We start from the raw sequence: 64,121 nt of genomic DNA, 5'->3' as shown, positions 1-64,121 counted from the left end.
TCGTTATATTAAATTATTCAAAAAAATATTTACAATTATGCATAGCTATGAGATATTAATGTAATATTGATTACTTATCCAATTTCTTGCAAAGTGAAAACCCCATTATCCTTGATTAAACCCTTTGATTTATTTTTTGTTGTTTAATAATATAAGTTTGATCGAAGTTTTGTGAGAATGTCCAATAAAACAAAGATCATATTGAAGCTACTTGAATAGCAAGACATTCTCCATCATACAAAAATTAGAAATATGATAAACACCATTTTAAATGCAAAACTATATTTGTGGAGACATTCCAGTCCCACTATAAATAATACAACTAAGCTTTGAGGATGCATGGTTCAATGCATTTGCATCCAGTTTCGTATCTCCCATTAATTATTTTTTGAGGTTAGTTCACTACATTTGCATTCAATTTTTTATTTTATGTTAATTATTCTTTGATGCTAGTTTAAATGCATTTCCATCTAGTATCCGATTTCCCGTTAATTATTCTTTGAGGTTGGTTCAATGTATTTGTATCCAGTTTATGATTTCGCTTTTAATTATTATTCTTTGAGGTTAGTTCAATTCATTTGCATCAAGTTTTCGATTTTCTATTAATTATTTATTGAGGTTAGTTTAATGCATTTGCATCTAGTTTCTGATTTACCGTTAATTATTATTCTTCTTTGAGGTAATTAGCTCAGTGCAATTGCATCCAATTTCCGATTTTCCGTTAATTATTTTTTGATGAGTTAAGTTCATTGCATTTGCATACGGTTTTTTATTTTCCGTTAATTATTTTCTTTCGAGTTAGTTCAACCCAAGTTTGTAATTTATGTGGTCATTTGATCGCCATAACATATGTATAGATGTAGTTATCTTCGTTCCCATGCACTATTCATATTAATTTGAGATATTAATTTTCTACATTCAGAATGACAGGTCGGTGATCTCTTTTTCTGCCACACTTTACTTTAATATGCCATCAAGGATCTCCATGATCAGACATTGGATTCATGTTTTGCCTTATAGTGATCAAATGATTATAACTCTCTAGCAGGCGTCAAATTTAACTCCTTTCTCACTCGGTCACCCTTTTACAACCCAACAGTTTACGTAGACATTGTGTGATCTCTTTGACATTTGACTGAAGCAAGTATCTGCAATGGAGGGACAACTCGAGTCTTATAGCTTAATATCATCTTCATTATGACATTCTCGTACTCATAGGAATTTTACAACATTGACCCCAGTTATAACAAAGTCCCAACAATTCCTATGATCATATAGGGATCAGATACAGAGGTTTCTAATTTAAAATATTCTATCAGGCATTGAAATGTCCTGAATAACATGAGATTTCAATGCCTAGGTTGTTTGATTGCTCTTATGACTTACCAAACAAAAAATGGATGCTCTAATGTATTGGGTAGGCTTGCATGCACCTCCTGACATGGGCTGAAGGTTTAGTTAATCATGAATTTAACTTCAAGTGCTTATTCTTTGAATGCATTTTCCAATACAATTTGTGGGTACTGAATGATTTGCAATTGGGAGTATCTATAAATTATGAGGTCTAAATGTAGGAAAAATTGTAATGCTAAAGTTTGTGTGTTGGTTTGTGCAAATCCTTCGCATGAACTATCAATCTTTTGTTTATTCTGTTTCCAACTATAATTGTGAAATTTACATCAAGTGTGAACTAATAGTGATGTGCTTAGGTTTGGATGGGAGCCAGTATGAAAGGTTGTAAACTCAACTTTGAGATGAATGAATGATCTCTCTGAGGGACATGCCTTCATAAAAACCTACAAATATACACTTTACTCTTACTATAAAGGCAATTATCTAATATGCATGAGACCGGCAGAACACATACCAATCAGAAAGTGTTTTAGCACTATAGCAAATGTTTTGAATACACTATATTATTTATGTAGGCTTGTTTGCAAAAATTACTCAAAACTGACTGTAATACATAAAGTTGACTAAGGCTTCTACAGTTCTACCCAAGTTCAATTCATTAAATGTGAAACAAACAAAATAACAATCCAAGTTGTGCATTCAAGTATTCAACACTATAAAAAGATGGTGGCCAAAAATCTAACATTCTCTAACCATTTGAAAAACATAGTTCACCTTTTAAGAAAATCTCAAACTACAACAGTGAAAAGTGAAATTATGCAAATGAAAATTGAAGTAGGATTTTCGTATTTCTCTTGATCATTGGTCTATTTCTTGAGTTGTGTCGAGTAACTATGGCAGTCTACAGACGTACCTTACCATAATAAGAAACACATTATAGATAACATGCAATTCATGAAGAAGAAAATAGGTCACATATGCATTAATCATTTTAATATCTAGAAGACTCCGACACAGACGTTCATCTTATTCTATGACTTCGAATTGCTCTATGCAATTTTAGTAAATAGCACCCACAGCAAGTGAATCCTTGAATTTATTGATGGCACTCATACTGACCAAGAAATCTTTAATTAGATTACCTAGCTCACATTAAGATCCTATACAATCATTTTTCATAGGTATAAAAGAATCAACGTCTACTTACAATGGATGTTAATATAACTATTATAATAGCCAATATTGTAAGAACATAATACAAAAGTAATGGATGGTATAGTTCATGACAAAGGGAATTTTTAAGAAAAGTAGACATAGTTCAAACTTCAAAACATATATTAAAGATTGAAAGACTCAAAGTTTTGAAATAACATTACAGGAGGCTTTAATAGAAGTTCCCATATATTGCAGTCAAGCTAAGGAAATTTTCTTTTGCAAGCTGGAGAGTGTAAGTAAAGGCATAAATCAGGTTTTCAAATTAGTACTTGCAACTCAGAGAGCTTTGAACTTGAACTTTAAATTTTGAGACTTTAGATTCCTGAATCATCTCAATCTATACACACATATATAATAAGATTAGATAACAAATAAAACTCCATCCCACATTTCTTTGAACTATAATATCGGAATGAAAAATTGCTTCAACCACGGTCTAATCTCAAACTTGATTGTCATCCATATCAATTCATGATCAGCTATGTTACACATTTGCAAATCGAGAGCTGAACATTTTTCAGAACTAACGTTCAATTCAAGCGCCTTGCAGATCTTATTGCTATTACTGGCTAACATCACATAAACTTCATGAGAAATGCAACTCAAATTTTAATTTAGCCACATATGACCTGCTAACCTAAACATCCTCAAACCATGTCAACATCAACGAAATTGGAATAACATTTCAATACTTTATATGGTATAGCCCATTAAATAAATAAAAATGGTATAGTTTTAAAGCCCGCCCATGGCCGGACCTGCTACATTGATAAATGAAAAAGCCCATTAATTTTGGCATGCTTAATTCTCTTATTCATGTGTATTGGGCTTTAAAATGATTTGGGCCTATCAAGATTTTTTTCGTTGTAAAGCTCATTATTTGATAGTGATTTTCCAACAATTTCACTATATTTTGCATACGACCAGGTTTGCTACGTGATTTTTTTTTCAATTATACCCACAATTTGCTCTTTTATATTTGTACTGATTCCTTTAAGGTGGAATAAGTATATAGAAATTGATAAATTTTTATTTTGAGCATCTCTTGAAAAACCCAAGTTCACTAATCTAATAGGCAAACAACAACTGTTGATGTCAAAACCACTTTCATTTCTCATGCTCCTCGTTTGGTCCATAAGGAGATGAATCAAAGGTCAACTGTTAGCTACTATGACCACATCACCAGGGAGACCATGCTAACAACAAAAAGACCATTCTGGAGTTTTATCTCTTCATGCTTAGTCACTTTTTCTTGAAAAAAAAAAAACAAAGGAATATTGTTCTTTTGTTCATAGAAAACTGAGACATTTTACGTAAGAGTTCATGCAATCCAATTAAGCTTCAAAACAACCATTCTTACGTTAGACCACTTCTATCAAAGCATTGCCTAAAGTCTCTATTGCCATGTCATTCAATTAAATCTATAAACTAAGAACATTCAAGAAAAAGTCAAATAAAATTTTCCCAAAATTCAAATTCGAAAAGGAGATATCAACGTCATTGTAAAGACATGTCACCACTTGGCTTCCAAAATATTTTGGTTATTAATCAAATATGAGTACCTTAACATCCAAATTCCTAAGGTGGTTGTGAAAAATATATTTTGCAGCTAAATTATGGCTGAATGATGATTAAAGATATAGATGAAAATAAAGTGTTAGTTTAGGGAACAAAAATGATGCGTTCTCAACCCTTGACAAACGCAAAGTCACACCATAGTACTCTAATTGCAAAGAATATATATGACATCCAACAGCCCGTACATTAGGCATAGTGGGAAAAATCACTATAAGCTAATCATCATTGTAATAGCTTTAGCAAATAAGACAACACTTTCTTTTGCATATTGTTGGTATTAAATTCATAACTATCAATCTCTACGCAATTGAATGAACTTTTGAGATTGGGTGGTACTGTTGTATAGACACAATCGACTATAACACTTCCATCTCCTGGTCAATTCTGTAATCAAAATTAGTTGGCAAGCAAATAGGATGACAGCACGAAAACTGAATAAAGAGAATGAATATTTTTTAACTTTGACAGTCTGCTCATTGGTTTTGGAATGGGTATCAAATCACTGAAGCATTAGACCATCAGTCCACTTCTTCTTATGTAGATTCAGCAGCATCTTCTCCTCAAGTTCATTCTTCCTGTAATTGATTGCTATCGAGTAATAATGTCTGTTCAACCCATGGATCAATGCATGGAAGATGGATGTCACCAAAGAATACAAATTGGTTAAGGTGCATTCAACAATAAACTTTGAGCAATTAGTGACATACTATGTTCATAATCTACTTACTTGTATGGACGGCTTGGTGAGATGCCCAAGATTGGATGTTGTCTCCCTTGGTTCTTGGCCAATCATCATGGTACTACTTTTTTATTTAAAGCTTCAAAACTCTACAAAACACAGTTGAGTTAGAAGAGAGGTAGGCATATAGCATAATCGGAGGGAGGGGGACGATAAAGAGTCAACTTATACACTAATATGCTACAAAATCATAAAAGCTTCCAAAGTACCAAAGAAAGGAGTTACTGGCACAATAAGCTGCAACTAACCCTCAAATATGAAAGAAATAGCAACATTGACCCAGAACAATCGCTCAAACTCATTTTTGGATTGTCAATAAACTTGGATATATCTTTAAGGAAAATATGAATTGTTAGAAATATATAATAACATGGATATGCTGATAAACTTCTTTCAGGCTTGTGGAAACTAATCTAGCAAGTAAGAAAATTGAAACTGATAGATGAAAACAATAAGCTGCAACTGACCCTCAAATATGAAAGAAATAGCAACATTGACCCAGAACAATTGCTCAAACTCATTTTTGGATTGTCAATAAACTTGGATATATCTTTAAGGAAAATATGAATTGTTAGAAATATATAATAACACGGATATCTTTGATAAACTTCTTCAAAGCTTGTGGAAACTAATCCAAACAAATAAGAAAATTGAAACTGATAGATGAAAAATGCTGAAAATCACATCAGTAAGTAAAAAGGCAATTAACCCCTCTTTCTTTGCTCCCTTTCTCATAGCAAATCACATAGGACCAGGATAAAGTTGAAGGAGATAAAATAAAATTCAACGTTTACAAAACAACTATGTTTTAAGTTTCTCCATAGCTACTACTTTTTTTTTCAAATAGTTGTAGACAAAATGTTTGAAATAATACCTGAAAATTCTTATAAGCCTCAGAACTAAAAGGTATCCAAACACAACCCTCCTCTCTTATTCTTTAATCGATTTAATATAACCATACTAAAAGAAGACTACACATATTATGTGTTTGTGAATGTTAACTTTACTATATGTCTTCATCCAAGGAACTATATCTTCAATCAGATAATTCAAAGATGTTTGAGAGCCTTAGTGCAAGGAAACTATATCCAAAAGTCAAAAGGAATTACTACTTATTATTTGTTTCCAAAATAGATATATTACCCCATATTCACCTACGACATATCGGTAACGCCGATAAGAGGATATTATCTTCTAAAGATAGTATTAGACACTGCTTTTTAGTATTTTAGGTTAGTCAGGATTTTTTATCATCACTTGAGAAACTTAGTATCAGACACTAACTTTTAGTATTTTAGGTTAGTCAGGATTGTTTATCGTCACTTGGGAAACTTAGAAATGGAGGTTTTTAAGCTGATCTAACCCATCTAATCATGTGGTTAATATATAAGAACTCAAGTTGGACTAATTAAGTACAAAAAAATATACAACCCCATATTGTAAAACCTAACAATACAAAAAATAAGAATAAAATTGATTAAATAACAAAGTTGGGAATCACTAAAGCAAAAGAAAATATGATACCTTCATTGTCTGAGCTTGTTGAGAACTGTTTGATCAATTCTAACGATTTAGAAATTTTGTTTTTTTTTTTCTTGTTTGTGAGTAGGAAAAAGCATGAGAAACAAAGAGAGAGGAGAAAGATTATGCAAAGAGTTCTTTCTGTTTTGATCAATGTCTAGCGGGTTTATGGAGAAAATTTAAAAGAGTACTTAGAATGAATAGGAAATAAGACAAATAGTTTTGTTCTTCGTGAGTAGGAAAAAAAGGAGAAGAAAAATAGATGGGAAGAATAGAAACAAATGCCGGGAGTTTACTTAATTTGTCGGATGTTGTGTTGCTCACAGAGAAAGAAAATCAATCCATGTGGGGTTGTGGATAGGGGAGTTGGAGTCATTACTTTTACCACTTGTATTCTTTAAGTATAGTTTTTCCCCATACTAAAATTACATGATATTTTTTGTCCACAAATAATGCTTGCAGAATTTAACCATGAGAATATCAGGTGAACTTTATACGACAATGAATTGGAAATTGAACGATTAAATTGAAAGTCTAAATTTTACCCAATGCCAGATTCACAAAACAAAAGGGTAGATATCACTAACCTTTTCAAGGCAAGGGGTAAATTGACATCAAAACAATGCCGAGATATTTGAAAAGGATCATATCCCACTTTATACTCCCAAGACCTAATCAATTCACATAAAACAATCATTGGAAGGAAAAAAAAAATATATCAAAATTGAATGAAAATTCAGGCCTCAAATAAATAAAAAAAAGTTCAACAAACAAAAAACTTGCCATGTCGTTGATAGGGAGGAAGTGAAGAAAAAGTAGGGTGTGAACTGAAAGCCAGGGTTAGCGCATCTTCATTTTGGGGAAGAACCAATTCAATAATATGAAAAATTGTGAATAATTGATTAGGAAAATTAATAAAACTTGCCTGACTTGACTTATACCGAGTTTAGGCCAATAAATTGTTTTTCCGAGAACGATTAATGGAGAAGGAGGCTATCCATGCACTTTTTCTACTTTTTAGTTTTTTTTTCTTCATTGTTTCTTGTTTGTGAGTATTAGTTATTCCTTCCTTTACGTAGGCTTTGGATGGGTTTTAGAATAGAGAAGTTTAGTGTTTTGTGTCGAAAGTTTGATTTCCTATTTAGTCTCCTGATTTTCCTTTTTTCTCTCTTGATTTTCAGAGAGAAGTATGCCATCCCGATTTCCCATGAGTAAAAGTGGGTACCCTCAGAGAGCGAGGGAAAAGAGATGCTATTATATATATATATATATATATATATATATATATATATATATATATATATATATATATATATAAAGAAATGGACATACACAATCAATAGTAAACCCCGGCATAATTGAGATATTGATCCGCACAATCCCATTAGGGTATGCTTTTCTCTTTATGTCTATCGCCTATCACTCAATTTCTAACCATCTTACTGTTTATTTATCCATATTTTTTTATGGATAAAACCATTGAGCTAGAGCAACATCAAAGCAAAGATAGCTTAGGTAGCCATTGATCACATACATGCATAGTCTGAATAGAGATCAATGTCGATACTTGGTAAGTAAAAATATAAACAAATATAAAAACTAATTGATGATCTAACATTGATAATTAAAAACCAAAATACAGTTGTTAAACATTGTGTACCTGAACAGTAGTTGATTGAAAGTGAAACGCTACTAATTTCAAGCTTGGGAGATCAATGTCGATACTAAGTAGCCAGTACTATGATGGAAAGGCGACAAATCTATCGTTTTGTTTTGCTGGAAACCAATTTAAAAATTAAAATAGAGAATTGGGTTTTAACACCTTCTACGGCATAGAAAAAAAAAATATTCGTAAACTAAGAAGTTAGTGAGAATATATATATTGAGAATATATATGGTGATTAAGGCTAAATATAGACTTATATCTAGTAGAGTTTTTATATAATTCAACATCTTTAATCTTTTCTAAACAATCCAATGACTATTGAAGGTGTGCATATAAAAAACCGCATGGATAAGAGCTTGAAAGAGCGGCATAGTTCAACCTTTAAAATTTTAATTAAGGGAAGTTTTTTTTTTTTTTTATTTATCAAAGAGGGGTAGGAGACTTTACTGAGTAGTGAGATAAGTGTTTCTGCCCTAGCAATCATTCTAACAATTCTATAACAACGCTTTGTGCACACATCGAAAAGGAGAATAAAAAACTTACTTTCAATAGTGATTTCTGATTTCTCGTGCTCTAGTTTGACATAATCAGCAAGTTTGTTGATGAGAATTGAGGGCAACAAAAAGTGATTCAACAATCTTACCCTTTGATCTTCGTTCTACTTTTGCAAAACTGATGAAGTGGAGAAGAAAGTGGTTTCGGTCGGAGAAGCGTTTTTGGGGTTTTGACATGGGTTAAAAAAAGTACGTGTATCGGTTTGGTAAAGTTGTTTCACTATTTCTCCTTCCTTTCCCGAAATTGCTTTTTCCTAAATTATCGCCAAGATAACGTGTTTTTTTTATAAGGACATGGTGATTTACAGAAAATTTCTAGGAGAATAAGGCTGGCAGGAAGAATAAATTGACTCTCCTTTTTTAAATCATGCCATTGACACAAACTCTGCCAGCTTTAAGAAGGCATCCTCAAAGAAACAGAGAATGCGGTAGACTGGTAGCACTTGTTGCTCATGAAAGATTTAAGACTATCTTATCAATAAAATACATAGAAAGATAAAATAAATAATAAGCTCACCTTGAGAAATTGCGTGTGCAGTACCAATTGATGAGAATGAGAAGGCATGAGGTGCTCTTTGTACACATGAATGTGGACACCCTTGAAAAGTACTCAAAATAATGAATTATCAGTATTTTGATTATTAGCAAACTCCAAAAGTGTATTCTAGCCTTTCTAGGTAATCTTTGAGGACATCTGGATGAAAGGATAGACACTTCTTGAGTGGAACATATATGGGATTAGTCCTTTTCATTTTTTTTGGGGGGATTATTCCCAAGGATACATTGCTTCTATCTAACATATCTAATAGCAACATGATTATCTCATGATGCTACCAACAATAAAAGAACATGGGCATAAATAGTACCTTTTCCAATGCAAAGAGTCGCATTAACAAAGAGATCAATGGCTTCACATTCAGGTTCATCAAAAGGATCTAAACATTCCCTGAAAATGCCTCCTTCAATATAGTGAATTGCAATTACATCATAATGAAAATGACTGAAGTTACAGAACAGCTATAAGATTCCTCCCTACAAAACAACGAACATTATCATATAACTTGATTAAACATCATATCTAATTTTTAATTTGTTCTTTGAACTCAAATAGTGTCCATAACAATTTGGCTAACACATTTAGCTTGCACTTACTCATAAGCAATGGGAAAACTGGTAGTTCCAAAGGTTTTTCAGGAGCCCCAACCATAACCAACTTCTCATGATTCTTCAGTAGACTGATCAAGGGCATTAGAGGGTGAACAGCAAAAACGGTGTCTATGATACCATCCAAGGTACCCATGGCAGCCTAATAATATACCAACAATATCGATCATTAGAGCATTATATGTAAGATCAGCAATATAATGAAGTAATGAACAACAAAAATAATTAATTTATCATTTTTAATGACAGAGCAAATTAGGTCTCTCTTTGGTCGGTTTTCAGCTTTGTGGCGTTGAGATCAACTAAGACTTTTAATTTTGGTAGCCATTTTTTTGGTGCACCCTTCTCGTTAGAACTTAGAATCATAAGTATTTGTTTACCTGCAACTGACCAAAAAGTCATCAGCACCAAGATGTTCAATTGCTTCTTGTTTCTTGCTAAGTGAAGTGTTGATCATCATGAACCTTCAAATCCAAAAAGCCTTGCCAAATTTAATAAACAACATGACCCAACCCACCAAGCCCTACCACACCCAAATGCATGCCGGGCTTGCTAAGTCCAAAGTACTTCATTGGACTATAAACAATAATCCCAGCACACAACAATAATGGAGCTGCTCTATCTAAGAGAATGTTGTTTGGAAAGTTAATCACAAAGTGTTCATCAACTACTACCATATCGGAATATCCACCATAAGTTTTAGTTCCATCGTGGTCAGGAGAATTGTAGGTAAGTATTATCTTGGTGCAGTAATTCTCTAAGTCCTTGGCACATCTATCACATGAGCGGCAAGATCCAACCATGCACCCTACACCGGTTTTATCACCTATTTTACATTTTGTTACGTTGCTTCCAACTTCAATCACTATACCAACAATCTCATGCCTACACCAAATAATTTTTTTATTATGGTGTGTTGGTGGTGATTGTGACTTGTGAGTGCTTCTCCGCTTATATCGCGATCATTTGTGATTGTATATTGAAATCTTAGAAAATGTCAGATTACCCAGGGATAATAGGATATGCAGCATTGCCCCATTCATTCTTAATGGAGTGAAGGTTAGAATGACAAATTCCACAAGTCATGGTATCTTCAGGGTAATATCATTGTCCCTGTTAGCCCTAAAAAAAAGCAGGTGCAATTGTGCACAATGGCTACTTATAATTTCTTCACAAATAAACACTTGACTATAGAAAAGACGTCCAAGTAGTACGGTTTAACCTATAATCAAGCATATTATATGATTGAAATATCGGATTAAGAGGTAAAAAAGCCTTTATACTTTGATTATTGGATTGTTGTGTTGATTGTTGAGGGAAAAAAAGGAAGCACTTGCCATCATCTTAGTTAGGTAATCAGAGAAAAGTAACACCGCGGAGATAAGAGAGAGAGAGGAGACCATGAGAAAAATTAGTTCAAAATTCAAACCTATGTTTTCTACATGAAGAACGAAGGGTTTCATGGAACTCTTAAGTTAAATTTCCAATTTTGGGTATCCTATTTTTCCGTAATCCCTCTGGTGACATGGATAGCCTTAGAGAGCTTGAAAAGGGACTGCTATTATATATATATTGACGATGAGCATTGGAAAAGGATTTGGGATAATACAACACTGAGATATGAGATATGCATTTAAATTTTTTAGTCGTATGAAGGTTTGGGACCTTACCTCATAGAGTGATCTTGCATTACCAAAAATGAAATCAATTGATCCTTGAATGTAATATCTTGGTAGAAGTAATGTGCTCCACTCAAGTCTAACAAAGTGTCATATGAACCTACAATGTTAACCCTATAAAACATGGATAGTGTTAGCAAAGGTCATGGTTCACACATTCCACCAATCCCAAGCGAGCTCGCTTCTCTTCCAAGGCCCCCGATTGGAAATTGCAAAATCTTGGTCAAGGCAAAGAATACAAAACTCAAAACGACCAAGAATAACTCTACCACATAATTAATAAGAAGTTTGCTAACCTTGTAGTAAATGGCATGACGGAAATTTCGACTTATTTCATTTGAAGATAAATCTTGAAGCTTTCATCTTTAAGTGATAGTTCATGTCAACTGCTCTCTAGTAGTTTGTTTCTCATCTAAAAGCTTATGCTGAAACATTTTGCATCTTAGTATAAAAAGGACACACAACAAAAGGAGTTGTCCTATAAACTTGTGTGAGCTAATAACAGATGACACTTACCTTGCAGTCCCCTGTGCTCGTTACTATATCAATCGCATAGACTTCATTCTCCTCATATTCTGCATCGTCAACTTTGGTCTCAGGGTTGGATGCACTTAAAATAACTTTGTTCCCATCAATTACGAACTGCTTAAGCTGATGATTGAGAAGGCCTTCAACAATTTTGTAGTCATAAGCAGCTGCAACCTTAAAAATAGCTTCTGTTACGTCTTTGTTCTGCCATATTAACAAAGTTTCAGTAAACATATAATCAACCAAAATCTTCTTCCTTAAACATAGATTATGCCTATGAACACTATAAAAGAAAAGAGTATTGATACGTGATAAGCAAACCGACATACTATCAAATTAATTATGATTTTTTTTCTCGACAGTTTCTTTTTTCTCTCCTTATATCCCGTGAGTAATTTTTTCTCTTCTTATTTCCCGTGATAATGCTAGAGGAACAATACTCGCAGAAAGTTGGCACTGAAGATGAACTTGAGTTATTTGAGAGTTGTTCGCTCGATGCTTCGAGAACTATTTGTAATTACTTGGCACAATTAATTATAAGTAGCTAACTACCAAGGGTGACATATATATGTGTTGTAACAAAAACATATTGCACTAACAAACATTCAATATTTTAATGCTAAAAATACACTTAATTTAATTTTTATTGTAACCATAGTTTCATTCAAAACCTGTAGATCAGATGTTTCTTTTATTTTCTTTTTTATAGTCAATGATAAAAACCAAATAAAACGTATCTGTATTGAAAATTGTGTGAAATACTCTACGTACCTGGGTTTCATTAACATCATGAGGTCGGATTTGCAAATCCAACATTCCTCGTTCAGCATGTATGGATGGCTGTTGTTGCCAAAAAAAAATAATAATTTAATAAAAAAAAACATCAAGACGTGATAGCATTGCATTACAGGAACATTCCCCACAAAATAAATCACATGAACCTCATCTTCATTCGAAATTTCTTACGCACCATTCCCCATGAATTCCTATGTTATTTTGCAAATGGGAAACAATACATACTCAATTATAGCTTAGAAAATGTAAAATGAGTTTTATGAGAGAGAGAAGTGAAAATGTATACTTTATTAAAAAGAATAATTATATATATATTGGAAAAGATTACATTACCACACACATACATCAGATTCAATTAACAATGTTTTCGAAATTGTTGTTGTTGCTTGGTCATGCAGAGGTCTTACATCCACTTGCAAGAAGGAAAAATTCTCGTGTTGAGGATCGTCTAGGAAATTGGTGTTTGATCACAAATAAAAATAAAATAAAAGGATTGCATACCTCAGCTTGATCCACCCTTTGAACTTGAGCTTGTCCTCGCATTATAGCACAATGAGTCGGTACATCTTCTTGGTCGCCATGATTTCTTTCAAAGCAAAAGAGTGTTTTCTTTGAACTACAAAGGCCTACATTGAAATAGTATCAAAACGTAAAAAAAATATAGATAAAATCCAAATCAGTAGATGAACAAAGCATCTTGAACGGACTAATGGAAAGTATATATTATCTAGAAGCACTTCAAATTTAGACTGTGAAGAAAGCGTTGTTATGTAGCGTTAAGCTTTTGAATAGATGTGTTATAGAAAATAATGCACTTACCACTATTTAGCTCTAAAATTTCGCAGCAACGACCGAACGCGTGTGAATTCACGATTGAAATCCATAGATTAGGGTGATGGCATTTCTTCAAAGCGACATATACGCATGTATTCACATACATTATGATCGAAGTCATTAAACTAACACCCATATTTTTGTATTTTCTTTTTCTCCAAACAGGGTTACTAATTAGCATTGATCGTTTCCCGGATTATAAAACTGTTAACAAAAGTTCTCAACCAAAACAACTTGGTAAGATTTGCAATCGAATGGTTCTTTAGGCAATATAGCAAACATGTACATAAGAATAACCAAAGTTCAAATTAAGCCTTTTAAAAAAAATCAAAGCAAATATGCATAGATTAAATTATCAGCTTTTAGCATTGTAAATATGTAAACTACTAACCAATAATTCAAATATCTCGAAGCTTGAAGCCTTGATGTCGAAATTAGTTGTGGTGTGAAGTTGACCTTTTGAGTCGATACTGAGTTAGAATGCAGTTCTTATCAGCAGCACATCTATTGGTACCCGTCAAAGCATTCAACCAAATTAGCCTAACTTTGGATGAATTCAAATGCAATCAATGATGAAATTAAAAGAAATTTGAAGTTACAGAGACACCGGAAGAGGGAGAGATAGAGTAAACCCATGAATCAAAATTCATGACTTCAAAAGATGAATCCAGTACCTAAGGTTTTTGCGTTGACGTTGCTTGGAGAAGCAGCTGGAGGGGGAGAGTTCTCATTCAGGAACGGTTCTACATTGTTTGCATTGGACCAAACTGGATACCCTTTGATCTTCCCCTGTTATATGCGAGGACGGCAGTTTAATTCCATTCCCCAAAGTTATAATTCATTAGAAGAAAAAAAAAACGGATGCTCATTTTCCCCTTACCAGGACATTCAAAGCAGCTAGTGTTGCCATACCTTCGCGAGTCCACTATAGAAACAAAAAGGCTTACAATCATGTCAATTATCAACAACTGTATTAAGGTACTACTTGAGTGCATCTGATATTAGGTGACAAAATTTAACGCCTAACAGCTGTATGCTCTACCGGATTCTATGCGGTGAGGAAATCTACATTCTAATCTGCAAGTGTAAAATCCGCTTTACCTTTGAAGCGGAAGCAATATGTGGTACAACAACAACGTTTTTCATGTCAGCCAGTCCTGCAGGTTTCATGTAAGGCTCATCCTATTGGAGGAAAATGACACAAATTAGTTAAACAATAAATTCAACCTGAGTAACTCAGATTTAAACTGATAGATAAAAGTGAGGTAACAGACCTCGAAGACATCAAGGCCAACCCGAAACATGGGGTTCTCTTTCAAATGTTCAACCAATGCTACTTCGTCAACCACTGGCCCCCTACTACAGTTTATAAAGATTGCCTCCTATATTAAGAAATCACTTTGTTTTTAGGTTAACTTGGAATTGCATATATCACACCTAAATTATGAATAATTGACATTCACAAATATAGAACAACACCTTCTGCATGATGGCAAGCCTATCTTTGTTGATCAAATGGTACGTTGTTTTATCCAGGATAGGATGAAGACTTATCTGGAAGAAGCGTCAATCATCGCTCATTAGTGAGTGGTCCAATTATAGACTATTGAAGTAAGGCTCTGAACAAAATTTTAATCCTTAAATATTAGCATTACTGCCACCAATTCTTTTTAGCTTTTTTCTCCAACTCCTTCATCGCCTCTTGTTCTGCGACTTTCTCTGCTCGAAGTATGGGCTCATAGTAATCAGGATGAGCTTCCATTCTCGTCTTCAAAGCTGCAGTCACTTGATAACACTTTTCAGCAATGTCTTCTTTAGCCTCTTCAGCTTCTTTAATACAATTCTCTCAAACCCTCTCTCATGGGTTTTAGATAGTGTATGTGAATTCTTTTGTAGGTTTTGTTTCCGTTTTTTTTTGCCCTGATTTATTGGGTTTCTACGTGAAGAAGAAAGTGTGGGTTTTGTGGAGTCGAGTTAAACTTCCTTTTTTTTCTCCAATGTTTTCGTAATCCCCCTATCGACGTGGACACACTGAGAAGGCTCTAAAAGGGACTGCTATTATATATATATAAAGATTTATTCAAGTGGACTTTAAACTTTTGAGTCTTTAGTTATTTATGTAGCAAGTCACCCCGTTCTATCAATATAAATATATTATTTATTCAAGTGGACTTTAGACTTTTGAGTCTTTAGCTATCTATGTAGCAAGTCATGGCTAGTATTAACAATATTTAAAATATAGGGTATCCTATTTTATAAAAAAAATAATAATACAGTATCATCCATAATGCAAAATCGACTATAGTTACTTCAGTACCCAACATGACGATAATTTTTTCCAAAAGCCCAGCTCGATCAGATCGAGTGAAGAGTGCTGGGCCCATTCAAGTATCCACGTAGGCAATATAAAACAAATACTCCGCCGCCGTACCAAAACTCATTTTTAACCGTTCACTTCATCTTCTTCCTTGTAATAATAATAATCACAAAAAAAAAATAAAAAAACAGAAAAAAATTAGGGTTTGGAAATGTTAAGAAAACAGAAATAGCAAAAAAAAAAAATAATAATAAAAAATGGAGAACACTGATGAGCCTCATTCAAATGAATTAGACTTAAAGGAAGAAACTTTTTGTCCAAATTCGCAGCAACAATCCGATGATGACATTGTTGTTATTGAAAAGATAGAAACTTTAGAGTTAGAGGATAAGAATGAGACTAGTAGTGGACAAGGAGAAGAAGAAGAAGAAGAAGGAGGAGGAGAAGGGAAGAAAAAGGGAAGAGGAGGGACAGTAGGGTATTTTTATCCATTGAGACCTGAAGAACCAGATTGTGTGTTTTATGTTAGGACTGCTTCTTGTGGATTTGGATCTAATTGCAAGTTTAATCATCCTCTTCCTCATCCTAAACACTCCAAAAACCCCAAGGTATTAATAACACCTTAAATAATTTAACTCTTTTCTTTTTTTATTTTTAATAATAGTTTTGAGTTTTGTAGGTACTTAAGACATCATTGTCTGGTGACTCAGATGAATCACAACAGGTAAAATTTTCTATCTTTATTTGGATTTAAGTAAATTGTTTTAATTATATTGAAATATTGCATTTTTTTTGTTTTTGGGTGTAAAGGTGGTGGAAGAGAAGGAAGAGATGCCTAAAAAGGTTGGGCAGCTAGAATGCAAGGTTAACTACTATTCCTTACTTGGTTGTTTCATTCATAAAGGCCGACTATTTTTCCACAGAACACTTCTTTGAAATATATTTAAGTTAATGACTAGTTACTTGATTGAATTGCGCGTTTCAATTTGTAAAACCGTAGATGGAAACATGTTTTGTATGGGAAATGTGTGTCTTTTGCTGTCGAGGACTATAATTAAATTATTCTATAATGCTACTATAGGTAAGAGTTGCGTAGTATTTATTGATACTCTTTAAGTATCCCCATTTTCATCCGTCTCAAAGTGCCCCGACTTTAGTAACTTCCCAGTTTTTACATATCTCGTCTATCTACACACAAAGTCATTCACATTGTTAGTCTTGGATGGATACAAACTAATTTCTAGGCACAACACGATCTGATGACTAAATGTGAAGTAGTTGGTGTAGTTAAACGTGTAAGGACAGAGGAGCTTACGTGCCTTAATTTCCCGGTAGTAGGTAGGTTAGTTGGTATCTGACCTGATCAACACTTTCAATTTTAAAAGGAAACTTTTTAATCACTGGAATTGCCTTGTAATGTCTGAATGACCTACATTCATCTCCTAATGGTATTATCGATAGAAAGCAGGATATCAGACCTGAGCGAGATATGTAAAGCTAATAGATATACATATACACACGCTTTACCCATAAAAAAAAATACACTAATATCACTTACATTTAATATATTAACGTAGGAATTGACACGATACAATTATAGCGTCTTTGTTTTATGGACAATGCCACTCAATCGTTGGACCGAGACTTCTCTTTTGTGAACGTCTTTTCTACTCGTCCCCCTCCGCCCCACCCTCTCTCTCTCTCGATGAATACAAAGTTTAAGCTATTCTTATGAATACTAATCAGATGCACCTTATACCACGATAACATGATACTCGGGACGATATATCAATATGTACATATGAGGGCCTTGTATTTTCCCTCTCTTTATTATTTACCCTTTTTTCATTTTCCCAATCTGTGGTAGTTATTTTAGCCTTAATGGACTCGTAAAAGCTTTTTTTTTTTTGGTTCCTTACCACATGTTTTCTGCCAGCATGCATGCTACATCTAGAGAGTACGCATGTAATTGATTACATTTCCTCTTCGGTTGAATAAACTTAGAAAATGGATACTTACACAGAAGATACACTCACTTGGCTGAGGGTGCAATGAGTTATAGAAAAAAAGCTCTGGCTTACATGTTTTCAGTGGATGGGTTTCTTGTATTTAGCTCTTTTATGCAGTAGTTCTTCGTCATACTATAAAAGCATATACTCTGTAATATTTTTCAAAAAATCTTGTATACCTTAACATGAAGGAAGTTGTATGTCATTGCTCTCATATGCATATATGCAACGTCGATGTGTGACATTTGAGCGACATCTGAACCCAACGTGTGACATTTGAGCGACATCTGAGGCTATGTGGTTATATGTGATGTGCAGCAATGTAGACACTACAATTGTTATTAGTTTTTGTGAATCTTGTCTTGTATTGCTAGCTGTTGACTTTTTGATGATAGATGCATAGCCTCATCACGTAAGTACATTGATATAATTATTCCTTAATTGTTGCAGTATTACCTTAGATCAGGAGGTTGTAAATTTGGTAAAGCTTGCAGATATCGTCATCCTCGTGAAAAAAGTGTGGTTGGACCACCAGCAGAGTTCAACTTTCTGGGCCTGCCAATTAGACCGGTAATATTTTTTTACAATCTTTAAATTATGCCACCGATTAGAAAATGCCTGGAAAGTTGTAATTGCTTCTAATACTTACTAGTATCAAACTTTAGGTGCATCCTACTCAAAATTAATTGGTGATGAGGAGAAAGGCCCAGGAACTTATGTACTATACAACAAGGCTTTAAACATCCCATGTGGGACTACACTAAACATTTTAACACCCCCCTTCGTGTGTGGCATTAATTGATCCTAACACATGGACAACATACTGTGGTGACGTGGACTAAATGGGTCCTTTGGGCCAAACACAATAGCTTGATTTGATACATATTAAATCTTAGGAGCATTTAACTCAAAACCAGTTGGTGACTAGTAGAGACCCCCAAGAACTTATATATGACTCTGCAAGGCTTTAAACATCCCATGTGGGACTATTCTGAACATCTCAACGACAAGAAAATTACAACCTTGTAGTTGTCCCGTGTACTAGGTTTAATTATCCACACCAATAAACCCAATGGTACATCCTCAGATTGCATTTAAGATATGTTTTTGTGTCACAGGGAGAGAGAGAGTGCCCCTTTTACATGCGTACAGGTTCTTGCAAATTCGCAAGTAATTGCAGGTTCAATCATCCTGATCCTACTGCGGGAGGTGCGGATTCAGGTGATAATGGAACCAGTTCTGGTCCATTATATTCATCAATTGACTCACAGCCGGCTGTAGCTTCCTGGTCTTTACCGCGACCTTCAGCCGATACTGTTCCTTATTCAGAAACTTCCAGGTCTTATGTGCCGGTGATGATGGCACCTCAAGGGGCACATTCAGGTCATGAATGGAATGGATATCAAGTAAGTTTTGTTTGAATATTTTTTACAAATGTTATTCACTTATGCCACAAATTTTACAATAGTGGAGATTTGTTGATATGCTCCTCTATCTGAGCAATTGGTGATATAATGTTTGGTGCATTCAATGTGTTTGTTTTCCATTTGAAATTGTAGATCTTATATCACTTACTTGGTTCATGGTTTTATCTGTATTTTAGGTTCCATTTATTGTTTGCAATTACCATTGGTTATATTTGGATATTGGACCTTCCGTTGTGAATGTTCATGTAAAATGCACAGGCTCTGCATATATTGTTCCAACAAAAATGAAAAAGGTTCTGCATACATTGTTCCAACAAAAATGCAAAGGCTATGTCTAAAATTCTCCTTTGACTTTTCCTATTTAACATGTGGGCCTTAACATATTGTTAAGAGCTAGATATGATCATTACTCCTGTCAGTGAAAAATGAACTGCTGATTAGAGATGGTAACACGGGAACTCAAAAACATGAGAACCTTATCTTAAGATAGAGGTAAAAGCATAAAGGGAGATGGAAAAGATAAAGAAGAGATGAAACAGAGAAATGTCAAAGAACAGAGTAAATAATGAACAACTGTTTTGTTATATAAATAAGAGCACCTCATGTAGTCTGAGGTTGTAAAATTATGCAGAGGTATTCACTTAAAGGAAGCGTTGTCTGGTGTCTGTTCTGGTGTATGTTCTCAAGTGTATTTCTATTGTGATTTGACCCTCTATCCCCATGGGGAATGTTGTCTTCTCATTTAGTGTGTTATGTATGTGTGTGCCTGTTGTTTGTGTGACCCCTGGCCCCCTTTAACACATTATTGGGGCATTTACAGCTAGCGATTTTATCTCCACCTGTTTTTAATGACACTTCTATGCCATTGTTGGGAAAAGTTAATTTTTTTCATTTGGATTGACTAAAGGCAGACATGTTTCTGCTCATCAAGCTGTTTATTAAATCTCACTCCTTTGCACTGAATGTATGCATGGGCATTTGAACCATACGTCTTTTTCTTGTCTTGTTTAGGCTCCATTAAGCCCATTATATCCACTGGAAGGAACTTTAAGGCCAGCAGTTGCATCATCAATGAATGGTTCCATAAAGCCCACGAATGTTTATTTACCTCATCTGCAGCAGATGCCGGTTGACGAATTTCCCGAGAGACCAGGCCAACAGGAGTGCCAGTACTATGTAAAAACTGGAGACTGCAAGTTTAAGTCATCCTGTCGGTATCATCACCCAAAGGCCCGAGTCTCAAAATCACCTAATCTGAGTCCTTTGGGGCTGCCTCTCAGACCGGTATGTTGAACTTTCTCCTAGTACACGAACTGATATCTTTGGTTTCCTTGAATTCATCTTTTCATTGCAGCTGTTTTGGTGCCTTGTTGTTATATTCTTGCTGCACCCAAAATCGTTGTAAAGAGAAGCAACCTGATAAGATTGAAAGAATGTTATTATGTATAGGAGGCTAATATACTAGAAATATCAATATCCAGAAATTTGTGTAAAGGGTGTTTTGATATCAATACAGATAATAACTATGATCGGTAGATGCTAGAAGTACGATATAGTCTCCTTAAGAGGTCTATTAAAATTAATTTTGACTTCCCGTCATGGTGGATCTCATGAATAGGTCCAAGGAGAGTAGATACCAAATAAAAGGATCATCTTTTGATTGTCAGGTCCTCACTGCAAAGACTAGGCAGTGAAGAGTAGGTGTAACTTGTGTGCGTATGGAATTGAAAGATTTTGACTCAGTTTCTTCCTTTGATCACATAAATTAACTGTGGTTGACTGTTTGATTTATGTTTGCAGTGATATAACTTTTCCTTTTATTTTTCTGTCACACAGGATCAGTTAGTCTGTTCACATTTTAGCCGTTATGGTATTTGCAAGTACGGGGCTGCATGTAAATATGATCATTCACCAAATCATGGCTCATCAGGTTCTCCAGTTGTGCCCACCGCAGCTCCACCCCAATATATCATGCCGTCCGCAACTTCTGGAGGTGCTGAAGCATCTGGTTGGGATTAAATTGAAACGGCACACAGCAAAAATGATGAATGATTAGGACTTTTGTTTGCTTGGTTTAACCAAAGGCGTAGAGGGTGTATGGGCATTTAATATTTATTTATGTTTTCCGACAACCCCAAAGGGTAGGAGCTGAGGTTTTGTATTTTGTCCTTCATCTCATTGGTGCTTAATTTCTGTGATTGGGTTCTAGACGTTTAACTTAGTAAAATAAAGGGATTGAACAGGGAAGATTCGAGCTCACCAAACCATGCTGTAATGTTATTTTCTTGAAACGTGATATCTTGTAGATGTATCCTTAAACAGTTGATTATTATTGTTGCCATTAGATGAGGAAGCATTCGTCTGCACTGTTTTTCTTGTATTCTCTTGTTAAATCCCTGTTTTCTTGGTGTCGTACTGAACCCAAGGCTACTGTTGTTCAGTGATTGGTAAATCATATCTGATTTTTAGACTGTCTAAATACTAAATATAACTCCCGTCTTTTCTACTAAAATTTTTTCGTTTTTGAAAATATATCGACACTTGAAATATCAAGAATCACATTTCAAAATATTGACAGTTCCAAAATGGGCCATGTCATCCAATTTTCTAACTGGAAGATTCAACTGAAAGTCATCTATTCGATAACTTTGAAGTTATTCATAATTTGATACTCTGTAAAAAAACAGTGGCAAAAATGAGGTGTTGACTCAGTATATATATCTTTAAAAGTCCCAGACTCAGCCACCCACTAGAAAGAAAGAGAAATGGGTCATTTGTATGCTCTAGATTTTGATGGAGTTTTATGTGATAGTTGTGGAGAAAGTTCTCTCTCTGCTGTTAAGGTATACATTTCTTTCTTTCCTTCTTTTTCCTTTTTTTGTTTATTATATATCTATATACATATATTTATGTCATAGTATGTATGATAGGCTGCTAAGATAAGATGGCCAAGTCTATTCAACGGTGTGGACACATCCCTGGAAAATTGGATTGTTGATCAGATGCATGTTGTAAGTTTTCTAATACTCATTTTCATTTTCATCTTCATGTAATAATATACACATTTCAGACTTGCCTTGTTTTCTTGCAAACCTTATATTTTCAGTAGAGTGGATGAAAATGCATAGGGTGACTCGTGTATTGTGATAGGTTCGGCCTGTTGTGGAAACTGGATATGAAAATCTGTTACTGGTGAGACTGCTTTTGGAAATCAGGATGCCTTCAGTTCGGGAGTCTTCGGTGCGTGTATAGACTTTAATGAATCTTTAGGTTGTTTGGTGCACGTTTCATGTTTTTATAGCTGACTTTAATGAATCTGTAGGTTGTTTTGGTGCACGTTTTGTGTTTTTATAGCTGACATTTTTTTAATGTGTAATGTGCAAGGTTGCAGCTGGACTCACCATTGAAGATATACTGGAGAACTGGCCAAAGCTTAAAGCTGTAATTATGAATGAGTGGAGTGAAGATAGAGATGCTTTAATAGATCTTTTTGGAAAGGTTAGGGATGAATGGTTGGAGAAGGATTTTTCAAGTTGGATTGGTGCCAATAGGTAATTACTGCTTATGCTTATTGAATTGTAAAACAACGCAACTCAAGCAAGCCAAGTAGTGTATGCTTTGTTACAAAACAAATAGGTTATTATACTATATTCTGGTTGTTGTGCTAACAAATATTTTATAAATCAGTTTTAGGAACAAATTGATGCCTATGTATAAGTCTTTGGGCAGTTGGACCAAGGTTTTGGGATCAATTCCCACTTTCACAAGGGAAAAGGGGAGTTTTAAGGGTTTTGGGGAACAGCGTTGTAACTATAAAAAAAAAAGGGAAAAATATGAGATACAAGGAGGGCTTGAAACATAAGGCTATGTCCACACTCTTCTAGAATCGTCAACTGCATTCCTTCTGATTGGAGCTGTTATAGATCTATGTTGCACTTTACCAGGCCATCTTTGAATTTGTCGTTGTTTATCATTTGTTAATATACTCTCCTGTTTAGTTCACTTATTTCTTTTCTTTGCTTTAGTCTCACCAAAAGTTTCATCCCTATGCCATTTTTCATTTTACCCTCATACATATTTATCAATACATAACAGATAGTGGCGACAAGCATTTCATCATATTAACTGAAATAAGGTAATCTTCAATTGTTACAAACCAAGTTTTTTTTTTTTTTGAAAAATAATTGTTTACCCTATGTAAAGGTGAACATTTAACATTTTTCATATAATAATGCCCACATTTTCTGAAGTATCTAGGTATAGAGTGTAGTATCCCTGCTTGTTGATTGTGTCCAAATGCATTGTACTCTTGTTAGGTTTGAAATCCTCTTCATTTAACACTACTACAAATAGTCAATATGACTATTATAGGCATAGTGGTTGTGCAATTTCCTACTTTTGTTGCGTAAGCTGCACAAAGTGTTCTTAGGTCTTATCTTCTCATTGGTTGAAGGCATACTCCTCATGGCCCCGATTGGGATGCATAACTAAAATGGAAACGTAGCTACCCTTATCACCACACCCCTCCCCTCTGTGTGTGTGTGTGTCTGAGACTCCGTGTTTCTTGATGTTTTAATATTTGAAAGATGGGGTTTACACAAAATTAATTTCTCAAGTGCTCCCATGCAGATTCTATCCAGGTGTACCAGACACTCTGAAATTTGCAAGCTCAAAACTCTATATTGTCACTACAAAACAGGTTTGCTTTTTACTGCATTATTTTTCTTCACACACATTTTTTTAGTATAATTCATTTACAATTTCCGGATGAAAAAGAAATATAAAAATAAAAATCACATAAGTAGATGTATTGAAGAAGTTATAATAAGATATGAGCCAGATAGAAGCTTAAATAGTGAAAGCAGAATGACCACAGAGGATTCAGGATAACTCCTTTGAATTTGATGAAATGCTTTGGCTAGTAAATCAAATGCTCCAACAATTGCAAATTGAAGGAGATTATAGGCACTACAATACTCATTTTAAACATCATAAGAAGATCTTGGAATCACATGTGCCCTATTTGGCATTGATGAAACTATGAGTTACTTTTCTGTTTACATTTATAGCTTAAACGTAGTTGAACATTCAATGTTATGTAATTCAGAAAAAAAAGTTGCGAAACGAAGAGTGATTACGAGAAGCATGAAATTTACTACTTCGACTTGATCTTTGTATCAGAGCCGATTTGCTGATGCATTACTACAAGAGCTGGGTGGTGTAACAATTCCTTCTGACAGAATCTATGGTCTTGGAACTGGGTTTGTCCTGTAATCCTTTTATGAATGGTCCCATAACAATTGTAAATATTGAAACAGAAGGATCGTGGTATCCTTGTCACTGTTGTTTTCCTTCACAAATATGATTCAGTTTCTATAACGGTTTGCTGCAATTTGTTTTCAGTCCAAAGGTAGAAGTTCTTAAGCAGCTTCAAAGCAAACCCGAAAACCAGGGATTGACCCTCCAGTAAGATACATTTCCCTCTCAATCTCAAAACCAGATTGAGCTTGACTAGATTTAAAATCATGGTTGAATAATTACTCCTTAGAACTTGCTCTTATCATTCTCTTTTGAGCAGTTTTGTGGAAGACCGACTTGCAACTCTTAGAAATGTTATCAAAGAGCCAGACTTGGATGCATGGAACTTATATCTAGGTAATATTTTCTTTTGTGGCTTAGCACATCTCACTGTTGTTTTTATTATTATTATTTTTTTGTGTCAACTTGTGCAGAGTTTAAAGTTGCAGTTTGTGGTGCTAATTTGATTTGGCTTTGTGCAGTGAACTGGGGATACAACACTCAGAAAGAAAGAGAAGAAGCAGCAGTCATTCCTAGGATACGGCTGCTAGAACTCTCCGACTTTAGTACCAAGTTGAAATAGTCGTATTCTTGATCCAGTAAATTGTATGTTAGCCCAAAATATGAATTCTGTGCAAATAACAAATTTATTTCAGTTCTCAATTTATATTGACAACTGCGTTGCAGAGGTTGTACTGAGACTTTTTCTCCTGTCAGTCTGTCCTGTGAAACTCTTGGAATTAATTCTCTGGAGAAGTATATCACATACAAGTATACAAACATGTTGTACAGGTACATTTGAGTCAACTTGGTCATGGTCTTGAGCTTCAGCACTAGCAAGACTCCACCTTAATCCATTTATGCTGGCGGAATGGGTCATTTTTCTTTATCGGGCGTATTGATGCCAATTGATGTTAAATGGCTTCAACTTTCTGATTATGAATTGTCGGAAATTTGCCAGTCGAAACTCAATAGATAAAATATTTAGTCAAGAAAAATAGAAAATACAAGATGAAAGATAAGATAATATGTCTTACAGGTGTGTGAAATTTCGATATTCTAAAATCATTTAATTTCCTTGATTTAAGCTGATTCAAGTACATAGCAAAGTTGACAATTAGACGCACTACATGAATCCAGAAAAAGAGGGTTCTGTTGCTACTGCAAATCATGTGTTGCATATTTTGAGCAGCAAATTTTCTCACTTAAAGTAACCAAATTAACAATTGGAATGAACAATTTATGAATTATGACACTCTACTATAAATAAATCGAAGGACTTGGCTACCTCACCTTCCAAGTATTAAGTACTAATGAAAATGAATCTGAACTTAGTATTGTATGTGTGCCTCTTAGTTTTACTGAGCACCTGGCTCTGTTCTGCTAATAGACCTCTTAAGGATATCAAGGAATCAGAAAAACCCACAACTGAAAAACCGGAAAGCCTTGACATTGGTTTTGGGCTTGGTGGAAATGGACTAGGTTTTGACATTGGTACTGGTGATGGATCTGGGATTGGCATTAGTATCGGCAGCGGTGGTATTGGTGTAGGCGTTGACATAGGGGGAAGTGGTGGTTCTGGTGGAGAATATGGACATTATGGCGGATATGGTAATGGTGGTGACACAGGTTATTGGCCTTATGATGGTTATGGTAAAGGTAGTGATACAGGTTATGGGCCTTATGATGGTCATGGTAAAGGTGGTGACAAAGGTTATGGACCTTATGATGGTTATGGTAAGGGTGGTTACAAAGGCTACGGGCCTAACGGTGGCTATAATGGTGGTGGCAGTAGTGGCGGCAGCAGAGATGGTGGTGATGGGGGCTGCGGTTGCGGTTGGAGTGGTGGTGGCAGTGAAGAATGGGAAGAAAAGAATTGGCTAGACGAGAAGCTTCGTACACCATAAGTCCAGAGACAATTTGCTCTCCCCTGCCGAAGAGCCAACTTTTAAATCTTCACAGTTTATTGTAGTTCATTTGAATGTATGTCCATTTCGATAATAAAATCTAACATCTACCTAAATCAAGGAACTGAAAGGCAGGCTAGACATATACTAATAATGGTTCTTATGTGGTCTTTGTGTCATAGTTTGCGCTCCAAGGTGGAGAGCGGACCTGTTCTACACCACTACTACTACTTTGAGGGTGTATCATTATCACTATTCACTGATAAAGTTCATGGAAGCGTTTGATGCTTCAAATTTCCTTCATAATAGACTATGTAGTATACTATGTAGTCTGTACTATGTAGCTCATCAAATTTACGTACATGTCCAGTTGAGTTCTTCATTTCTTTAATCTTTATTCATTCTAATTGTCTTTCCAAACTGTTTAAAGATTTAATTGAGCAAGTGGACAGTGGAAGACTGGATGCAGCTATCTCCATGTAGAAGCATGTTCGCGCTTCTCACTTACTGTCAGATGTCCTTCCAGTCACAGCCTCTCTTGAAATTCATGTCCACTAAAAGCTTTTCATGATTTGTATCCAGATTTATTCTAAGGGAAATTATAGAGACCTTTGATACCATTTATATCATGTAAAAATGTAAAACCAGCTTTATCTCGCAAGGACATCTGAAGGAATTGCAGATAGAATCACAGCTGATTAGCCTCTTGGCTGGGCATTTCAAAAGTACAAAACAAAAATAGAGGGAATGATGTTCCAGCCATGTATCATCACATGAACACCTACTCCATTGTCTTAGGAACACCAAATCCAATAACCGGAAATACAGAGGAAAATGAGAACCCAAGGAATAATTTCAAAAATTATTTGCATTCATTTGAAAATTAATCAATACATTTTCATGAAATGTGCAGGGAAAGCAGAAAAGATAATTAACATGATCAGTTGTGTTGGTTTGGTAAGTGCTTTCTTTAAAAACAGGCTTACCCACACAGTTTTTTTTTTGCTTTTGTAGGTGCCAACTAGCAAAGTCGGTAAAACCTTTGGGTGATGATACCAGAAGTCTGGGGCTCGAACCCCGCCAGCATCAAAAAGTTACTGATCTCATTTAAAATAGGCTTACCAATCAAATAAAAAAAAAGTTGTGTTGGTTTGTGTCTTGCTAATTGCATCACCGCCTTTTCATGTGGTAATGGCTAAATCCTCTCTGCTCTAAAATTTTGTTTTATCAGAGAAGAGGCTATTAAGTCAACAACTAAAGACCTGAACAAACTCAGTTGTTTCCCTCCATAGTCCATACTAGATCATGGTTGTTGGACACGGTAACCGTCCAAGGATTTTCAGTCCTGGAAGTCACATTAGAAATTTATGTTCTGTATCACTGGAAGTTTAACTAAATCATTTACTATTTAACAATTAGCATGTGATAATAACTGTTACAAGAAGCCCTAAATATGGTAATTATCGCACAGATTAGGATTACAATATCTCACCAATCAAGTTTCTTGTAACTAGCCTTCAAATAACTCTGCAACCCCGTATGCCATACTACAGAAGGCCTAAGGCAAGAATTTGCTCATCCTCACGACGCGAGTACTGCTTTACCAATTTTCAGGCATTCCATTGGCCCTAGCTACACAATGTTAGCCAGTGTAAGCAATTATAAGCATGAAGAACAAAACCCATACAGGCTCTGATACTAAATTAAACAAAAAGTTCAAATCTAGCAGTCGCAGTGACAACACATTTATCATCACTCCAGAACCAGCTGCCGTTAAATAAGCTATGTAAGAACTAAGAAAAAAAATAGTAGATTTTTAGAGTTTTAGGTAAGATACAAGAGATGATTCCAGAATGCCTTTAAATCTTTTGTCATTGTGATATTCCTGGAAGTGTCTCAGCAAGTCAATGAACTCAGTGCCAAATAGTACAAACTTTAGATATGTCTGGTACAATTATGCGAGTCAGCCAGAAATACTTGTAAGATCCTGAGTATCATTTAGCTTTAAAGCGGATGTTACAAGTAACTAACGACCAGAATATGTAGCCTTCGTGCTTGGTGCGAACATTTAAACGTCAACCAGGTTAGGAAGATAATTGGAACCTACAGTAGGAAAATGTTGTCATCTACTGTTCAAAAGTTTTATAATCTTTAGTGCAGTTGCAAGGTAAGAAGGAAAAACTGCAAAACCTGATCCAATTTGGAATATATGTTGGAATAATTAACAAATCTCACCTTTCACAGAAAATTCCGCGGTCTTTTCAGGTTGTGAATGCTACTGTTTGTCCATACCAGCTTACTTTGTCTGTCATTTCCATTCCTCGTAAAAGACAGAGTCTACAGTTTGTTGAGCATACTGTTATCATGTGTTATCAATATGAATATATCATTGCCTCTATATTTTAAAGAAAGTTCAATTGAAACGGTTATAATGTTTTATCAATACGAATATATATTTGAAAGAAAGTTCAATTGAAACAGACCTGTCTAGCTCTTTTGTCAATTGGAGTCCATGTCTGACTAAGGGACTCCGAAGCCTTTCCAGTCCTTGAAGCAGTTGGTGGTGGTATGAATCGCTTATGCCACTGTCTTTTTATTGCTTTCTTGGAATTGCTTCCACCTTGGTACCTGTAGCCGTCGAGAGTAGATGGACTCTTCCTTTTGGCCGTGTTTTCTATCTGATTAGGATATCCACAAAGAGTAGCAGCATTGTGGCTAAGAAGTGCTTCCTGATGCATCCTGCTCTTCTCTTTAACTTTGTTAAGAAATTCAGTTGTCCAGGGTGACTGTTGTTGCAGACCTGGTGAATGAGTAACTTCTGAGGAAGGCATTATCCCATAAGGACGTGTAACATTTTGTCTCAGGGAATTGCTTTTAGATCTTTGCGTTGTTTTCTCCATTAGGGGTTCTCCTCGGGTTTTTAATGGCAACATATCCTCCTTGTCAGAATCTATATTTGTGAGATCAAAATTACCCGTAAACTTTCTGTTTTGATTCTTTAAGCAATTCCAGATACCTGAGTTTATCTCTTCAATGGAAGGAAAGTCAGGATACTTGTCTGTACCAAATGACAATCTTCTTGCACTAGAAGAGCTTCCAACTACGGGGTTCTTCCTTTTCTCAAGCCTTCTCAACAAAGAATTTTCTTCAATGCAGAAGTCCTCATCCACTAAGTTATTGTTGTCGAGGTTGACAACTTCACCGTTGTAGCCGTTCTCCGATCTGTTGATACCATTCCTGGTTTTCTTGGCCAAATTGTCCATCATAGAAGTATTAGGACACCGTCCCTGATACAACAATTTATCATTCAGAGAGAAATCAAACCCATCAATTTGATCTGATGCATCACGACTATTGCAGAAACTTCTGGCCTGATTTGGTTGGGTGTGGTGCGCAGAAGCAGAAGCCTTCAAGTTGCCATCTGTAGATTGGTTTAATGTCTCAGGACCAAAGTATTCATTAATTGATATGTCAATCACTTGAGGGTCCATGACACATTTTTGCCTTTTGTTCTGTGAATAAATTTTTGATCTACTTTTTACTGAGTCTGGAGCAGAAGATGCAGAGGAACATTCTGTCACTCCAGATTTAGATTCTTCCTGCTCTCCATATCTACAGAGAGCACTAAAAAGAACAACACTTTCATTTGGAACATGATACTTCCCAATTGCTTGAACTCTGCGGTCATGAGACCGCTTAAGAAAATCTATAAGTGACACCCCTGAAGAAAGTACTGCATGAGCTGAGAGTGGATTAATCGAAGTAAACCTCGTAAGAAATGACTCTGCAAGGGTTTCTGATTCAAACATTTTTGGATAGAGGTTTCTGTTTAGTTTAGAAGCGTAAGAAACACAATTAAGAATGATTTCATCAGTTAACTCAGATGAACACGAGCAGAAGAGTTGTATATCTACTCCCAGGCTAGCTGCTGCAGCATAAAGTCCATCTGATGATTCCATTACGGCAGCAAGGAATCTGCTTTCCCCCTCGAATACCTAAGGAGAAATAGGGAGGAGAAGCTAAGTAAGGTTGCAAGAAAATTGTTGCATCTAAGCTCCAATGACAATATGTAGAAACTTCATATATAAATAAAGAGTTCCATCCTTCAAGCTCAGAGCACAACAGCTGTTGTCACCACTATTGTTATGAACAACTGAAAGTCTGGAACTAAAAGAACATATAACGACTCTATAAATATGTTCCTTGCCCTTCCATCTAGTCTACTTATTTTGGCTAGATAAGTAACTATTCAATAAATGACAGGAAGTGCAGAATATACAATGGGGGAAACAAAGGAAAAAAATGTAGGTAGCAGAAACTATGACATGTCATATACTTGCACCAAGTTATATGTTGCTGAATCTAAAGAAGGTCAAGTGGGGGTCCTCCACTTTATAGAGAAGTGGAGGCATACCAACAAAGTGTTCACAGATATTAGAACCTAGTCTAGCTCCATGGTTGGCAAGAATGTCAGCACCAAAATGATGTGTCCAAAAAGACCCAGTCTCTTCAAACAATGCAAAAACGGAAATGTTAATCTCTAGTCCAATTTTGAAACACGACAAGATGTAACGTAAGATATCAGATATGTGCAACATATTTAAGACCATAAAGTTATCAGTTATCACAGTGTTCATATACTGTGATTTCAGCAAAATACAATTCATTTCAGTTCCTAATTCATAAACTAACATTCACGCAACTCCTGTGAATTTAGATAATCCTCAACCGTACAATAAATAAAGAATTACTGAAGGTATATATGAAGCTATTAATATCAATTGCACTTAGGGATGAGTGGATGATTTATTGGTGAGACAGAATCTAAAATACCACAGATGCAAGAAGCGCCTCTACGCTGGAGACTGACTTACTGTAACGTGTTTACATAATCGAATCAATTTTTTCTTTCTTTTTTTTCGTCCTCAAAAACAAATATATATAAATACACAAAGAAACATTACCAAAATGCAGTGGCTGAAAGCAAAGCTCAGTGACATCAAAATGTTTGTTGCAATATTCTCTATGCACAAAGGTATAGATGCAGAAGCTTCATCTGTGCCAGCTGACTTCTTCCAAATATTTATGTGATCGTACCATACTAGGCACATTGCAGCACTGAAGATAAGATCCACAGGGAGATTTATTTCGCGTTCCACAACTTGAGCACCTTCCTTTTCCATTGCTAGGATCTTTTGGTAAGTGCTTCTTCTGGATATTAGCATTTCTTTGTCACAGCTTTGAGTGTTCATGATAATAATAATATCAGGAAAATAATGTTTTCCTGAATCTATTTGTTTCGAGTGCATAGGTAATGGAATGCTAGAAACCGACATAGGCACACTGCAGGCTTCAAAATTTCCTACAGGTTTCAACAGGTCCATGTATTTATCTTTCTCCTCAACCGGTACAAAGTTCATCAATTGTTCCATGTCTTGGTCCTTACTATCCCCATGCTGGGCAGGCATCGATTTTGAGAGTCCTTCCTATCATGTAGTTAGTGTCAGTATAGCAGAAAGATATTGCAGAATATTAGGATGTGAGGAACGTATAAACTAAAAACAAGTGAACATATTATAACACAGCAGAATCTCAGACAAGAAACACATGGTTCTTAGCTATGATAAGCAAATAGAAAACTATCAAGACTTATTGTGCCAATGAGTATTGAAAGTTTAAAGTTTTACCATAGAATAGCTATATGCCTGTAAAGCATGTAAAGAAACCAACAAAGATTATTCCATACAACAAACATAATACATGAACAGGCACGAAACGAAAAAGTATCTTGTGGTGGTTGGGTGGGAAGTCTATATATTAGGCGAATCAGACTCTCATCTGAACTCATTGCTTAGAGTACTGTGATATCTGCTAAACTATAACTTTTCTGAGTGGAACCTCCCAAGCCCATCACGACCCATGAGCATATTCACCTAAGCTTTTACCCAAGTATTCTGTTCCCTAGTGGTACACTGTTGGGCCTCTATCCAACTCTCGGGCTTTTCGAGTGAAGTCATTCTCAATGGAGGTTGTAAAATAATGTGATACATCTCAAAACTCAAAGACAAAGGAACTTAAAGTTTTCAGCTTAGACAAACACATAATACTACACCAAAACCAAAACTGAACAGCACTTTCATTTTGGACATTAATGCCCCTATTTTATGCAACTGTTGCTAAATTAGAACAAAAAATAGTTAAATTAAGAAAGTCACTACAGCTTAATCATCATTATCTTGGACTCTGTATGATTGTATATCTGATGAAGAAACAAAGTAGTCAAATACACTCATGCTTAAGGAAAGAGCATACCATTGCATTTTGAGATACATTAGCACCTTCACAAACTGCTTTGGGAACACTGAAATCCTCCAACTTCTGGGATGTAGTTGATAATCTAGGAAGTTCGGATTCTGAGTCAGTTGTTTCCCTGACAGGTAGTTCACTATTTCTTCGAGTAGTTGCATTCCTCGGATTTAAGAAAAAATCGAGATCACTGAACTGTGACATAGATTTGAATAAGTTAGGAGCCATCTCCGCCTTTCTCTTTGCAATTGATTTTCCAAATCCACAATTTTTTCCTTCATCTTTTATCAACTTATTTGGTGAAACATCAGTGACACGCTCATTCAATATTTCCTTGCTTTCTAATTCATTAAGACCATCTGATGGTTCACTGCCCAGAACAAACTCAATTACCACCATTTCATGATTAGCAGACTTCAGCTCTGTATCAACGCTACAAGTACCGATTTCTTCCAATATGTTCCAGCAAGAGGAACATAGGTCACGCTGGCATCTATCTTTCTCCAAAAGATGCCAATCTAAGTATATCACATCAGATGCAGATGGAGGGTGTGGTTTTAATTGAGCTAGTATTCCATCAAGAACAACAGAGACAGACCATATCTCTGTGTCATCAGAGAGAACAGGTATAGGCAATGAACTGAATGTGTCGTCCACAAGAGCGAGCTCGTGACTAATAACAGATTCATAGAAATTCACACTACAGTTAAAATTTTCCCCAAACATCTGGTCACAGGTTTCGGGTTCTTTTGCTGAGTGTGAGCCAACAAATTCTTCACAGGATAGACAGGAATCCACATCAAGAATCTGGAGCTCCTCAACATGAATCGGGCTTGTCACTGTAAAAGTCAAATCTAATGTCTCTGGATGATTAGCCGACCCCCCCTCAAGATTTGCAGTCTCGTTTAGGCATACAAAGTCCACTTCTAGCATAAAGTTAATGCATGCTGGTTCAGGATCAAGACGCTTTATTGGAGAATTTTCTGATAAACATTCTAAGATGTCAATGTCAGTAGATTCCAGAAGTCCTTTGCCATCACCAGTTAGGTTATTATTTTGGGTCCAGTGTTGACTCTCGATCTTTTCTATAAGTAGATTAAACTCTTCTACTGTGGATGGACCTTTGAAGCATTCCAAACCAGTCTCATTCACTTCCAGAAGTGGATATCTAACAGGGGAAAGACAATTTCTTTCCTGAACAGAACTATCATCTTCAACAGAATAATCATTGGTTTGCTCCATATTGTACTCATTAGCTATTTGTAGAACTGAATAAACTGATTCAGAAACTTTGCAAGGATATGGAATCGTTTCCTCCAGATTTTCATCGTGCATATCCTGTTAAAAAGATCCAAGTTCAGGATCAATGTATCTTATCCATAACCTCAAGTGGATATTATATTCAAAAACCAGGAAAGGAAATAGCAGGCACTACAACCTGCAGACCCGGCTCTACGATGTATGATTGTATACAAATGCTTGTAATGGTGCTTAACGAGATACATTCTTCAATGTATATTTGACCAATATACCATACAGACATGAAACACTACAAAATTGGGATAGGAGTTTGACTCTTAGAAAGCGTTCCAGTAGTGCTAAATTACTTATTTCTTATTTCTACCGTTAACCCTTCCAAGTTCCAACCCCATGCTCAAGTGAAAAATGTTCTAACAGGAAAAAAATAAAAAAAGGTTAAGGTCTACACTGCCACAAAGTTTTAACACATAGGAAAATTTGGCTCATTTGATATAGAATCGTAAACCTAGCACTTTGATACAAATTTGATATCCATATTCTTGTAGTTGTTACCTGGTCCGACTCATACTATAATTACTGTAATGCTTCCTAGTTTTTCGAATGACTCGACAGAGTCGGTGCAGCTACTAGGTTTCCTTGATGCATTGGAGCTAAACTACTAGACAGTTGTGCATATATCCACGTCGCTAGACTTTAAAACTTAAACAGTGTTTCGATATCCACCCATCAATATTAGGCAAACCTTTTGTATTCATTACTCATAAAACAGACAGATAATACTTAAAAAATAAAGTAAACAAAAATACTAGATAGAAAAAGTTTACCAGAGGCATTTCGATCTCTGGAACTTCACTGAGAATCTGTTTATCCTCATTTCCAAGAGCCAAAGAAGATTTCTCCTGAAAAAAGTAACAAAAAAACAAATTATCGTATTCGAATCAACAAAATAACCAGAATACATTTCAGTTCAATTCTATGACGGAAAGATTGTATACCGAAAAGCAATCCAGCTCTGGTGTTTCAAACCGCAACATTCTGAAGCTTCCAATATCATTTTCTTCATCACTTGAATTCTTCTAAACATTTCAACAAACATCAAAACTACATAATCCAACAGCTCATATAACAAAATCCACTTCAAAACAAGTTCAATCAATCAATCACCTTCTTCTCCTCGTTCAATTCTTCATCATCACCACAACTTTGACTCTACAACCAAATTTCCAAACATCAATTAACCAAAAACGCAAAAAATCAACAGAAAATTATTCAAAACTCACCTTGTTTTCACCAACCGAAACATCAATAGGTTGAGGAAGGACATCAGAGAAGAATTTATTAAGAGCATTATCAATAGGTAACCTCTCAATCTCTAAAGAAATGTTTAAAATTGAGTCAAACCGAAGTAATTCGATAATATTTTTTAATGATGATGAATAAGAAGAATCGATTTGATCAAGATCTGGAAGAGGAAGGAACTCGAATTTCGAACAAGTTTGATTGAAGTAATCTGTGTTCCAAAATCTCGTCCTCATTTTCTCCCAAAACCAAAAAACAAAATAAAAATATAATGAAATGAATAGAAGTTGGGATTATATACTGTGTCTCATATTTGGATTTTTGAACTTTTGAGCGGTTATGTATTTTTTTGGCTTTTTCCTATGCTTGCTGTTGTTATTTGAGAATTGTTTGCAAGCAACGCGGTTGTCAGTTTGCACCACATGCCACGTCACCAGAAAACACACTCTGAATGACTAACAGTATGCTCATTTTGCAACGATAACCCGACTTTGATTTAAATGCCACATGAGTCATGACTGTCACCACTAAGGGCGTCAATGGTTACCCTATAGAACCCATAGTAACAAATTCAGAATTCGTCATCAATTCGGCAAAGAAGAAATTATTAATTCATACAAATTCGTTAAAAAAATCAGGAAAACTATACATAATTAAAACATAAAATAGTATGCACTGTGTGATCATGCATCATGTCAAGGTTACTTCGAGCATATATCAAATTCAAATTTTATAAATATATATGTAAAGTCTTCTTATATCTTACGATATCCTCCAAATAATTGCAATTTAGAAAGTAAATATATTTAAAAAATTAATAGAAAGCTATCCATCATTAAAAAAAAAATGAAAAAAAATCGGTAAACATAAAAAATTCAGACACTTTTACCGTTTTTATTATTTATTCGTTTTGAAATTCAGGAACCTGTCAATTTGAAGACTTTTTACGTTTTTTTGAAAAAATCGGAGATTTTTGTGACTCTGATAGAAACCATTTAAAAATGGGTAGTAAAAAAACCATACTATATAGAACCGAAAATCGAATGATTTAAATAAATGAATCTTTTCATAACCGGAACCGGACTGAAACCGAATATTATCGTACTTTTAACATAAAAAAATATATAAAAATTCAAAACGTTCATTTATATATTATTAAATTATATTTATTAGTGTCATATGTAGTTTTTATAGTATTTAATGTTATAAGTAATATAAAAATATAGTTTACAGTCTTAAATATATGGTTTTACTTAATTTTATTATTGAATTACATAATTACTTATTCAGTTTCATATTTTAAAACTGACTCGTTCGTGAAGTATTTTTATATTTTTAGTACACATTTTTTAATAAGACTACTAAAAAATAGGTATAAAAAGTGAATTTTTTAAGAATCGAAATGATTAACCAGAGCTGGAAAATAAATGACACTATTCATATGTTTGCCACTGATATGGTTTTGGACTGTGACAAATATTTTTTGGATTTGCGGTAAGTTCTAATATGCCATGATTTTGATGGCAAAACAACACACAAATTTGAAATTTGGCACCAACAAAAAATAGAAAAGAGGCCGATATCATCACTCCAAAACCCAACTCACCTTCGCCTGCCTTGAAAAGAAAACGAGTGAACTGCAATTTCCTCACGAGGAGGAAATCTCTGAATAATATCCTCATCTCTTTAATCTCTTCTTCTTGTATATATTTTTCTAAGAATTAATGATAGGGGTGGGGTTAATTATGTGTTTCATCAAATTTCATTGTGACAACTCACTTGGAAGTTTAACATCACCCACTTCAAAATTTCATATATATGTAGCTTTTAACTGGCATGGTCAGCTAATTAAGCAACAAATAATTTGTATACTTTTTTTAAGAATCATCCTTTACCTATTCATTAGTCAAGAACTTGCATGGATTATTATGCTCTTAACATTTTGATTAGGAGGATTATTATTCATGATTGGTATATGATGGTTAAGATTTCATATTAGTGCAACTTAGTTGAATTGACATTTAAAAATTAGTTCGTGTTATATCTCTTTTCTCTACCTCCGATCTTACAGGTCTTTCTCGAGGAATAGTGCTCATTCTCACTGACCGGCTGAACCCATGTGGGTTGCCTACGTACCCCCTTGTTGGGGGATCAAGCCACACCGTAGTTCTCATCACTCCTTTTTTCCTCCTCCCCCTCTCTCCCTCTATCTCATTTTCTTTTATATCTCCTCTCTTTTCTTTAGGTTTACCTCATGGGCTATAATATGGCCTTGGGCCTATCTCTTGGCCCAATACCTATATGATCTATCTATCAATATGGCTAATACATTTGCCCCCTCTCGGGTTCGACAGCGATGACAACGGCAGACCCGAGAAGTCCTTGAACTTCCTTGTCTCTCTCTTTGAACTCTAGATATCCGCAGTATCCTGAGACTGTATGCAGTCTTCTTCTCTTCAGGACATTTCATATCCATGTACTCTGCTACTGGATCGTTTGTCCGTGAAGTACTATAACACCCCGTGTTTTTTTATACGTATTTTTATATTTATTAATTAATTAAATTATTTATTTTCAAAATTCGTCGGATTGGATTTCGGGATACGCTGGAAACGGTTTTGGGCTCAGTTCGTAGAAGGCTTGGGTTTGGACCCAAGATATAAAACACATCGTTCAGAGAATAGGGTTTTAATAATAAGAAAAATAATGAAAATGGAGGCAGAGAGAGAAGCTGGTTTGCTGGAGAGGTGGAGCGCGACGGTTCGGACGAAGAGGGATTCGTCGAGCTGTTACGTCAAGTGAGTAGATATATTATGTTTGATAAAGTTCTCGTTGTTTACTGTAGATCGCACAGTATTGTTCACATGCTCTTTTACTGTATACTGTGTAGTGTTAACTACGTATACAATTACGAATAAGCGTCTGTCTCGGGAAAACTTAAAGCGAGTGGTGTTTGGATTAATGACGGCTGCTGAAAAAAAACAGTGGTCGACTTATTGGCTATGCGCTTTTGCGTTTTCGCCAAAAGCCAAAAGAAACAACTCGCACTATTTTTGTTTGGTGTGAATGTGATTGTTTATGTTTACTGTAAATGTTATGGTGGAATTAGATAAGTGTCTATGAGTCTAATTGATTGTATTGACGGCGGTTGGTGGTTGTTGGTGTCGTGAGATGGAGCTTTTGCGGAGCAGTAATGGCGTCCAAAGTTTTCGTGTTATTTGAAGCTTTGTTTTGTTTGAATTTGGCTGTGCGTGGTGAAGTATAGGTGATGGTCTGAGAGTGGGAGTGCCGTGAAGCTTGAACAGCCATTAATGGCGTTCAAGCAAGAACCGAACCGAACCGTTTCGTTTTTGTTGTTGTTTAATTTTATTTTGTTTTGATTTTTGTTGTGAGGTTTTTGTTGTTTGGTTATGGGTTGTTGATGGTTGTTTGGGCAGCTGTTAAAGCTTGAAGCTTTGAACAAGCTTTAATGGAGGGCGAATCCAGATTTAGTTTGGATGAGGATAGTTGATCTAATGATTTGAAGATTGTTCTTTCATTAAAGTTGTTTGGTTTTTCATGGGGGTTAAAACCGAGGTGATGAAGTGCGGGGCGGTGGCCGAACTGGTGGTGGCCGATTTGGGTGGCTGCTGGAGGAAGAAGATGGATGTTTTGGGCTTGGACCTTGGGCCCGGGTTTGGATTAGATTGGTTGGGCCAAAAACCTTATTTTGTTTGGGCCTTTTCTAATTGGTTTTCTTTGGGCCGATTTTTGATTGTGTGGGCTGGTTTTATAAATCCAAGTGGGTCAGGTTATAGTTTATGAACAGTAAGTTTAGATTGGGCTTGGGCCGAATCAGGCAAGGGGGCTTGAGTGATTTTTGGATATTCACTCATGGGTTTAAGTTTAGACTATGGGCTTTAGGCTTTGGGCTTTTGGGTTAGAGGAGTTTGAGACTGGTTGACTGCTGTTGACTCTTGACTCTTGGCAGGTTGACTTTGACTATGACCAGAGTTGACTTTGACCAGAGTTTACTTTTGATTAGGGTTGAGTTTGACCAGTTGACCTTTTAACTCGGATTATGATTCGGTCTACTAGGATAGGTCTAGAGCTATTAGCATGCTTGGCTGTAGGCTAAGACCTTTCTATATATATACGTGTGTACTATGTGATTTTTGCAGTATTTTTATTACATGCAATGTTATGACACTTATACATCTATGAAATTAATAACGCGTAAACCAAAATTAATTGAATCAAGATATTCTTTCGTTCTCTGAAATAATATATGACATAAGGTTCAATAATGCGTAAACAAAATTATCCCTCTTTTAGAACTCTCCACGCCTCAAGTTTTGGAATTGAGTTTTATGACTGTTGATGTCATAGGTTAGGTGGGCATTTATTGAATGTGCCATAAATGACCCGTTAGCGTTATCTATGGGTATTCATTGAATGTCTGCCATGAATGACAGGGTATTCATTGAATGTCTTGTGAATGACCAGGATTGTTTGGACTACCCTAGAGAGAACCAAGGTATTCGCCTTGCGGGTTAGTTGTATTCCTCGAGTGTCTGAGGAATGTAAGGTAGGTATTCCTCGAATGTGGCGGGAATGACCTAAGGTACATAGGTTGTGAAATATGTGTATAAGAAAAGTAATTGATTAATTAATAAGAGAAATTAAGTTGATTGGCGAGTGTGCTTGGGTTTACTTTTGAATACCGTAGGATATTAACAAATGTTAGAAGTTCTAACTTTCTTTGCGGGAGGAGGTAGGACTTAATAACATTTTGTGCGAGGCTGGTCCTACCCTTATACAAAGAATGGATATCGGTAAGTTGTAATTCAATTATTAAGTCGTATATTAAAACGAAGTTATTATAATGAAGTTATATAATGGAAGTCTTGCTTGGGAAGAAATTATGCGGTTAGAATGATGAGGCGGAACTACATTGCCTTCCAAGTGAATGATTAAGTTATGAGATAATAAAAAGTGATTGTTTGGATAATTAAAGTATGATAATGTTTATATGTAGTTAGTCTACTCATACCAAAGCCAAATTCAATTTGTCAACCCATGTATTTGCTTTGTTTCAAGAACGTGGGTGTGTTCTTAGGAACATAGGTGGAAGGCGATGGAATCAAGGGCGTGTGATTTGGATTCTCACCGAGCGATCACGGGAGTTTAATTTATTAGGTCCGATCTTTTGGAAGGATGTAATAACGTAAGTTACATTTTTTTATGACATAAGAATACGATGTTGGAAATTGTTATTCTTAAAGTTTGTTTATGTTTGTATTGGGATGGAAGAAAGTTTTTAATAAAGTGATAGTTGAGGAATTTGGAGATTTTTGTGTTAAGTTGATCCTGTTGTGATGTGGGTTTTAGGTTTTGACATGTGTTGTATCCCCGGCCATAGGGTTTTAGACAATTGAACCAAGTGATGTTTGAGATATTTATATTTCAAATATTCATTTTTTTTAATTGTTTAGAAAATCGGGCTGTGACAAGTACTCAGTTCCTACTCTCTTTGTCAGCGAACTCTTGAACTCTGCGCTCTCATTTTTCTTGACCCTGTGACTTTGTTGGCCGTGAATTGTATTATAATCCTCTACTCGTCTCACTCTTCCTTCATCACTACTTACCCGAGTTCTCCAATCTCAGCCGATAAACTATGTGTATCTCAGATCTCCGTAGGTTTCCGTTATATGTATGTGCACTACACCTCTTCTAACCTTTTTTCTTGATGACACTTTCTCTATCTTTCTAGCCTCTTTGCTATGGTTCTTTCTAGAAATCTCCAATGATTCCGCGAGCGTCAGTAATAAATAATCTCTACTCCGCGATTCGATAGTCTGGGATTGAAGAAGCCTTACTTCCGTGGCGTTTTCCTTGCTAAAAGTCCTTGGTTGCGTGACTTGAAGTCCTTATTCTCTCTCTGTTATTAGCTCTCCTTTATAGAATTCACTACCATTCCGCAAAGGGTCTCTTTCCCTTGGCACTCACTCTTCACAATCAATCAATATGTCCACGAAGTGTCTCAATCTATCGGCTCTTGTTCATAAAACTCATTAGCGTATCCACGAAGGGCCTCATCCCCTTCACTCTCACTCTTCAAACTTAACATCTTGTCCGCGAAAGGTCTTATCCCCTCCGTTTCTCTTTCGTAGAACTCATTATTGTATCCGTGAAGGATCGAAAAATCCTCCATCTTCCAACTGTCTGTATCTCGAATTCCATGACCTTCCTTGTCTGCTAAATCTCCAGTCTATCAACTGTCTGTATCTCGAATTTCACGACCTCTGCTCTTATTCAACTTGTCCTCGGTATTTTGCATTACATCTAACTTCGACGGACTCAATGCGCCTTCCATATAGTTAATTTGCCACCATATTATTCTCGAGTGTGTTCATCTCCTTTGTGAGTTGGAATATACTTTCCATGGCTACCCCTTGTACTTTTGTAGACGAATCTCGATCGGCGCATCATTATTCGTCTCAATCTTTTTGCTCACATATCCGCGAATGGTTTCTTCCCCTCGCTCTCACTCTTCAAACTCAATCCTCATGCCCGCGAAATGTCTCAACCCAGCTATCAACTCTCCTTTACAAAACTCACTACCATGTCCGCGGAGTGTCTCACCTCAACCACCATCTCTCTTTCATAAAACTCACTACCATGTCCGCAGAGTGTGTTGTCCCCTTTGTAGAACTCAGCATTGTATCCGTGAAGGGTCTCATCCCCTCCACTCTCATTCAGAAAGTGCAAAGCATATCCAGGGACAGCTCAACTTGCCTCCATGTCCGCAGAGTGTACATCTAACCTCAGCCACCATCTTTCTTTCATAGAACTCACTACCATGTCCGCAGAGTGTCTCGTCCCTTTCGTTTCTCTTTCGTAGAACTCAAAGCATTGTATCCGCGAAGGGTATCTGTAACGCCCGTATTTTAAAATACGTTTTTATCTATTTAATTAATTAATTTAATTATTTATTTTCAAAATTCGTTGGATTGGATTTGAGACATGTGGGCCTGATTTTCTGGGCCCGAGTCTGTGTTGGGCTTGGGTTCCGGACCCAAGTATATAAACACATTGTTCTAGAGAATAGGGTTTTTTAAAAATAATAAAATATTAAAAATAGAGGTAGAGAGAGAAGCTGATTTAATGGAGAGGTGGAGCGCGACGGTTCGGACTACGAGGGATTCGTCGAGCTGTTAATACAGGTGAGTAGCTATTGTTGCTATTTCACCGGATTTATAGTTTTCTAGTATACCGACAAAATTCTATTGTCAACTGTTTCTATTCATTTTCGGTTTGTTCGGTTGTAGTTATTCGGCGATATTGTCCAATTGATTTAAACTAGATAATGTTAGGGTATTGGACTGTTGCGTTTTTTTGAACTGTTGAACTCAAAAGAGCGTCAATGGCGGCTCCTCTGTGTGTATGCGTTACTGGGATGTCGGGGGTGTAGTATTTGAAGTTGGTTGTAGAGTGGATTAGGTGCTGTCGAGATTGACATTGGTTGGGGCTGTCGAAGCTTTGCATCCGACACTAAGGGCGTCGCCTGTCGTTTGATTTTTTTGATTCGTCGGCTTGAAAGAGTGTGGGTTTGGATGATGGGTTGTTGTGGTGTATTTGGTTGAGTGATGTCTGGTACATTTCAAGCTCAAGTGATGCTCTCTAAAAGGGGTTAATGGCGGCTGGAGAAAACCGCCAGTAATGATTTTGGTTGAACTGTTATGGTTTTGTTTGTTTGAACTCGTGGGGTGGCGTTATAGTTGGTGGTAGCGAGGGAGTGAGTGCTGCCGAGTGAAGGTTGGGGAAGCCATTAATGGCGGTCAGAAGCTTTTAGATCTAGTTTTGAAAGAGATAGGGATTAAAGGATTAGAGTTTTTGGTTTTATTAATGTTGTTTGGTTTGGTAGGAGGAGTCGAACCGACTTGATGAAGAGGTGAGATTGTGGCCGGCGCGTTTTGGTGGCTGGTGGAGGAGAGAGTCTGGAGAAGATGAAGGGATCGACACTGTTCATGTTTTGTTTGGACTCTATTTTAGTTGGGCCGGACCACATCAATTTTGGTTGGGCCAACTCTTTTTAGTTTTGTTTTTGGGCCAATTCTTTTAGCCTTTGTTTTGGGACCAGTTTGTATATGTTTAAGTGGGCGGGTCCATAGAATTTAAGTGGATCATATAGATCGATCTAAATAAAGTCTAAGGTCTGTTTCGGTTGGATAAATTCAAGTTGAGCCCCATCAGTTATGGTAAGGGTTAAACGGGTCGGTTGCTTGATCGCTTAGGACCCGATCATTTGTTGGGTTGGGCTTGTTCCAATTAGTTTGTTTTGTGGACCAGTTTAATTTAAAGGTTTTGGGCCAGTTTCTAATATTACTTGGGCCAGTCCATAGGACTTAAAATAGATCTAAATGGGTCTTCCAACTTTTAGACTTTCGGGTTCTAAGGTTTGGGTTCGGCTAGTTGGGTCCGAACCGTTTCCGTAGTTATGAGCCTATGAGCCATGCACATTGACCTTAGCCATGAACCATGGCTATGACTCTAAACTTGTCAAACATGGAAATGCCAGTTTGACTTTGACCATTGACGGTTGACTTTGATTTTGACCATGACATGTTGACTTTGACCTTTGACCGTTGACTATGAAATGTTGACTTTTCCAGTTTTTCACCTATTTGATTTGTATGGACAAATATAATAATAAAATATTGTCGATATTATATAACTTGGTTGGTCATTATCTAATTTAGATTTGACGTGAGTAGTGTGTAAAACATATATATATTGGGCTTTGATTGTGGATTGTGGACTGTCTAATTGTGTTACGTTTTATGTTGTATATTATATGGACACATAGTAATAAAATGCTGTGGAAGCTTGTATAAATTTGGTTGTCATTATCTAAGAAAGATTTGACATTGATGTTGTGTATTTTTGACACGTGACGATATTGAGATGTTAGGAGACATTATATTCCTAATACGTTATAATAAAAATGTATGCGATACGTTGAAGCATTATGACATGATATCATATGTTGGGATATATATATTAATGTAATATCTTGGAGAAATTTATATAAACGCTCTATTATTATATATGTGAGATGCTACTATGAGGTAGAATAGTATTGGTGAATATTTGCCCACGGGAGTGTGGTGTAGTGCAATAATATATTGGCACATGAAAGTATGAAAATGGTTATGAGATATATTGAGATATTTCTATATATTGTGGCTTAGTGCAATAAGGCAATTGACCTGCACATGATATAGTGGATTTATTATGAGTCATTAATGTATGACACTTGAATAAATTACGTAACGAAAATCCTAGAACCTAGCTACCACAACTCATGTGATTGGCCCTTCTGGCGTTTCAGTTAATCTGAATGGCCTTCGGGCGTAAGTAATGTGATTGACCCTCCTAGCGTTTCAGTAAAGCTGAATGGCCCTCCTGGCGTAGCCGAATAGTGGCTTGATTATTCCGTTCGCAAAATAGAACGATGATGCGCAATATTTTATGCCGAATAGTGGCATTACTTACATAATTGCTTCCGTGTGAGGATTTACCTGGTGTGCGGCATCCCGCTCAGGGTGGTTACGCACGGAGTGGTTCATTATGTAAGGGGAGGCATGTGGATGTACATGTTCGGCGTTGGGTAGCGATTGTGGTAGCCAGGGAAACTAGGTAAGACATAGATACGACGTGAATTTTAGGGACACGCAAAGAAAACCTTAATTAATATAACTATGAAAATGTGTTGGTTAATGATGTATCTTTAGATAGATGATTGTATATGCTTGGCTGGTTATAGTTTAGTTAGAACCTAAGGCGCCTCGTGGAGGAACTAAATGCCTTTTTATTATGAGTAGGGTTTGTTGTGTGGTTAGTGGGAAGTTAAAGGCTAGCCTCGATTGGAGGAACTACCGCCTTTACTTATTGTACTAAAAGATGTTATATTAGTCGTTGAAAGTTAAAGGCCTCGGTGGAGGAACTAAGCGCCGTATGGTTTGTGTATATATTGGTATAAGTATATGTTGTATTTTAGTATTACTCACACCAAAGATTTTTTATAATGTCGACCGATTTACATGTTTTCTTATCGGGTGTGCTCATTAAATGAACACAGTTGATAAGTCTTAACAGGTTTAGTGTTGAAGAAGATTGGTTGCTGCTTGTAGGTTCGTTAGCGTTGCATTTCAAGATAGGTTTTGTTTTCCCTTAAGGTGATATAGATTTTCAGTTGAGGAAATATTATTTGTAGTTTCATTTGTAATGTTAATTAAAGAGTTATTGAAAAGAGATTTGTAACCTAATCTTATTTGATGAATTTTTGTAATGAAGATGACATTTGTTTAATTGAAATTTTTATTGGTTTTTAATTATCCGTATATTTAAACTGTTTATGGGTTTTTGGGAGTTGAGAGTGCGTCACACCTCGGAGATCGAAGAGTCGGGAACAAATAATGTTTTTCCGAATTCTGTCGAAATTCGGGGTGTGACAGTATCATCCCCTCCGCTTTCATTCGGAAAGTGCAAAATATATCCAAGGATAGCTCAGCTTGCCCCATGTCCGCGGAGTGTCTTACCTCAGCCACCATCTCTCTTTCATAGAACTCACTACCATGTCCGCGGAGTGTCTCGTCCCTTTCGTTTCTCTTTTGTAGAACTCAACATTGTATCCAGGAAGGGTCTCATCCCCTCTGCTCTCATTCGGAAAGCGCGAAGCATATCCAAGGATAGCTCAGCTTGCCCCCATGTCTGCGGAGTGTCTAATCTCAGCCACCATATCTCTTTCACAGAACTCACTACCATATCCGCAAAGGATCTCATCTTTTTCATTCTCACTCTTTTTACTCTGCACCATGCCAGCAAAATCTCTCAACCCATTGGCTCTCGTTCACAAAACTCATTAACGTATCTGCAAAGTGTCTTATCCCCTTCACTTTCACTCTTCCCACTCAACATCTTGTCCGTGAAGGGTCTCATCCCCTTCGCACTTACTCCTAGAACTCAACATCATGTCCATGAAATGTCTCAACCCCCTCGCTCTTATTCGTAAAACTAACCATCATGTCCGCCAAGGATCTCATCTCATCCGTTCCTCTTTCGCAAATTAACCTCATCATTGTATCCACGAAGAGTCCCATCCCCTCCGCTCTTTGACTTAGAGGCAACTCATTTTGCCCTAAGCTTGATTCGGACATTGCGGTCCATGAAGGGCTCATCCCCCCCGCTTTCTGGCTTAGAGGCAACTCATTTTTCCTCAAGCTTGATTCAGACATTGTGGTCCACGAAGAGCTCATCCCCCCCGCTTTCTGGCTTAGAGGTAGCTCATTTTTCCCCAAACTTGATTCGGACAAGGCGGTCCACGAAGGGCTCATCCCCCCTGCTCTCTGGCTTAGGAGCAACTCAACTCTATCTCTACCCACACAAGAGTAGACCAAGTATCATCTACTAAATATGTGTGGACAAATTCTCAAGACATTAAGAGATAATAGTGTACATGTATGTAACTCAGTGCAAAGATATCATGCCATTAATGTGAACTGTAAGTCACAACTACATAGAGATACCAGTAGACTCTGAGGTTCCCTGTATAGCTAGTACGGGGCCCGACCCCAGTCTTACTCAATGCTATATCATGCAATAAACATTTAATGCATAAAGTAGGCTCTTTGATGGCAATATAATGTATGCAAACAAGGTAGTAAATGAGGTGAGATGGATCCATCTCTCAATAATAGTTCAATCTCAACTCAGCTTCGTGGTACCACAAGTCTTTCTCATTCTTTGTAACCTGAAACTTTCATGTTTGAGTGTTGTACAAATAACGCGTGAGTTATAATGAAGAACATTCAGCAGAAGTGTATGTATCACTACACCAAAATGGGAGTTTGGTAACAGTAATAATTGTTACTAATATTTTTACTAACGCTTATATCCGTTACGTCTGGGGTGTTATAGTCACTTGCATTAAAATTTGTAACGGATATATCTGTTACTAAAATTAATTGTAACGTTTATCTTGTATGTAGATTTAATTCATTTTGTGGCATTTGTCATAGTTACAAGTGTTACTAACGTTCCTGAACAATTATGCACATTTATTTCTAACCAATTTGTAACGGATATAGCCGTTACAATATGGAAATTATTTTGAAAAAATATATTTATTAAATATTAGCCCAATTTGTTTTGGGCTACCTGCGCCTGAAATTTGTACTCACACCACATTAAAAAAACAAATGAACTTCTGAACTTTGCACTAGTACACCACTGTAACGCCTGTATTTGTAATATGTATTTATTTATTAATTAATTAATTAATTAATTAATTAATTAATTTAAAAATTTGTTGGATTGGATTTGGGATATGTGAGCCTGATTTCTGGGACCGAGTCTGTGTTGGGCTTAGGTTTCAAACTCAGGTATATATACATATTTTTCCAGAGAATAGGGTTTTTAGATAAAAATAAAATAAAAATGGAGGCGGAGATAAAAGCTCGTTTGCTAGAGAGTTGGAGCGCAACGATTCAGACTATAAATATTCGTGGAGCTTTTGATTAAGTGAGTAGATATTTTATTGAATTTCTTATATATAAAATTCTCGTTAGTTGTCGATTTCACGATGCTGGAAAATGGTATGTGCTGTGTTTTGATTCAATCTTGATTTAGTTTTAGTACTGTATTTTATTTAGTGTTAACGGTGTTTATATTTGTGTTTATGGATTGACGAAAACTCTGTCTCCGAAAAATTTGTCCCGACCCTTGATAACAAGCGGGTAGTCAATCGATTTCAAGCCTACTGTAAATAGATTGGTAGGTCGACGTATAGATTATTGGTGGTCGCGATTTGGTGGAAGATTATACACTGTTCATGGCGGCTAAAGCCAAAACAAAGAAATCGTTATGATTATCTTTCTTGTTAGTTGAATTCTTGCGGTTGTGACTTGGATTTGTAGGTGGTTAGTCGATTGGAGGGGGCTGTTGAAGCTTGAAGGAGCATCAATGGAGGCGCGAACCCCAAACCTCCTCCTCTGTCTTGTAAATGTTTGAATTATAATACAGTGATACTGTGGGGGTGTCGATACTTTATGTTGAAGCTGTTATTTTGTATTGTGAGTTGGTTGTTTTATGATTGGGTTGTGTAGTGAGATGTGGGCTGTTGAAGCTTTGGAGGGGACGTTAATGGCAGTCAAGATCTAAGTTTGAGTGATCTCGACAATAAATAAAAGTGTGTTGTGTGTTAATTAATGTTGTTTGGTTTTTGATGAGGAAGGAAACTGCTGGGTTGAAAGGGGAGGACGAGTGGAGGTTGTGGTGGCCGATTTTGGTGGCTGGTGGTGAGAGACTGCTGGAGCTGGTGAGGGAGACGACCGTTTGGGCTTGGGGCTTGGGCCTTAGCTTGTTTAGTTGTTGGGCTGAGTTTTGTTTTTGTTTTGGGCCGAAATTGATTAGTTGTGTTGGGCCAGTTCATTTCTTTAGTTTGGGCCAGTTCTATTTATTGTTGTTGGGCCGGACCAGTTTAGTTTAAGTTTTGGGCCGGTTTCAGTTTAATTCTTTGGGCCAAACCCATTTGTGTTTTGAGCCAGTTTCTAATTTGGTTTTGGGCCGGTCCATATAACATAAAATAGATCCAATGGGGTCTTTAAATATTTAGACTTTTGGGTTTTGGTTTTGGGCTTTGATTGTGGACTTTTGACTGTTTAATTGTACTACGTTTTATATTGTAAATTGTATGAATTAATCTAATGATTGAATATTGCGAAAGCCTATATAAATTGGTTTGTCATTATCTAAGAAAGATTTGACGTTGATGTTGTGTATTTTAACACGTGACAAAATAGAAATCTTAGGAGACATAATATTCCTAAAACGCTATAAAAATGTTAGGCGGTACGTTTGGAGAAATTGTGACATTAAGTGGTGTGTGAAAATTGTTGTTATTGTTAAATGATATCATATGTTAGGATATCTATTAAATGCAATATCTTTGAGAAATTGATATAAATGCCCTATTATTATATATGTGAGATGCTACTATGAGGTAGTATAGTATTTGTGGATATTTTCCAACGGGATTGTGACTTAGTGCAGTAATATATTGGCATGTGAAAGAATGAAGGTTGTTATGAGATGTATTAAGATAATTCTAAATATTGTGGCTTAGTGCAATATATTGGCATGTGAAAGAAAGAATGTATTTGACATGCACGTGATATAGTGAAATGATTATGAGATATAAATATATGACACCTGAATAAATTACGTAACGAAAATCCTAGAACCTAGCTACCACAACTCATGTGATTTGACCCTTGTGATGGGCGTATGTGATATGATTGGCCCTTCGGACGTTTCAGTGAATCTGAATGTCCCTTCTAGCGTAAGTAATTTGATTGGCCCTTCTGGCGTTTCAGTGAATCTGAATGGCCCTTCTGGCGTAGCCGAATAGTGGCTTGATTATTCCGTTCGCAAAATTAGAACGAGACGCGCGATATTTTATGCCGAATAGTGGCAGTACTCACATAATGGCTTTCGTGTGAGGGTTACCTGATATGCGATATCCCGCTTAGGGTAGCTACGCACGGAGTGGTTCATTATGTGATGAGAGGCATGTGGATGTACATGTTCGGCGTTGGGTAGCAATTGTGGTAGCCAGGGAAACTAGGTAAGACATAGAGACGACGTGGTTCTAGAGACACTTAAAGAAACTCTAAACAATAATTGTGATGATATATCAAAGTGTACGTTAAATCTATAATAAATGATTGATGGTGGTTGTGAAATTTGGTTCAATGAGATGATTGGAATTAGGTATATGATATGGTTGTTTTATTATAATTTATGTTGCATACACAAAGATTTGGCAGAAGGGTGGGTCAAAATAATTACTTGTGCAGAGACAACCCACTCTGTAATTGAGCATGAAATACGGTAAGTATAGAATATGCTTGGCTGGCTATTAGTTTAGTTAGAACCTAAGGCGCCTCAGTGGAGGAACTAAATGCCTTTGTATTATTGTTAGGAAGCTAAGGCGCCTCAGTGGAGGAACTACCTGCCTTAATTATTGTACTTAAGGATGTTGTATTATTTGTTGGATATTAAGGCGTCTTAGTGGAGGAACTAACTGCCTTATTTAGTGTGTAAATATATGTATAAGTATATGTTGTATTTTAGGGCTACTCACACCAGCATTGTTTATAATGCTGACCCGATTTGCATGTTTGCTTATCGTGTGTTCATTAAATGAACATAGTTGATAAGTCTTAACAGGTTTAGTATTGAAGAAGGTTGGTTGCTGCTTGTGGTTTGCATTAGCGTCACCTTCAGGATATGTTTTGTTTTCCCTTAAGGTGTAATAGATTTTAGTTGAGACAAATGTTGTTTTGTATTTTCAGTTGTAATTATAATTAAGGAGTTGTTGAAAGGAGATTTGTAACTTAATAATATTTGTGAGTTTTTGGTAATGGAGAGGACTTTAGTTTATTTGAAATTTTTATTGGTTTTTAATTATCCGCATATTTAAACTGATTATGGGTTTTTGGAAGTTAAGAGTGCATCACACCTCGAAAATCGAAGAGTCGGGAACAAATATTATTTTTCCGAATTCTGTCAAAATTCGAGGTGTGACAACCACATTAAAAGAAAATGAAAGTTGTGAATAAACAACTGCGAAAACAACGTTATCACTAAAAATAGATTAACCCTACACAAGGATTGATCTTTCTCTCTGGACAAGACTTCAACACCCTCCAAGTACTATACCAACTATTCTCAATGCCAATTAAACAAGCATATAAAGTAAAACAATTAATGTAAAAGAGAACACACCACAAGACAAGGATATATCGTGGTTCGGCAATTTGCCTACGTCCACACTGCGAGTTCCAAGCTTTACTAGATGTCCAGAGTAACAGATTACAAGAGCTCTCAATTCACTCACAAAGAATGAACACTCAACTCACTAAGAATTGCTCTCTTACAATCACTCTCTTTCTTCGTTTTGGTTAGGTTAGTTTCTTTAGAAAAAAACTTTTGTTTTTATACTGTTTCCGAAACAATCGAGTTTTCGCTGAAATTCGGTGGAGCGCGGGCGCACTTTTTGCCAGACTTACTTCAATTGCGTGCGTGCCTAACAACCTGTTTTCGAGAAAAGTCACGACCCAAAAAATTTGACTAAGTAAGAACAAAAAAAATGTTGTTGCCATTTTTTTCTCCCTTTTTCTCTACATTCTCCACCTCGGTGAGGTTTTAACATATAAAACCAAGCCGAACACATCCATCAAGAAGTACTAGTCCCGGAACTCGCCGTTAACTACCCCGAGGGGCCATGCCCACAAAGGCATCTTTCAAACATGTAGGATTTGGAGCAAGTCCAAACAGTGTTGGAACTTAACTCCGGTGACAACCTTTGTCAGCATATCAGCAAGATTGTCATGGGTGTCCACTTTCTCAAGTGCTACATCACCATCCTTAACGACATCCCATACAAAGTGATAACGGACATCAATATGCTTGGTCTGAGCATGATAAACCTGGTTCTTCGCCAAATGAATAACACTTTGACAATCACAATACAAAGCAACACTGTTCTGCTCAATACCCATATCATCCAGAAGACCTCGAAGCCATAGTGCCTCTTCCACTGCCTCTGCCACTGCCATATACTCTGTCTCAGTAGTAGATAGAGCAATTGTAGCGTGTAGCATAGACCTCCAACTAACCGGTGCACCATGCATCATAAACACATAACCAGTAGTCGATCGTCGTCTATCTAGATCACCTGCATAATCTGAATCCACATACCCACTGACATAACAAGTGCCTCCACCATAAACTAATCCCACATCCAAGGTACCCTTCAAGTACCTCAATACCCATTTCACTGCTTCCCAATGCTGCTTCCCAAGATTTTCCATATACCTACTTACAACACTAACTGCCTGTGAAATGCCTGGGCGTGTGTACACCATAGCATACATCAAACTGCCCACTGCACTTGCATAAGGAACATGAGCCATACGCTTTTGTTCCTCTATCGAACTAGGAGAGAAAGTAGTTGAAAGCCTAAAATGCCCAGCCAAAGGAGTAGAAACCGACTTTGCATTCTCCATACCAAAATGAGAAATTACTTTATGAAGGTATTTCTTCTTAGATACAACTATCCGTCGCTTCTTCCTATCTCTGTCAATCTCCATGCCCAATATCTTCTTGGCTCCACCTAAGTCTTTCATCTCAAACTCAGAGCTAAGTTGAGATTTCAACTTGTCAATCTCCACCATGCTTTTGGAAGCAATAAGCATGTCATCCACATAAAGCAGGAGATAGTTAAAGTCATTACCACGAAGCCTACGAAAGTAAACACAACAGTCATACTTACTTCGGGTATACTCATGTTGCATCATGAATGTGTCAAAGCGCTTGTACCATTGCCTTGACAATTGTTTTAAACCATATAATGACCGATTCAACTTGCACACATGATCTTCTTTCTTAGCAACAACAAAACCTTCAGGTTGTCTCATAAAGATCTCTTCCTCCAAGTCTCCATGCAAGAAAGCAGTTTTCACATCAAGTTGCTCTAACTCCAAGTTGAAGTGAGCAACTAAACTCAATAACACACGAATGGAAGTATGCTTGACAACCGGGGAAAATACCTCATTGTAGTCGACTCCTTCCTTCTATGAGAAACCTTTTACTACCACTCTTACCTTGTACCCACTACTGTCAGACTCAGGAAGGACCTCTTTCTTTCTGAACACCCATTTACTGTCGATAGTCTTTTTGTCTTTTGGCAATAAAACTAAGTCCCATGTGTGATTTTTATCAAGAGATTCCATCTCTTCTTGCATAGCAACCAACCAATCTCTGTAATGAACATCTCTAATAGCTTCCTTGAAGCTATTTTGCTCATCATCTTTAATATTCAGTGCATATGCCACTAAATCCACCTGACCATAGTGTTTCACCGGCTTTTTGTGCCCATACTTGTGCACTTCTTTAACTTGTCTCTTTTGCCTAGGGTCAGCTACTACAAGTTGCAGATGCTCATGCTCTTCTTCCTGTTGTAGCGTGGTTCCATGATCTGGTACCTCATCATAAACCAACCAGTCATCTACTGCATCAAACAACTCAAGCTTAGTAGCTTGAACTTTTATAGACTCACCATTCTGCCCAGCTTTTTTTGGTTTACTGAAAGATAACACGGAAGTCTCATCAAAGGTAACATCTCTGCTGACCAGGAACTTGTAGTCTTCTAGACACCACAATCTGTATCCCTTTACCCCATTTGTGAAGCCTAAGAATATGGCCTTTTTAGCTCAAGGATCTAGCTTGTTTTCTCTCACATAGTAGTAAACAGTCGATCCAAACACTCGCAAAATACTATAATCAGCTGGGTTACCTGACCACACCTCATAAGGCGTCTTGCAATCTATAGCTAGAATTGGTAACCTATTGTACAGGTAACACACCATGGACACTGCATCTGCCCAATACTCTTTGCCTAGACTAGCATTAGACAACAACCATCTAGCTCTTTCAAGCAAGGTTCAATCCATCCTCTCTGACATTCCATTCTCATTTGGCGTTCCCCCTCGTTGTCGATTAATGCGGCAATTCCCATTTAGCAAGACAAAACTCTTAGAAAGGCCCATAGGTATACTCAGTACCATTGTTAGACCGTATAGTCTTCACCTTCCTATCTGTGTGATTCTCAACCCTTGCCTTCCACTTCTTAAATATCTCAAACACTTCATCTTTCGTTTTCATCATATACACCCACACATAACGGTATGATCATCAATGAATGAGACATAATAACTGTTACCTCCTTTTGAAGCCACTCTGGAGGGTCCCTAAACATCCGTATGCACATAATCAATGATGCATGCCTGTTGTCGTGTGCTTGCTTGAACTGAACTTGATTCTGCATTGCTTCCCATAGACGCAATGCTCACATAACCCCATATTTGGCTTCTTCAAGTCCTTCAAGTGCCCTTGCTTGCACAACTCAGACAAACCTTTTTCACTCATATACCCTAAACATATATGCCACATCTTAGTGCACTCAGAATCATCACTACATGCACCCACTACTACATCGCCTATCACCGTACTACCCATCAAAGTATACAAGGTTCCATGTCTTTGACCCTTCATAACAACTAAAGAGCCACTAACAATCTTTAGGACTCTACTTTCTTGTGGCCTTTGGAATCCAAGGTACTAAGAGAAATAAGGTTTTTCTTTAGCTCATGAACATGCCTTATATCGGTTAAAGTCCTCACTGCACCATCATGTATCTTGACCCGTATAGTTCCAATTCCTACCGTCTTACAAGCAACGTCATTACCCATCAAAACGGAACCACCATCAATGCTCTCATAAGAAGTAAACCATTTTCTATTCGGGCACATATGGTAGGAACATCCGGAATCAAGAATCTACCTTTCAGCCATATAGTCTTGTGTGGACACACAGAGACTCACATCGTCCCCTTCAGAGCTGGAAGCCAAACTTGCCTCAACTTTAGCCTTACCTTTCCTCTTACCATTGTTCTTGTTATCTTTCTTCAGGTGAGGACAATTACTTGCGTAATGTCCCTTTTCATCACAATTGTAGCACTTCACATATTTCAATGGCTTCCTTGACTTGGACCTAGACCTCTCATTGCTTGTAGAGGCCTGTTCATACGACCTTCCTCTTGCCACTAGCCCTTGTCCTGCATCAATGCTATTCTCAACTCGTGTCTTCTTCATCAACTCATAAGAAAGAAGCGCACTTTGAACTTCGTCAAGATCAAAATCTTCTCTGTTCATAAAGGTAGTCATTAGATGCTCATAGCTTTCGGGCAAAGAGAATATTAAACATGCCACTTGATCCTCATCATCCATCTTCATGCCAACATTCAAATAATCCGCTAGGCGTCGATGGAACTCACTAACGTGCTCTTGCATCGTTGAATCATCTACTATCATATACCGATAAAGACGCTTCTTAAGGTACATCTTGTTCGTCATGCTCTTGGTTATATACATAGATTCTAGATTGAGCCAAATATCGGTAGCGGTATTTTCTCCCATCACATTATACATGACCTCATTAGCAAGACACAACCGGATTGATGAACAAGCCTGTAGATTGAACTCTTCCCAATCATCATCACTCATATTTGCCACCTTAGATTTAATCCCCTTTAAAGCCTTGTGCAAACCTTGTTGGATGAGGATGTCCTTTACTTGGACTTGCCAAATCCCAAAGTTATTCTTCCCATTAAATTTCTCTATTTCAAACCTAGCATTTGACATCTTGAGAGCCATTTTTCAAGTCACACATAATAACCCAAAAAAAAAAAATTCACTTGGGAATTTTATCAAACACCTTGTCTACAGAAATTTCAAGCACTATGGTTCTTCACCAAAACTCAAAATCCTAGGTCGTATATCTAAGCTCTGATACCAATTGTTGTGAATAACTAACAACGAAAACAACATTATCCACTACAAATATATTAACCTTACACAAGGATTGATCCTTCTCTCTAGACAAGACTTCAACACCCTCCAAATACTATCCCAACATTTCTCAATGTCAATTAAACAAGCATATAAAGTAAAACAATTAATGTAAAAGAGAGCACACCACAAGACAAGGATATATCGTGGTTCGGCAATTTGCCTACATCCACACTGTGAGTTCCAAGCTTTACTAGATGTCAAAAGTAACATATTACAAGAGCTCTCAATTCACTCACAAAGATTGAACACTCAACTCACTAATAATTGCTCTCTTACAATCACTCTCTTTCTTGGTTTTGGTTAGGTTAGTTTCTTTAGAAAAAAAACTTTTGTTTTTATACTGTTTCCGAAACAATCGAAGTTTCATTTGAAATTCGATTGGAGCTGGGCGCTTTCGCAAAGCTTACTTCAAAGCGGCGCGTGCCTAACAACTTGTTTCCGAGAAAAGTCACGACCCAAAAAATTTGACTAAGTAAGAAAAAAAAAAACGTTGTTGCACTTTTTTCTCCCTTTTTCTCTACACTGAACTTCATCCATCAAAACACTTATGTCATTCCAAACACACAGTGCACCAACTCCATCACTCAAGTCTTAAAACAAATATATCTAATTGATTATAAATACCAAGTCTTAACAAAGAAAAAAAATGTTATTGATCCATTTTTTACCTACAAATCAACAATATACATATCTAATTCGCTACAATTACATCGACAATGTTATTTAACTCTTTTCCATTTGTGTTGAGGGGAGTACATGTCACTCAAAGAAGGGGAGTCTTAACTGCCTTGCGGGGTGATGCAAATCAGACTCAAAAGAAATAAGGTAACTTAAATCCTACTTCATAATAGTGATGTGTGATTAAAGCAACTACAGTTCCCATACCATGACAACATGTGCTCTTAAGAACCAGACATATATCTCATTGCACTAAGAGGTTTATGACATTGACATGCTAATATAGAAATATAACCTTGTGAAAAATATAGGGATAGATTTTTATAGTTGTGGACCTTTGCAAAGAGGGAGATAACATTTTTGATAGTACTCAACCCTTCTGAAGACAACGGACACCACTCCACACACACACACACACACACACAATGAATGGAGCAATGAAATAACTAGTGTGTAGAGTATTTATCAAATAAGGCATTAAAATGACTGTCAACACAAAGTAACCATTTACTCACCAAGATGACTCTGCCGTCAAGCTCCAGATCAAAGTACAGATGGCATGGCTAAACCCTGGAATATGCATAACTAGGATTAGCAGTAGGAAACTGAAGGAAGCTATGATTGTTAAATTAAGAGCAAAGGAAGAATCATCACTTAGAACTGAACCAGGATTAAATGTGTGGTGGTGCAGGAGTATATGCAACTCTGCTCATAATTGAATAAAGGGCTGGCAGTAATCGAACTTATGTTAGAATCTTGGGGGTACGAATCCTTACAGCTTGGACATCTTTCTAGCGAATTTCTATTTTTCAAACATCATTAAGTTGGGTAGTCTGTCAGGACATCTCATAAGAGTAACATCTTTGAAAACTATGAAATGAGTTGGAGTATATTGAGTTAATGACCAAAAAGGCAACAAATGAAAGAAGTGTAACCGTGCAAGAGAGTGCTGCTAATTTGCTAAATGAAGTAGCCAATATAACAAAACAACAAAAGTTGTAATTCTAATTTTAGCGTCACCTAACAGTTTTCAACTTTTCATTACAACAAATTTAGTATTAACATTTAAAAAAAAGCAAAAAAGTCTCAAACAAAATTCTCCAGCTTCTAAATTCTTCATCTCAGCTCCTACATAGCTTCCAAATCATGAACCAACTCTACAATCCAAGTATGAAAAAATGTGACATAGCAGTTAATCATGAAGAGTGTGATGTAAGAAATCACAAGCACAACCAAACCCACATAGTTTTCCTTGAAAATCAAATAAGCACCAATTTGACCCACACCGGCAAACATAATCCCAAAATAATCAGACAAGTTTTTTCTAAAGATCAATGCAACAATCATAGATGGATATAAGGGGGTGCGTGTGGGGGTGGTCGCACCCCCTGAGATTAGAAAAGCTCCACTACCACATAACTAATTGCTTAGAAAAATCTTCAAACTATAAGGACTCGCACCCCTAATTTTTTTAGCAAACTTCCACTACCGCACCCCCAAAATTTTCACAACGTACTATAGTAAGAATATTATCAACAAAAAAAATAGTATGAAAAAAAATTAATAAAAAACATTCCAATAAACCAAATTTTTTTTACATCCCTTTTTGCCCTTACAAAATTATAATTTATCATTTATTTTAAGTTCATAACCATTAAAGAGGGACAAATGTGTCTTTGAATATTTGATGGGTTGATGAAACTAAAACAAATAGCCGAAGGCCCAAAGCCCAACCGGTCAGTTTGTATAATTCTAATCATCCATAACAAACTCGTATGCTCTTCTTCATTTCTTTCACTCTTAATTCTTAAACAAACAGTCAGACCTCAACCCAAAAAAAAAAAAAAAAACGAAAAACAAAAAACACAAATTTAGAAAGGACTTGCGGCGCAACGCAGCTTGTTGCACACTTGTCCTAATTATTTATAAAACTCATTATCATTATCAATAAAATTTCCACTTAAAAAAAAAAACAAAAACAAAGCAAGGTTATTTTTTATTTTCAATGTTAATCTTTTATAAGTCTATATAACATTATATATAATGTTATAATATTATATATAACATTATAAGTCTATATAAGGTTATACAAACTTATAACATTATAGGAAGTTAACAATTTGTTGAATTGTTATAGACTTATAGACTAGATTATGTAGATATATATAGACATAGTAGTATCAATTAATGACTTAAGTGCTTAAGTAGTTAACTTCATCAGTCCATATTAAATTCTTAGTAGTCAACGCACTCTAATTTTGTGAATTGAAATAAATACATAATTTTGTTGATATTTATTGTTTAGACCTTATGAAAAAAAAAAAAAAAAAAAAAAAAATTGCATATGGTTTTTTTTTGGGTGCGGTGGGGTGTGCACATAATCTCACACCCCCTGGCTTAGAATCCTGGCTTCGTCCCTGGCAACAATCAAACTAACACCCAACTGAAACCCAATCAACATGAAGCAAATATCATTATACTCGCCATCCCTTTTAACAACCAGCCTAACACTAAGCAATCTCGCGACATCCAAGAAAATCTTCAAGGAAGAGGTCAACTTATTCCACATACTATCATTGGCTATTTCATCCTTCAACAACATCTTCCTAGTCATCCAAACGACACCGATACATACCCAGATCCCAATTGCAAATCCCAATATTAATAGCATACCCAAAGTAAGTGAAAAGTATTTTGGGAGTTGTTTTGCAAGGAAATCGACTAAAGCAGTAGCCCATATAACAGAAGTAACAGACATTAACAAAAACCATACCAGTGAAACCCATTGACTTCTTATTTGAAGGTGGTGACGGGTCACCATTTCATGAAAAACGAAACCCTTGGTGTTTACGGCGTGAAGTAATGAAATAAATGAACCAATTTGATGCGCTGTGGGCATTTGTCTTATTCGGTGATTAATTCCGACACCCGATTTTCATGATTTTTCTGATTTCGCCAGGAATATTCTGATATTTCTACCAATTTTTGGAAATTTATTCGAAAGGACTTTCTCGTTACTGGAGGCCCAAGTTGAGTTTTGGAACAATTGGAATTTGGAATCTTTTTTTTTTTTTTTTTTGCGATAATAGGAATTTGGAAATCGATTGATGCTATATTTCAACAAAAACCATCAGATATTTGCATGAATATTACTAGTATACTGCATTGCAGTGGGGGTGTGAGTGGAGCCCCTGTGTATGCTATGGTTATTCGACAAAAATAATAAATCAAAGAACCACGAACCTGCAAAGTCTCGGTGGGAATTTGATCACGGCCACAACAATGATCCTCATAAAGAGAAATCTCATTAGTAGAATTATGATAAACACAAGCATCCCTCTGAGCAAGAACTGCCCTTTCAACCAAACACTTCAACCTTCTATCCGACACAATAACATGTGACGGAAACAACTCTTCTAACTCAACCAACAACTTCCTCCTCCTCCTCTTTCTCAAATCCTCATTACTACTACAACAACTACCCATATCCTCATTTTCACTAAAAACAATCCCACTAGCTAACTTATGTACTCTCTCCTTATCAACACCCAACACCGATATCTATTTCTGAAGTATCGACAATGTTGATAAATTATCCCCAATTTTTATTTTAAATTAGGAAAACATTTTTTTTTAAAATAAACTCCTCTATAATTCTAATAATGATGCGGATTTCTTGCCCAGTTCCAAATTTCCAGAGTAAACAAGCACAACCTTCAAGGTGAATTTTTAACTTGAATTGTTTTCTGAATGTCCAGAAAAATATATTTGGGTTGAGAAGAACCAATAGAGATTGTTCATTATAATCCAACCCTAAACTCTATTGATTGAAAAAGTAAAGCATGATTGATTAACAAATTGACAGAATTTAGATGAGAGAAAAAAAGTTTACCTGATGATTTGGGCTCTTCGTGCAATGTTGAAACTTGAAACTTGAGAGAAAAGAAGTGATGTAGGGACCTGCTATCGAGACGAGAGTGAGGAGAACGAGAGAGATATAGAGGAATTGAGACTTAAGAGAGGAAAATTTTGGCCGAGAGAAAAGCGGACAGACTGACAAAAACCAACCAAACAACATTTTGGGCCACATACCCCTCGACCCAAAAAGTTCGCTCCGCTCACTTGATTAGTCTTGAACGTATTATATGGAACATTATATCATAGAACATGAGAAAATGCTATTGCAGCTCTACTCCCCCTTCCTTCTCTTCCCCACCGATTCAAAATTCAAATCCATAATTCTACCCTTATTTCCCCCCTTTTTTCAAATCTCAACTACCCTTAACTCCCTCACTCTCTTTTCATACTTGTTATATACTTTGGTCTATCTTTTTGTTTTGTTTTGATATTTAAATCATGAGCTCACCACAACAACCCTTGCTGTTAGGGTAAGCTTCATCTTTAACGAGAACAAAATTAGAACAACTACAACAAAAGATGAAGAACCTTCTTACATCAAAGAAACAAGTGGTGATCGAATGTCTCAATACTGAAGAACATGTTGATGGAAAACTGATGGTGGTAGGCAAGATGTATGGAGGGTACCTGATAAGCACATAAATGCTACATATTTATGCCTTATATTATATTGTCTAGTTAATTAGTATAAGTTCATTTGATTAGTCTGTTTCATTGGTTTTACAGGAATCGACGTGAATACGACGAAACAGGTTGAGATTGAGAACTTTACAGGGTTGTAAGATCCTCACGACTTTACTCCAGAGAGAATACATAAAACAAGATTGGAAATAGCATGTATGAGGTATTCTAAAGCTACTGTACTGTGGAAAGTTGAAGTGCTGTTGTCAAGATGTCAGAGCGCACCCGCTCTCTAATATGCCTGTTCGAGTGTGCGCTCTGCGCCCTCTTCTAAATTTGCAGAATTACAGTGTTTTTCCCAAAACCCTTCACAGCTTGCTTCCACAGCTCAGAACTCGATTTGGACAATTCTAAAAGGATTCAAACATAAAAAGGAAGTTTCTAAAAGGGATTCCAACTCTTGGGTATGCCCTAAAGAAACACTATATAAACAAAGGAAGTAGAGAGAGCTCCCTCGCTCGCCCCCATCACATAAAATACTAGAAGAAGAAGAAGTTGCAGGAGAAGACGAAGTCAAGCCACTGATCACTGTCATCGACATGAGTTCTTCTAAACCTTGCGTTACCTTTATTATTATGTGTAACTAAATCTTATCTAGGGCTAGATGAAGCCTTAGACTAATGTTTTGTGTTTTTAGATTAGTTTCAATGATTTCCAATATGCTTATGTTCAAACAATCTTCTGTGTTCACATCTCATAGTAAAATTCTATCTTTCATATTGCATGTCATGCATCCATTATAGTTTGATAGTTGTAGTTATTAGATAAAACTTGTTTTAATTGTTAATGTCAAAGTTGGATATTACTCGTGCCATAAAAATACGAGTAATATTTTGAGTTTGATCATTAGTGCTGAATTTCTAGAAGATACATGTTAACTAAGATTTACCACGTTCACATCATCGAGAAAGCCAAGGTTACCTTTCCCTCATGTTACTCGTATAAATTATAGAATTTTGGAATTGATTCTAAGAATACAAACAATGGTCTATGATGGATTCATGGTCCTAAAATTCTCTCCACGTAGTAAAACCCAAGTTTTTATAGTTAAGTGTTTTTATAGTATAGTTAAAGTAAATAGTTTCAATTAGTAGTTAAACAACTTTCAAATCAACAACCATAATTATTCGGATTAGGTCAAATAGATTTTAGATTTCAATTATTTCTAGATAGCAATCCCTCCCTGTGGGTTTGACCTTGTTCTCTCACACCTGCTACAATAGACCTTGTGCGCTTGCAAGTAATAGTAAAGTAGGACTTAATTAGCCTGTTAATTTAGGTAAGTTAAATCTCTATCAGCACCCAATCATACTAGCTGATATGGGGGAGGAACTCCACCGTATATGGCAAACTAGAGGGCAAATTTCCATGGAACTAATTACCAAAAAGCACATCCAGATCACCTTTGAACAAGAGTATGAATTACTGCATGTAACCAGTAATGGGCCTTGGCTGATCCATGTATGGCCACATTCTCTCCATCATGAAATGGGTAAGGTCTCAACACATTGAAGACTATAACTTTGATATGGTCAATTTCTGGTACAAATATGGGGCCTCCCAAGAGAACACATTAATAGAGAAAATGTCAAGATTATTGGAGTGGAATTGGGAAAGGTTTCTGAGGAGGATGTATCTTGTCCACTTGACTTCAGCAAACCAGTGGCAAGAGTATGAGTCCTGCTGGATATCAAGGAGAGACTCACCAAGGGTCTAACGATCATGCTCGAGACGGGCACTTCCTTTCATGTTAATTTCAAATATGAAAAGTTAGACATTTTCTGCTACTTCTGTGGGGTCATAAGCCATGATCATTATGCTTGCCGAATCAGGGCACAATATAGATATGATTTGATCAAATGTGGTGGCTCAAGCAAATATGTGAAACCAAACTTCACAAACATGATGAAGATCTAACGATCATGCTCGAGACGGGCACTTCCTTTCATGTTAATTTCAAATATGAAAAGTTAGACATTTTCTGCTACTTCTGTGAGGTTATAGGCCATGATCATTATATACTTGCCGAATCATGGCACAATATAGATACGATTTGATCAAATGTGCTGGCTCAAGCAAAGATGTGAAACAAAACTTCACAAGCATGATGAATTCCAACAAATTCTTCAATGGGATAACATGCAAGGAAAAACAGGTAGTAGTCATATCTGGTCCACCAAAGCAACCTTGGTTTGATGAGATTACGGTAGGGGTGCAAGTGGATATCCAAATATTCGAATCCAATTCGAATTCGTAATAAAAAAATTGGATATTATCTGAAAATTTCAGATATCAGATATTGGATTCGGATTCGGATAATTTTTTATGTCCGAATTGGTTTCGGATACGGATTCGAATACTGCCGTATCCGCATCCGAAAATATCCGATCCGATTTAAAAAATTAATAGTTATTATATATAATTTATTTATTATTGTATAAAATATTATATAAAATCATAAACTAATAATATAAAACTATAATAACAAAATAATAATAATAAATGACAAATATATATATATATATATATATATATATATATATATATATATATATATATATATATATATATATATATATATATATATAATAGTTTTATAGTGGTAAAATGAATGATTCAAAGTAAATAAAATTTTAATTAATATTAATTTTCGGATCGGATATTATCCGATATCCGAAATCGGATTCAGATAAAAAATTTAATATCCGTCGGACTCGGATTCGGATATCGGTATAAATTTTTGAATTCGGGTTCGGATACAGGCATATCTGAATCCGAACCTATCCGTTTGCACCCCTAAATTACGGCTCCAGAATTGGATGGGTTTTCTGGTCATGGGCGTTCACCGGTGGCACGTGGACGGTTCAGATAGATGG

General features: G+C 36.2%; 5 protein-coding genes and 1 pseudogene across 13 annotated transcripts; 2 read left to right on the top strand and 4 right to left on the bottom strand.

The window, feature by feature from the left end:
- Positions 1-4,518: 4,518 nt before the first annotated feature.
- On the bottom strand, positions 4,519-10,752 carry LOC147494989 (8-hydroxygeraniol dehydrogenase pseudogene; annotated as a pseudogene). Its single transcript, XR_015200336.1, has 8 exons — positions 10,171-10,752; positions 9,493-9,658; positions 9,144-9,224; positions 8,616-8,880; positions 8,067-8,182; positions 6,994-7,077; positions 4,874-4,974; positions 4,519-4,751 (listed from the first exon to the last, which is right to left on the bottom strand). The product of XR_015200336.1 is annotated as an 8-hydroxygeraniol dehydrogenase pseudogene (transcript).
- Positions 10,753-11,814: 1,062 nt separating this feature from the next.
- Positions 11,815-12,833, bottom strand: LOC147494988 (ERBB-3 BINDING PROTEIN 1-like). Its single transcript, XM_086564151.1, has 3 exons — positions 12,769-12,833; positions 11,986-12,201; positions 11,815-11,894 (listed from the first exon to the last, which is right to left on the bottom strand). The coding sequence occupies exons 1-3, from the start codon at positions 12,811-12,813 to the stop codon at positions 11,847-11,849; spliced, it is 309 nt and encodes a 102-aa protein (XP_086420277.1). The 5' UTR covers positions 12,814-12,833; the 3' UTR covers positions 11,815-11,846.
- A 1,182-nt stretch (positions 12,834-14,015) lies between these two features.
- On the bottom strand, positions 14,016-15,603 carry LOC147494987 (glycerate dehydrogenase-like). The gene is made up of 6 exons (XM_086569480.1): positions 15,106-15,603; positions 14,901-15,008; positions 14,728-14,808; positions 14,507-14,551; positions 14,301-14,415; positions 14,016-14,130 (listed from the first exon to the last, which is right to left on the bottom strand). The coding sequence occupies exons 1-6, from the start codon at positions 15,112-15,114 to the stop codon at positions 14,102-14,104; spliced, it is 387 nt and encodes a 128-aa protein (XP_086425606.1). The 5' UTR covers positions 15,115-15,603; the 3' UTR covers positions 14,016-14,101.
- Positions 15,604-16,070: 467 nt separating this feature from the next.
- Positions 16,071-21,745, top strand: LOC147494986 (zinc finger CCCH domain-containing protein 43-like). The gene is made up of 7 exons (XM_086569477.1): positions 16,071-16,551; positions 16,623-16,667; positions 16,754-16,807; positions 18,403-18,522; positions 19,071-19,358; positions 20,391-20,663; positions 21,216-21,745. Exons 1-7 carry the CDS (start codon positions 16,201-16,203, stop codon positions 21,396-21,398), a joined length of 1,314 nt encoding a protein of 437 aa, XP_086425603.1. The 5' UTR covers positions 16,071-16,200; the 3' UTR covers positions 21,399-21,745.
- Positions 21,746-21,956: 211 nt separating this feature from the next.
- Positions 21,957-25,457, top strand: LOC147494985 (ribosomal RNA small subunit methyltransferase G). 2 transcript variants are annotated; one of them, XM_086569479.1, is made up of 9 exons: positions 21,957-22,222; positions 22,310-22,390; positions 22,530-22,619; positions 22,764-22,930; positions 24,009-24,078; positions 24,561-24,640; positions 24,783-24,845; positions 24,958-25,034; positions 25,160-25,457. In XM_086569479.1, exons 1-9 carry the CDS (start codon positions 22,145-22,147, stop codon positions 25,258-25,260), a joined length of 807 nt encoding a protein of 268 aa, XP_086425605.1. In that variant the 5' UTR covers positions 21,957-22,144; the 3' UTR covers positions 25,261-25,457. The 2 variants fall into 2 exon arrangements, with proteins under 2 accessions (XP_086425605.1, XP_086425604.1); XM_086569478.1 differs by having other exon boundaries at positions 22,037-22,222; positions 24,561-24,649.
- A 2,520-nt stretch (positions 25,458-27,977) lies between these two features.
- Positions 27,978-35,788, bottom strand: SHOC1 (shortage in chiasmata 1). Of its 7 annotated transcripts, none has more exons than XM_086569474.1 (9): positions 35,431-35,788; positions 35,315-35,359; positions 35,146-35,226; positions 34,975-35,049; positions 32,897-34,228; positions 31,549-32,070; positions 29,068-30,579; positions 28,820-28,940; positions 27,978-28,216 (listed from the first exon to the last, which is right to left on the bottom strand). In XM_086569474.1, exons 1-8 carry the CDS (start codon positions 35,683-35,685, stop codon positions 28,893-28,895), a joined length of 3,870 nt encoding a protein of 1,289 aa, XP_086425600.1. In that variant the 5' UTR covers positions 35,686-35,788; the 3' UTR covers positions 27,978-28,216; positions 28,820-28,892. The 7 variants fall into 7 exon arrangements, with proteins under 7 accessions (XP_086425600.1, XP_086425597.1, XP_086425596.1 ...); XM_086569471.1 differs by having other exon boundaries at positions 27,978-28,687; positions 28,820-28,921; XM_086569470.1 differs by having other exon boundaries at positions 28,820-28,921.
- Positions 35,789-64,121: the final 28,333 nt, after the last annotated feature.

This window comes from Coptis chinensis, chromosome 6 (assembly GCF_015680905.1).
Source record: "Coptis chinensis isolate HL-2020 chromosome 6, ASM1568090v1, whole genome shotgun sequence".
NCBI classification, from domain to species: domain Eukaryota; kingdom Viridiplantae; phylum Streptophyta; class Magnoliopsida; order Ranunculales; family Ranunculaceae; genus Coptis; species Coptis chinensis.
Note: the sequence above shows the minus strand (reverse complement) of the source record. Positions and strands in the feature narration are given on the sequence as shown.

Excerpts from the sequence above, each read along its gene's own strand:
- LOC147494988 (XM_086564151.1), bottom strand. The coding sequence starts at position 12,813 with ATGTTGGATTTGCAAATCCGACCTCATGATGTTAATGAAACCCAG. Across the intron at positions 12,202-12,768 it reads ATGATGTTAATGAAACCCAG|AACAAAGACGTAACAGAAGC; the intron begins GTACGTAGAGTA and ends TTAATATGGCAG. Across the intron at positions 11,895-11,985 it reads CGAGCACAGGGGACTGCAAG|CATAAGCTTTTAGATGAGAA; the intron begins GTAAGTGTCATC and ends AAAATGTTTCAG.
- LOC147494987 (XM_086569480.1), bottom strand. Across the intron at positions 14,809-14,900 it reads TTGGCCTTGATGTCTTCGAG|GATGAGCCTTACATGAAACC; the intron begins GTCTGTTACCTC and ends TTCCTCCAATAG. Across the intron at positions 14,416-14,506 it reads TAGCTGCTTTGAATGTCCTG|GGGAAGATCAAAGGGTATCC; the intron begins GTAAGGGGAAAA and ends CGCATATAACAG.
- LOC147494986 (XM_086569477.1), top strand. The coding sequence starts at position 16,201 with ATGGAGAACACTGATGAGCCTCATTCAAATGAATTAGACTTAAAGGAA. Across the intron at positions 16,668-16,753 it reads ACTCAGATGAATCACAACAG|GTGGTGGAAGAGAAGGAAGA; the intron begins GTAAAATTTTCT and ends TTGGGTGTAAAG. Across the intron at positions 16,808-18,402 it reads TTGGGCAGCTAGAATGCAAG|TATTACCTTAGATCAGGAGG; the intron begins GTTAACTACTAT and ends TAATTGTTGCAG.
- LOC147494985 (XM_086569478.1), top strand. The coding sequence starts at position 22,145 with ATGGGTCATTTGTATGCTCTAGATTTTGATGGAGTTTTATGTGATAGT. Across the intron at positions 22,620-22,763 it reads CTTCAGTTCGGGAGTCTTCG|GTTGCAGCTGGACTCACCAT; the intron begins GTGCGTGTATAG and ends GTAATGTGCAAG. Across the intron at positions 25,035-25,159 it reads TGCATGGAACTTATATCTAG|TGAACTGGGGATACAACACT; the intron begins GTAATATTTTCT and ends GGCTTTGTGCAG.
- SHOC1 (XM_086569471.1), bottom strand. The coding sequence starts at position 35,685 with ATGAGGACGAGATTTTGGAACACAGATTACTTCAATCAAACTTGTTCG. Across the intron at positions 35,360-35,430 it reads TTTCGGTTGGTGAAAACAAG|AGTCAAAGTTGTGGTGATGA; the intron begins GTGAGTTTTGAA and ends ATTTGGTTGTAG. Across the intron at positions 34,229-34,974 it reads CAGAGATCGAAATGCCTCTG|GATATGCACGATGAAAATCT; the intron begins GTAAACTTTTTC and ends TCTTTTTAACAG.